This window comes from Netta rufina (assembly GCF_964035555.1).
Source record: "Netta rufina genome assembly, chromosome: 6".
NCBI classification, from domain to species: Eukaryota; Metazoa; Chordata; class Aves; order Anseriformes; family Anatidae; genus Netta; species Netta rufina.
Window position 1 is genome coordinate 5,246,481 of NC_140129.1, and position 72,089 is coordinate 5,318,569.

Consider the following 72,089-nt stretch of genomic DNA (forward strand, 5'->3'; position numbering starts at 1 on the left):
CTGGGGATTGACTTGCTGGGGAGCAGCTTTGAAGAAAATGACCTAGGGTTCTCTGGGTCAAATGACATAGAGCTCTTTCAGATGTTCATTTTGGGCCTTTCAGGTCAAGAACAAGACCAGAGTGTGTAAATGGGTGGGCCACCAAGAAATGAAGGAGCTGATGCACGTGTTGTAGGTTGAGTGATCTGGATCTGCTCATCTTGAGCAAAGAGGTTGTCCTGTGTTTGCCATCAGAACTGAGCATGGGATTTAGTCCGCTGAGGCTGGCACTGTGGTGTGTGGTGTTCACACAGACCAGCTCCGCTCTCAGTGTCACAGCAGATGGCAGATTACTGCCCAGCCCCACCATCAGGTAGTTAAGTATACACGTATAGAAGGGGTTACTTACAGTGCTCAGGTGTCAGAATGTATTTTCTCACCACCTGACACGAGATGAAAACACACAGCAGTGCGAGGCACCTGTACAACGTCGTAGCAAACAGCTCCCTTTGTGCTTTCAGAAATGGTTCTCCGGGAGCTGATGCAGCGCAATCTCACCCCATCACCTGGGCAGTCAGTTTCTGGCCAGGTGACGACCAGGAGGGCTGCTTGTGATGCACTTACAGATTTATCACAGGAATCCAAATGTCCTGTGAGTGTGGAAACTGCATCTTGCTGATACAAGTTTCTTCACAGCCAAAACACATCTTTTTTTTTTTTTTTTTTTTTTTTTTTTACTGGTGCATAGCAGTCTAAGATTGGACTTTGGAAAGACCCAAATGAAGCCCTCACAGATTCCAAAACAGTGTGCCAGAGTAGACAGTCAGAGAATATTACATTTTCATTTTAAAGTGTTACTATTTTAGACATTAGGCACAGTTCCTTACATCCTGATAAGATCTGCAGCAGCAGGTTGGCCAGAATTCCCTCTGTCAGAGTGTGATTGCTTCAAAAACAAAGCCAAAGCATTCAGCCTCACAGTTTTAACTCTGTTTTAATTTTAAAGACAATGCCTATATTGCAGGACTTGTGAAAATTCAGCAGTGCTGAGCCCTGGCCCTACTGTGCTTCCACGGACTGGAACCATGCTTGTGGCAGCACGGGCTTCAGCAGAAACCAGGCCCCCCGTTACGGACTTGAGCTTTTAACTATTTCCTCCAAGTGCCGAAATCTGCTACGGTGTTTTCTCAGGCATGCCCCGAACGCCTCCCCGTAACTATCTGTGTGCAGCCTCAGCCATTTGGAAGTAATTCCATTTCCCACTGTATGCTTGAGGCTTGCTTGTTGTCATCAGGGGCTATTTGTATGAGCACTGCTGCAGGCCAGGCTCTTCAGCTCCCTCTTCAACCTTTTCTCCTACCAAGGAATTTGAGCAGCCATTCTACTTCTGAACCAAAGTAACAACAGAGAAAAATAAAGACATTTTTATACACCTGTCCTTATTTACAGGATGACTCGAGTGAGTTAGTAAAACCAAATGCTTTTCTGCTACGTACAGACCCAAGGCTGTAAGGTTACCCACAGAAAAAGACCAACATGACCAATTTTTACAGTGCACTGCCCTGTCCATAGGATAAGACGGGGTCTTTAGAAAGGCTGCCTTGTTTATTAATTATCTCAGGAATGATGAAGTCAATATGCAGATACAACAGCATCAGATACTCTTAATGAATTGAGCAGTGTAAGAAACAGTGGATAACGCTGTGGGAGCATCAAGAGAAATCCTGTTTACCAGAAGGGCTCCCAGTATATTCTGCCTTCATACCCAGCACGTGTTGGACCTTGTAATTAAAATATTGTTCTTGATTGTCGTGTTTTGGAAATTAACTATTTCCATTAAAAAAAAAAAAAAAAAAAAAGAGCAAAACTATTGCTCTTACTGGTTGAGCCATAACTATATGAACCTGTGAGTGAGGGGAAATCTGGACCAACAAGCCAAATGTGGGGTAGTATTGCTCCCATCTGGTTAAGGAAATGTGAGGAATCAGTTATATTAGAATATCAAGTTAAAATTCACTCAGAGGAGTCTAGCAATATCCTAAGAATGGTTCTTGCTTTTCAGCTTTCCCCATTCATCCAAATCTCGAATCACAGTGCTGAGATGGAAAACAGAATTATTTATTTTGGCAAAATTTTCTGTAAGAGACGAAACCAATAGCCAGATCGCACTCAAAGAGGCCTTTACCTGGGAGTCTCTCTCTTCTCCCGACTCAACATATATTGGTTTATCATTGATTTTTGCTTCCAGACTGCTCTTCAGAGCTTGGAGTTTAGGTTTTCTTGGTTGACAAACCTTGGGGGGTGACACCCTCTCCGTGGTGCCAGCCAGAACAGCTGGCCAGCTGCACAGTGCATGTCTTCAGTAAGGCTCTGGTTAACTGCTGTAGCAATTTCAGCAGTTCATTAAGTCCCTGCTTGGGAGCTGACTTACATCTTGGTACTTGGCAGTATTTATTCGTACTTAATGTTATGGTAGTGGACTCTGCAAGAAAAACAGTTGAGTCTCTGTAATTTTCCATTCCTAAAATACACATTTAAAAATTACCTGTGTTATTTAGGAATACACCCTGGGTCTTTTATTATTATTCTCAAACATGGCACAAGGGCTTCAGCTCCGTCTCTAGATGATTGAGTAAACAATCACCTTGAAATCTCATGATGAACTGAGACCACTGGACTTCTTTAATCTGTAGGATGCTTCTCAAATGTTTATTTCATATGAATTTTGCAAGTTATCCGGTAAGGTGTTTAAGCAGGAACCAGATGTGCCTGGGGACACAGATGTCACAGTGCACCTCATGGGACCTCAGGGTCCTATAATGAATAAATCCTCTGTGCTAGACTCCTGAGGGGTCTGTATGTCTCATTCCTAACTTACTGGCTTGACTGTGTAGGGGAATTTAACTGCCTTTCAAGACACGGAGAGGACATTCATCTGTAACACTTAGTGGATTAACAGTGTGTGAAAGACCTTGGTACTGGTGAGCTTTTCTAAGAGATTGCTGTTATTTGCATGTAAGTGCATCCTTGTGCTGTTGCTATTACTTCTAGGTCATTGAGAAGCATGACACATCTTGAATGGAGACATCTGAACACAAATTTGATTTGATAATGCCAGTCAAACATAAAGAGAATACTGAATTATTTTATTATTATAATTGCTAAGGGATTCCAGGTTCCTCCTCATACATGTAGCTACAAATTACTTCCTCTGAAAGCTGTCCGTGCTAATCACTATTAAGAAGAATCCTTTCTATGGAACAAATGCAAAAGTTATCAAAAGATAAAATCTCTACAGGCAGTGTGATTTCTATAGGAGCAAATAGGAGTTCTTTTTTTCCCATTGATTTAATGAGAACTGGATCAAGCTCTGTGTTAATATTGTAGCAGGCTGGCAATCAAGCATTGTTAACACCAAGCTACTCTTGTCCATCTCTTGGCACTCTGTCCACATGCACAATGGTACATCTGCAAAATGGCTGTTTGCATGTACTGTCCTTCACTTTGATTTTCTTCTGCACCTCTGCTTTATGAGTCAGCAGGATTAGATTGTAATGCATAACTTGAAATTCAGCTTTTCATATGCTAGAGTTTTCTTGCAGGGTTATGTTTTGTTTGTTTTAACTTAAACACTAAGTATTTTACTGCAATCTTGTATTTCCATATACTTTCCACAGTCTAGAATCAGGCTACAAAGATGAGAAGCTACCTGCAGAAGCTCTTTTCTCTCCAGTCTTTCTCATTCTGTAATATTTCCTTTTCTGTTCTAGACTTTTTATGTTAAACAATGTAAAAAAGTAGTGGACTTTGTGTAGAATATGCATCAAGAAGTCCCTCTTGGCAGAAAGAAAGCATAACACTGGCAGCCGGAGCTTTAAGGACCAGCCGTCATCTCTTCTGGCTCTGTTAGGCTGTGTTCTCTGCCTCTGGAGGTCCACCAGCATTTACACTCCTTTAATTATGGCATTGCTTGAGCGAGTAAAAGTGAAATGAAATGGAGCTGCTTTGCTGTTGAATCCTTCTCTTTTCCCTATCTATAAAAACAACAAGACCCATTTTCTCCCACTTTACTCTCTGATTTCCATTTCTCTCCCCTGTGTCAGCCCTTGGAAGAGCAGCCTGCTGGCCAAGCTCTGCTCACCAGGCAACGTGTGCCATAAAAGCGAGCAAGTGGTGGATCTCCGGGTGCACTTGCACCATGGTGCACATCTGCTAGTGCAAGATTTCAGTGGTTTCGTATGCTCTCTCTTAAAACATTCATCGTGTCCTTGGCTCGTTGAGGAGGGGAATTAACATGGATATTTGCTTGCAAAGAAACCAAGCTCAGCAAAAATGCCCAAAGCAGGGTGTGGCTTGCACGCCTTTGCTGGACGCCTTTGGGCTTTGCTCGTGTGACCGATGGGCTTTGACAGCCATCTAGTGGCTGGGAGGTATTTATTTATTTATTTGTTTGTTTGTTTGTTTATTTATTTATTTATTTATTTATTTATTTATTTATTTATTTTCCTCAGTAATTTGTACAACTTCAGTGTTGTCAGAGCTGGGCCTGGGTATGTCAGTGCATGACGTGATTTCTACTTGCAAAGAGTTGATACTTGGTCTCTGAACATGATGATTTGATATATCAGCTGCGGCTGACTTTGGACTTCTGGTTGAACAGTTCTTTCATGCCAAAATGATATTCCAACAGATTAATGTATAACAGAAAAAAAATCACATTATAGTCATGGTGCATTTCATTGAAAACTTCTTTCTGAAAGGTCCTTTTGTACAAGCACACAAATGAATGTCTTTAAATATTTCCTAGGGTATTTTTTGTACCTTGCCTTTTGTGTTTGCAGGCTGCTCTGAGACTCATTTTCCCTGACTCAAACGGATTGGTGACCCTGTGAATTCTGTCCTCAGGTTCAATAGCGGTAATAGTTGTACTTGTTGGTGAGAAAGGAGTTGGTTAATTGACTACCAGATCATTTTGCTACATTAACAATTTCCAAAGCTGCTTCTGGAGTCATTCAGCATCTTGTGTTACAACTGCAGAGGTAGAAAGAACATGTGAAACAAATACTTAGTGACTCGGTCTCTATAATTAAAAAACTTGTTGATTTCCAAGGCAGGGAAGAAACAGAGTAGTACAATTTCCTTTGCTGCTTTTCTGCTGGTCTGGGTATGGATGAATAACGAGCCCACAGCTCAGGTCTGACGGTGAAACATTAAAAGGTGCTCGTGGGATGAGTTGGAGGTGTAGGAGCTGCTCTCTGCAGGTTACTCTTAGTGTAGCACAGTCACAGCCTAAAGGAAAACTAGAGACAGCAAATGTGGTAAAAAAGATTTGAAATAAAAAAAAAAATGTTTGCTTTTCTTTGAAAGTTATCAGTGTATCTGCAATCTGAGAGGAAGCCAGACTTCTTAAAATATTTCCAGAAGTGAGTATGTGCTGGTTTGCCCCCTCCCTTTGCCTGCCCGTCCCTTCCCCAGCCGCCGAGCAGGGCTCCGGCAGAAGCCAGTCACCACCTGGCGCAGCTCCGATTTGCCAAAGCAGTTGCTGTGTGGTTTATTTGAAGCCGTGACAGAAGGCTGACTTTGGGCTCGGTAACTCAGAAATTTCATTTATGCAAACTGCAGCTCTGGAACAGCACAGCGAGTTCTACTGGTGCTACGTTAAGGAAGACACAGACCATATGCCAGACATCTGGGGGAAAAAGGCTAAATATGTCAGACAGCACGTTATGTCATGCACACAAGGGAGAAGTGAGAAGAGTGCTTTTCAAAATGCGTTCTGCAGTTTGGAAAGTGATTCTCACAGTATCCTAAATGGGCTGTGCACCACACTTGGTCGATGTCTTTACTTCACACTGAAAACATTTCCTCCCAAGCTTCTGTGGCACCCCTTCGAGTCGTTTTGTCAGTGTACGTGATGAACCAGTTGAAGAGGAGATGACCTGGTATACATTTGGATTTCAGTTTCTGTTGGGAAGCTGCAGAAGCTGATGATGGCAGGCAACAGTTAATGACACATCTGCTCCGTTTCTCTGAGCTTTGACATTGATGGAGTAACGGGACTTGAGTTAAGGCACAAAGCTGAAATCCTAAATCTGTTCCTGTTTATTGCTTTGTGATTTTCTGTTTACATCTGGTTCAAGTTAGGGCAGAAATGCATAGAACAGTGAAGCTGACCTTGTGCTTGGTGCTGTTAATTGTTATGCTAATAACAGCTTTTCTTAAAAAATGCTGATTGTGATCTTTGACTACTGGGATGCACCCAGAATATGTATGTAGAGCTACCTCTGTTCCTAGTCTTACTTTGGTTCAAAATTAGAGCCGTTTGGGAAACTTCAGCCCGTGGTTTTAACCAGATTGTTCCAGTTCCAAAGACATTTTTGATAGAAGGGTTTCTGTGGTCAGCTGGAGTTGCCACCCAGGATAAGATGAATCCTTGCCACGGTATCCCAAGGTCAGGAGAGTTGTTTGGAGCACAGGAGGCTGGGTGTGAGAGCTCTGCTGCCTATGGCTCTGAGGAGGGAATCTTGGCACTGGGGTTTTTGGGTTGCAGGTTTGGGACTCATTGCCTGGGGACTGTCTGAGGACAGTTCGTTCCTACTGCGGGAGCTTGTGTTGTGTGGAGCTTTAGAGGATGAAGTATTCATTGGGCCAAAGTGAAAAAGTCTCTTTTCTGTTGATAGGGCATTTTTAAAAATGTTGGACAGCCAAAGAATTTTTTTTTAAGTGTATTTTATTTTAAAATTGTATTTTATTTTTAGGAGGAGGTTGTTACTTCATTATTAAAAAAACCAAACAAACAAAAAACAAAACAAAACAAAACACAAACAAAAAAACCAACGGCTCTCCCTTCAGCCCCCCAAAAACCAAAACCAACCCAAACAACAACTACAGATATTTGGACTGTTTGCTTACACAGTAGGAAGAAAACAAAGGCATGGACTTAACTATGGATAGAACAATAGCTAAAGGGACAGTCATGTTCCCCCTCAAACAGGGAAATTTTTAAAACGTTAAGTTCTCTCAGAACATTAACAAAAAAAAACCAAACAAACAATAAAAGAGAGAGAGAGAGAATTCAACCTAGGGAAGTCGTTCTGTCTTGGTGACAGTAGACTGGAAAACGACATTGAATGGATTTCTAAATGGAATTAATGGAATTCAAGAAAAATAAATAAAGGTGACAATACTAAGGCAAGAAAGAAAGACAATTTGCTATAAAGCACATGGATTAGGGTAAAAAAGATGCATAACTTTAGTAAAATAGGATGAGCTCCATACAAACGTGAGAAATACATACACAGATAGGACATTCATATAGTCAGTAGATGCTGCACTGATGTAAATGGCCACGTAGACAATCTATTGTATACAGATACTCCTAAGGCAATACGCTTTTGAGACCTTGTGGTGGGGTTGTGCTTCTTCACAATGACTCCATTTTACTTCTCCTTGTCTGAGGAATAAGGTGGTAAAATAAGAAAGACATTTAAGATGACTGGTATTTAAAAGCCATTAACTTCAGCTATGCTGGTAGACTGTTTTCTCCATGTATGTGGTGCTGCTTTTCATCTCCAGACCTGCTCTTTCCTCATCCTAATACTCCTTTGATTTCACAGTTGGAAAATGTTTTATATATCCTCAGCCTTTTTTCCAGGAGAAGACGGTGAAGAAATTGCCTGCACTCAGAATGGCCAGATGTACCTGAACCGGGATATTTGGAAGCCATCGCCTTGCCAGATTTGCGTCTGTGACAACGGAGCTATTCTTTGCGATGAAATCCAGTGTCAAGATGTGCTGGAGTGTGAGAACCCACAGGTGCCCCCAGGGGAGTGCTGTCCTGTGTGTCCCCATACGACACGAGATTTTGACAACGGCATTGGTAAGATTGCTTTCCAGTTCACTTTTTGTTGAAAGGAGAACCAGTCAGGCTGGCTTTGAGAATGAGATTTGCTCTGCTGTGGTTCCAAATGGGATAGGGAGACCCTGATTAAATCTAGATCTGTTCCCCGTTTCAAGTCTGAATACGCAGGAAGGTTGGTGGTGAGGTTAAAGTTCTCTAAAATCAGCCCAAAGGAGTAGGAACCTCACGATACTGAAGTTTCTAATAGCATTTCCATAGTGAAAGTTTAAGTCTGAAGAGAGTAAATACTTGGCAGCTGTTTTCTGTCTTGGTTTGCACCTGAGCTGGCTCTGGAAACAGTTTTCTTCTGACTATGAATGTGATTAAGCCCAAAGGCTTTACAGCTATGAGGTTGAGCTGAATTCCATCTTGATATTTCAAGGAGATTGCTTTCTGGGTTCTTTTTGTGGTTCATCTGGAACTGAAAGATGAATATGCTAAGACATAATAAAATAGGGCATTCTTTGATAGAAAGCTCAATTCCAGGCCTCTCCAATAGTTGAATCAATGTAAATCTTATACGTAAGTGGTGAAATGTAAGCACTATAAAGCGTTTCCCCAAGGTGAAACACGAACACACAGTTCTCTCGTGAGACATCAGAAAAAGAAAGTAGTATAAAGTATTCTTAACTTCCTGCTTGCACACTTTCTGTGATATACCTTCAAGATAATGTCTTTTCCAGTCCATTTTTAATTCTGGGAGAGACTTGGATGAAGTAAATCCCTCCAAATATTGTCCTAAGAGAAAATCTCTTAACGTGCAATTAATATTCATGAATACAGTGCATTGCATTATCTGAACTATTCTTTATACGACAATTAAAGCATTTATTTATTTTTTTAGGAGGTATAATGACTGTTGATTAACTTAGTATAGAACGAAATAGTAACGAAGAGTGCATGGTAGGGACTTGTGTAATTGAGCAATGGAGCAAGATGTGGCAAGCATTAATAAACAGACGGGGTGCCTCCTGCTGTGTTTTGGGAGGCATTAGGCCAAGGCCAACAGATACACCCATAAGATATAAGAGCAGTATGGAAACATTCCAGAATTCCTTACTGTTATTCAACGTATTAATAAAATATTCCTCTGAAGGATCTTTGTGGATAGGAGTGTGGCTATGTGGCTCTGAATTCAGGCATGTGTGATATTGTAAAATTTTAACCAAATAAAAAGTCAAAGACCCTCCAGTCAGCTCTGTCTTTTGAAAAACACTGTGTTGTATGTTGTGGATCCGTCAGCATTGCTTGTGTGCAGATCTGTAATAAAACTTTGTTTGACTTGACTGCCAACCATTCAGCCAGTGCTAAAAGCTTCTGAGAGTTCCTCACAGGACGTTCTGCATTCCTGAAGTGCTGCTTCTTACCTTTGCAACGCTGAAAATGGCTGAGGGTCAGGGACATCACTGAGACCTTTTTGGTTCCTCACACATGATGGAGGGAGGATGTATATCTCTGGGACCTTCTCCAGGTCTCTGTGCATCCAGGATCTGGATGGTTCTAGTTGTAACACCTTCACTCAACTGTTATCATGTCTGTCTCTTTGTCTCTTGGAGTAAAAACATTAATTGTTTCTCTTTTTTTTTTTTTTTTTTATCCCTTTTAATAGGTAGAGGAAGAAAGGTAAGACTTCCTTTATTTGTTTACTTATTTTTAAACAGATTACAACTGTTAAAAAATCTCTTGCGTCACCTTGGAGCACTTTACAGTAAATAAATATAAACTCTTGTAAAAGCAATTAATTCTTTTTCTCTTGTTCTTCCTCAAGATGGGAAGAAGCAAATCTTCATGGATGCAGGCAAAAAATCCTAGTCTTAATATAGAGAATCCCCTGACTGAAAATCCCTGCTGTCTGCATCAAAGGAATTCCAGTTTAAGTAGTTTGGTTGTTTCATATCAGGCAGTGCCACAAAATGATGGAAGGGAACCACCATTTTATTAGAAGTCAAAGTCCTAAAACTTTCATCTTGGCTTTGCTGAAACTTTTTGCTGCCTGGTGTGCACTAGGTAGCACAGCCACTCTTTAAATATTCCTGCTGTATTTGCTGACACTTTGTGCAGGAGGTATGTATTATATTCAGGTGCAAGGCATTACTGCATCTTGTCTAGACACCCTGGGGTTGGCTTTAAACTACACGTAATTCAGGCAACAGCCACAAGATAGCTGTTGCACTACTGTATATAGGGCAGAGCAGCCCCTGAGGTATCGTGCAAGGCTGGTACATCAGCTTTGCAGCCCATCTTGCTTATCGCTGCACCAAATGTAATTGCAGGAACCTATATTACAATTTCTACTGGTAGGCAAACATACCCCAGATCTGTTCTGCCTTACCGGTATCCCAGGGCACTGATGTGATGAGCTCCATCACAAAGTTATACCTCCAAGTTCAAGCTTTTCAAGATGTTTTACACCGCTCTTTGAGCTAAATCATGTTTTTAAGAATAACTTTGTTTTTCTTACATTTGCGGATGTATTTAATTTTATATACTTGGCCATGAATAAATTGGGCTTTGTCTAAATCACTAGATGATTGCCCAAATATCTTAAAAATACTCAGCCATATTTAAAGGTATGAAACCACTGTTAAAAATGGTAATTTTTTTTGACACCCTTTGTGCTTTCACTGTGGAATTAGTTCAGGGTGCCCCAGGCAGCTTGCATTGCATCACGACTATGTTTGAGGCACCGCTAAGTAAAACATTGGCAGCTGATACCTGAGGGCTCATGCAGGTCCCCTCCAACAGACAGCTCTGTAGGCGCTGGGTATGTTTGAGTGTAGGATGGAGACGCGTGGTCCTGGCACTGCCAAAGGACTGCAACGGTGTGTTTCTGCACAGAGCCACGCTTCCACGGGCATCACAGCTTACGGTGTGCAATTAAATGTGGAGAAGATCTATTCTTATAGGAGAAATTAAAATGCATTCTGATAAATGAGTTTCTGAGATGGTAAGCAGCCTCAAGAAGTAATTGAAATTAATTTTAGGTTATCAAGTATATACTCTCCTTAAAACTGAGCATCTCTCTATGGAGAGGTAGTTTGTGGAAATAAATGGACTGTGACCAGCTCACTACTTGCTAAATGAGGCAGGAAATTTTGTGTGTTTACAAAGCCCTCATTTTCTCTTAATAAAATGGTTACCACCAGTAGGTCTAAATCGAGTTGTTTTATTTAATGTGTAATCATTGTGAACACATTCAGCACAGAGAAAAGTCAATTGCTGAATGCAATCCCCTTCATTCTGAGGCCATGCAACTTTGCTTTGTATTCTGTTCCTACACTGCAGGTGGACATGCAGGTTTTGTATGTCCATGTTATGAATTCTCATTTAATGTCTTGAAGAAATGGCATCTGAATGCTGCTGTGGGTTTTGCATTTCAACTGAATCAAATCATCCCATAACAGAGCGGCAGCATGTTTTCTACTACTTAAAAAAAATGATGGTAATTTCTTACTGTGTATCTTTTTTTCATCCAGCATATTGTGCAGTTAGAGAAACTCAGTTAATTTATAGCCTTCATTTAATCAGTGTCTGTACTCATTAAAATAGTGTGGCTTAACTATTGCAGGGACTTTAATTTAGTCACAGTTGTATCCTTAGAAAAATCTCTGCATTTGTCTCAGTCACAGGAATTACATTGGTGAAACCTACTGTTAATTTCACTTGTTTTCTGCCATCTGATGATTTTGCATCCTTTTCCTACAGGGGCAAAAAGGAGAACCTGGAATAGTGCCACCTGTGAGTCCATTTTTTCTTCATTTATCTACACCCCCCAGAAGTGTACATTTCAGTGCTTAAGACAGAATTGCAGCTATTAAAGAAATGCAATACAAATGTACAAGCTGGTAGTGAAAGGTGTGGAATGAATTACCCTGAGTCACATACGGGACATTGGAAATGCCTGTCATTTGCATTTTGGGAAAAGAATCTTAGAGTTAAAAGTGTCATAATCTTTATAGTTAAATTCTGTGGAGGTATGGTGGTATATTAGTGTTTGGAAAGAGTAGAAACATTAAGGAAAACAATATAAATTCTCCCTTTCTACCTTTATTGTTGTACATTTCTGGAATTATGGAATCATTTATGTTGGAAAAGACCCATAATATTGTCAACTTCAACCATCATCTAACACTCAAAAACTTGCTAAAGTCCAATGCTAAACCAGGACCCTAAGTGCCATACCCACATATGTTTTAAACACCTCCAGGGATGGCAACTCCACCAACTCCCTGAGCAGCCTGTTACAATGCCTAACCATTCCTGCTTTAAAGTGTGGAAACAAAAGGCTAGGTAAATAATTGAGACTAAATCATTGTCATTCACTTATTTATCTCCTTTTTTTTTTTTTTTTTTCTTTTTCTTTTTTCTTTTTTTCTCCTTTGTATAGAATAACAATGATACTTTGTTATAGGCATAACATTGTGTGGTAACTTTAATTTCTATTGCCTTCTTTAGGTTTCAGGAATACGAGGCCGCCCAGGACCTGCAGTGAGTATTTTCTGAACTTCTGTTTCTCTGATAATATCATTCTCCACTTTCTGCCACTTCTGTTTTGTGTTGTGAGAATGATGTGAAGGAAGAATTTTCCATGCGTGTGATAGGGGGCATTGTCTGCCAGACTGCTGAATTTGAGGAGGTTTCACAATTCTGGGATTTTGTACTAGTGTCAGGTCAGCCAATGCCCTAAGCAAACGGATGTGTGCCTGTAGAACATGCATGTCTGAGGACCTTTGAGCAAGGTTGTCGCTGGGGAATACTTTTCTAAAAGGAGTAGGAGGAGATGCAGTATGCTCTCCAGCTGCGACTAAGCAGAGAGCAGTTCTGGACTAGCAGGAAGGGTGTCTCAGACCTGTGCAACTCACTATTTATAGACTTCAGCACTCAGAAAACCCGTGCTAAATTAAGCTGTAGAGCATGTGAGATATGAAACCATTTTGTAGATCTCTAAATCCTGGTTCTGTTCCATTCAGGCAACGTGCATTTGAGAAGAGATAACTGAATATTCAGTGGTCATAGCTGTTTCCTTTATGATCATGTGGAGAAAAAAAATACCAAAAATTAAGTTTCAAATAAGCATGTTGTTTCATATCTTCAAAGCTTTATAAGTCATTAGCTACTTTAAGAGGCGTTCAATATTTCCAAACTTTCTTTTAGGGACCTCCAGGTTCACAAGGACCACGAGGAGAACGAGGACCTAAGGGAAGACCTGTAAGTTATTAAATATTTTTAAAATTAAGCTCTGGAGTAACCTTAAGAGGTTAGATGGCTTTGAACTTTCTCCATGTCTTTGAGAGTTACCAGAGCTTTCCTCATATCTTCCAAGAATTAACTAACAAACAGAAAAAATGTTTATATCTCACCATCTCTGGATGTTCTGAAATAACTGATAGAAGCTTAGCAGTATTTCCACTAAAAGCCATAGTTTTTCAACAGTTACTTGAAGCAGCGTCTGGGAGTACATTTTTTTTTTCCAGTATTTAAAAGACAAAAGCAACAACAACAACAACAAAAACAAATCTAGAACATCATCTTCCTCTGTTTTAAGAACTTGCTGATTTTTTTTTGCTGGTTTCTGTTGTGTATCAGCAGCTGTGTGGACTTTGTGGATCAGAGTATTTCAGAAAAGACAAAGCTCAGGAAGTTAGCAGGAGTTAATATGTGACTACATATGTTGGTATGCTGGTGAATAATATAATCAAGATTGCTCAGTGGAAATACAGACTTCATAAGGGAATTTCAGCGTCTGCATGTGGAGAACCACAGAAAGGCCAAAAGGGAGTGCTGAAAATACCAAAGACGACACGTTCCTGTTGAAAAAGCTAGGGCAAAATGCAGAAGCTGTTTTTAGCAGGTTTTAAAGAATAGTATCATTGTAATTTCTATGTAGATATTTTCCTATCCCTCAGGAGAGAGCAAGCCAATACTTAGCATATTTTGCTTGAATAACAGAGCTGCTTTTTAGGCATAGGTCTAAAATCAACTCTTTTTTGCTGTTCCTCCAGTGGATGTCTGTTGTCCATAGATGGTAATGATAGTGCTTCTAAAGGCAAGGAATAAGTGTGTAGCCTCTGATTTGGATGCCAAGCCACTGCTCCTCTCTGGATCACCTTAAGACCTTTGATGAATAGCTATCAAGATACATAAAAGAATTCTTGGAGTAATTGTGAAACCTTGGCATTTGCAGAGGAACCTCGACTGTGTTTGCAGAGATATCTGAAGCATCTTCCCAGAGTGCAAGTTTATCAATGAGACACTAAATTTCTGGTCCTGTGCCATGAGTTCCTTGTATGTCTTTACAGAGTGGTGGCTAGAAACACTTAAAATATCAAAAGGCTGTGAATAGTTTTGAGTTGCTTTGACATGGATTATTAATAGTGCTTTAAAGGGATATCAAGGCATTAGGAACCAGTCAGCTTCTTTGAAAACATAATGTCAAAGGTTTTGGTGAGACCTTGTGTGTCTAAAAAAGCAAAGAGTAGTACTTTAGACAGGGAGTGCCTGCTAGTGCAGAATTCATGAATTCAGGACTATTAGCATGTAATATTCTTCAAATTCTTTGTTAGCATAACACTGAGAGAGAAACACCAAGGCTAGAGTGTGTTTGCATTTACAAAATACATCTGGGGAGGGGGAGTTTTAGAGTGTGATGCAATTACTTGCAATTACAACTAATCCTTTGAAGACAGAAAATAATCTTGAGCATGCGCAGAACCATCAGTGCATTTTGTTTCAGCATGCTTTTATACTAGATTGTAATTGAAGTAGCAGTAAAATAGATAGTAGTTTCAAAGTGCTCTACTGTGAATTGCATTTCCTTTTATTCCATTACAGGCAAAATCTGTACTAATGTCTCCTGACCAGCAGCAGCAATGGGCCAGAATTATTAAACTGTCATGATCCTGAATACATGTTTAAAGGATGCCACCTTGTGGCTTGTGCTAGGTTTTTAATATATTAAACCTCACTACTGTGAGCTGGTGGAAGAAAACGAAAGGTTTTTAATATGCATATAAATTCATATATATTATTAATTATAATAATTATTTTATTAAAATATAATACAATTTTCTTACATACCATCAGTTAGTTACCAGCTATAAATACAAACAAGCATTTCAGGGACTTTTGGGGTTTTGAGATAGGGGTGGTTGCAGTGTTGCTCTTGAAGCAGGATTGGTAACTAAAAAAGTAGTTCCTTTTCTAAGACAGAACTAAAAAGAATATCACTTTTCTAAATCAGATCTTGTTAATACATCTCAGTTTGGATACTGAAAAATCACTAGTTATTTTATGGAAGTCTGATGAATTCTTTTAGGCAAATCTGTTTTTTTCTGTAATGTGTAGCTGTGTTTTCCTTTTGTGCTGAGAATAAAGGAAAGAAAACTTAAAGTTTTCCTCCTTCAGACATTGTACACTTTTAAGTTTGGCAGTGTATACTTATTTTTGATAGAAATACTAGATAATACAGTTTTCTGAAAGAACCTACTGTTCCCATCCAACATGCAACAATCTGCATGTGAGTTTCAGAATAGCATCTATTTACAACTTATGTTCTGCAAGTATATGTGTATGTGTATTTGATACGAAAAAATTGTCCTCTGATTACCAGGCATATAGAAATTCAGGTCATAAAGACATATTGAGAAATAATAGGGAAAAATTAGCTTGTTTTCTGAGAGTTTCCAGGAACCCTATTGTCAGTGCTATGCCAATGTAGCTCTTTCCCAAAGAACGCTTTTTCTTTAAAGTGCACACTGTGCTAGTTCAAACCATACTAGTTCAGACCCTAAGTTCCACTGAAATTTGTTGCAGACTGCATGGAAATATATGCCTCATCTCATGGAAATACAAGCAATCTGTCTGATTGTGTTTGTAAAGATGAGTCATTGAGCCAGGCTTCCAAAGTTTTCTGTGTAAGGATTCTTAAGGTAGAAGAGCTTGTTATACAGTTTTTTTTTTTTTTCCTCACTCTTTTCCAGCATTTTTCTTCCAACTGAAGGAAGCAAGTGTGACAATTAATTTGAAATCCATACTTATGATTGAAGTATATACGTATTGGCCATACTGCTATTGATTTTGTTCCATTAATGTCTTATTAGCTGCTTCTGTATTTAATTTTTGTTCTGACAAAACTGCATTCATAGGATGAATGCAATTTAGGAATCAAAAGTGAACAATAAAAATGGGAGCAATGGGATAGCCTCCTAACCTATTCTGCAAACACTAATTAGAGATAACATCAACACCAAGGGAGTTACTCTGCATTTTTGGCAGTGTAAGTGTTGGGAATTTAGGAATAGTATGAGCTAAACCATTTGTGATGTCAAGAGGCTGCAGAAATCAGTCTTGCTGGAATTCTCTGTGTGTGTTTTATGTATGTGCACTAATTTGAGCTATCTGTATTTTATAAATAAATTTTTGTTGTTCTATATAACACACAGCAGTTTATCAGGAATAGTATACTCGAATATGAAGTTATAGGAAGCCTAAGTTTCTAGAATAGCCTTTGAGAGAAATTGCTCCAATTTACTCGTGTGCTGGATTCATAACTCATTTTAGTCAGTGCTTCTGATCTGAAAGTAAGAATATATGTTGATGGATGTTTTTTTTTTTGGAAGATCTTTCTTTGCAAATTTAGATTTATCACAGATGATACCATTTGCCATTTACAAGGCTACTCCTGAATACCTGTGCACACTCTGCATTTATCATTTTCTTTCTAGGGTCCTCGTGGTCCTCAAGGGATTGATGGGGAACCTGGTATCCCTGGCCAGCCTGGTGACCCTGGTCCTCCCGGACATCCTACCCACCCAGGACCAGACGGACTAAGCAGGGTAAGTTTTTCAATTGGTTTGATAGAAAGTGGAGTGAGTGTCTGGATAAGTTCACATGTAACAGAATAACTTCTCTATGCTTCAGCAAATACAGAAAACTATGTTCGTCATTCCTGCCTCTCAGTAATGAGGGGCAGTGGCTAGCAGCAATGCAAGTTTCACTGAAAATTGGAACACGCTGAAAAGCTCTGAAAGGACACACCTCTTACAATGTATTTTAACAATTAGAAAAGCCAAGGTGCCCAAATCTAAGTAGGGTTCTATTAAATTCAAGGGTTCATGGAAACTGATAAACTAAATCAGGAATACGGAAGAAGAAGAAAAAAAGATGGATTATATTTCAGGAAATAATCAGTGGAGCATTTAAAATGCGGTCAAGTCTATTTCTTACTGAAATTAATCACACCACCACTTGGATGATTAAGTCAGAAATTATCTGTGGAAAGCCATGTTAACCAGCCCTAGATTTGGAAAATGTATTCTCCAAGGCTAATTTATTTTTTTTCCCCAAAAAATTCTGTGGAAGACTAATGATTGATAATGAAATACATATCTGAATTTCTGAAGTATATTCAGTTAAATGTTTGTTTCTGTTTGGAAGGTAGCTGTTTTGATTTCTACCTCCATTGTTCCTGCAACATCACTGAAAATCTCTTTCCAAATCTCTTCAGCACAGAGAACTGCAGAAGAACCAGGATGGGTGATAGACCACCATCCTTCATGAATTTCAACAAAAAATATGGAAGACTAGGTCTGGCCAGAAATTTAAGGCACTTTTGGTTTATATTTCTGTTTCTGAAGTTAGGCAATCTCCAGTCTTTAAGAAGGTGTGTTTGGAGATGAATTGCAGAAGACCTGAATATCCATATGTGCTGTAGGTTGTTCTCAGACATTTTAAGCTCTGACCTGCCATGAGCGAGGAACTGTCTCTGAACCAAACAAAATAAAACTGTTGATTTCAACTACATCTGCAAGCACGAAAATGGAAGGATGTCTGAGAGTTCTCTTTGCTCTAACTCATTTGTCGCTGCAAATTATCATGAATGAACAGCAGTGGCCTTCAACTTTGCTGGTTAAGGGCAGCACAGTCAAAATACTGATATGCAATCATAAAATTGGCTACATTTTCATTTAACTTCAGATGTTTCTAAACTTGAAGCACAGTAAGTGAAAACAAATCAGTCTTAGAAGAAATGAAATAATATTGCAGGTGAAGCTAAGGTGTGATTCATATTGGAGGGCAGTGAAAGAAATCTAATTATTTTCTTGGGAAGCTTTCCTCTATCTAGGTCATCTTCATGTTCATTTATTATTAAAGTGGGTGTAGAGTCAGAATAGTAAGCAGACAACATGATGCATTTGACTGTTTTTTGATTCTTTAGACCACGTCAAATGTATAGGAAAGAAGACTTTTATTTTACTGATTGAAACAAGAATTTACTTGTTAGTGCTGCAAAGCTAATGTAAGTAATGAAGAGTTGCATAGAATTTTGCCTTGTGAATCATCAATGTGACCGACGCCTAAAATCACCCATCATATTTTTTTCAGCCGTTTGCAGCTCAGATGGCAGGACTGGATGAAAAATCTGGACTTGGTAGTCAGATGGGACTGATGCCTGGTGCAGTGGTAAGACCAGATTAGCCCTGTACTGTAGAAAAATCTGAAGTGAAGCGCATATACAAAAACCAAAAGAATTCTCCTCAACTTCCTAATAGTCCTGAACTGTCTAACTATCTAGAACCTGAATATACAGAATTTTCTTGTGTAGTTTTGCATAGTATCTGAAAACAATGAAAAAAGGTTCTTTGGTTATAGTGAAAGCTTTTTGTCCCTCCTTTTTGTCTCTCCTCCTGAAATACAGCAGCTATTACCAATTAGGTATGGAAAAACAAACAAACAAAACACAACAAAGCAAACAAAAAACCTTTAGATTTTCTCATTTCTTGAGTCACTGCAGAGGAACTGCAGAGCACCAGGTATAATGCAAAGCAGAACAAACAAATATGTAACTTTGAAGGCTCTTTTTCATGTTGTGACATCAAAGATAGTTATTTTTGGTAGCAATTTAAAAGAGTATTTCTGAAACCATCTGTGAGCTTATTATTTTAAGACGGACATTCTCTTTATCCAATGAGTCCAGTTTTATGATTGAAATCTCTCACTGTTTAGATATGCCCTTCACTTTTAGTGTAGTAAGAACAGTGGTAACATGGAACATATATATATTTTTACCATCTGTGAAAAACATTTTGCCACACTAAGCTGTCTCTGTCCGAACCCTTTTGGTTAATTTTTAAGTTTTTACTTTTTACTATGTGTACTACGTGTATTTACCATGTTGTGAAGATACTGTTAGATTTTTTTTTAACCTTTCCCCCCTATATTTTTTAGCATTCTTTCTCGAGGAAATTGTCCTTCAATAATTGCATTGTCCATGAGTTTTCCTACCTGTGTCTTATCCATCCAAGTCCCCACCAGTAAACTTTGAACGGTTTTAACACTCTTTGAAAGGTTCTCAGTAAAATTCAGTAACTGACTGTCATTCAGCTGATCCCCTGCGTTTTGGTTTTATTCTTAATTAGAACTTTTAAATGGCCTATGAGTAATTCTTTAGCATTTGGTTTGCAAAAAGGATTTAAAATGCAATGTAAATTTAAAATGCAATGTAAATACAATGTAAATGTAATTTGTAAAAATGAATGAACTGTGTGTTAAAGATGACCTCTGTCAAAATGCAAGTTATTGCCCGCTATATATTTTTTTTGTGTTGCTAGAAGGAAAAACATTACTTTCAGGATTATTTTTACTTCATAGTACAAGTTACAATGAAGCATGAGATTTTTCTAAAAATACCATGAAAATGTAAAGGAGAATTTTCTGTAACAAACATCAACCACTTGGAAGCTGTTCTGGTATTTTGTGTGGTTCATGAAAATGCATCCTTCCATTGCTGCTTGTTCCTGCTCATGGCCAAGAACAGCCGTATGAGTTTATTTTGACATTAATTCCATTATTAGATTAATCTAAGTAATGACGTTCAATTCAAGGGGAGACTCTTCTCTCCAACTGTACCTGTAGTCTTACGTTTTTTTCAATACAGTTATGCATTATAAGGAAATTTTTGCTGTCAGTGCAGAATGAACATTACTTAGGGAAGCGTGATTTTCAGTGTGTAACTATTTATGGTTTTGATAGGGTCCCGTGGGTCCAAGAGGTCCTCAAGGTCTCCAAGGAAAACAAGTAAGTGTTTCATATTGTGGGATTTAAGATAATTGGCCAAAAAAGACAAATCACATAGTGACTTGTATATGTAGAACTCAGCTCTGAGCCGTGTCTTTCTTCAAGAATGGCTGAATGCATCTTCATCTAGATGTGAACCTAAATATACTGCTCTCGAACTCTGTTCCAGATGTACTCTATAGACAGAACTTAACTTGGAAAGAACAATTAATTAGACACTTAAAAAAGTTTAAATCCAACACACATCTTTTAATGAGTAAACAGTAATGAAAATGGTGTCTGTTCAGGTGTTTTAAGTATTAGGATGGTGTTAGTTTACAGTGGGTTTTAAGTATGGCTGATGACTTATCCCTCAAGCTTTGGATCTTAGCATCTACCTTCCACTTGGCTTGCAGAGTGAATTGCTTCAGAATTAGAATCCAGATTGTTCCATGATCTGTTGTTTTCCTGATCGTGGATTTTAATTTACATCCTTTCATGTTTGCTTTTTGGAATTTTTAATTGTACTTATGTCACTAATTTTAGGGCGGTGCTGGCCCCACAGGCCCACCTGGTGAACCTGGAGATCCAGGACCTATGGTAAGGCAAAATAAACACAAACACTTCTACAATAAAATAGTAAACTGTTTATTATACCTCCTTATTTTAGAAGTTTATTTTTTTTTTCTTCATGTTGTCTCAAGCAAAGCTATCAATTAACTACTACTTAGTCAAGAGTTGAGGGGTTCAAAGCATATTGCCATGTATCAGTGAATTTGAATTGTTTTGTATCTGAATGATAATTATGATTATTATAAGCAATCATTATTACTTTGCCACCACAGGCCTGAGGATGATTAAGCACTAACACTATAGCTACTAGGTGTTTCTATCACACAAAGGAAGATTAAAATATTCTCTTTATTTTGGGAATTGATATAATGACCAAAGGTAAAAGTGAGAGACAATATGGGAATAAAAACAACTGTTTTTTATTTATTTATTTTTTCTCCTGAAGAATCCATCCTCCATTCTTATATAACTTAATGCTGGTTTCTTAGGGACAGGGTGGTTAGAAAGAGCACCACAGTATTTAACAAGCATGTTTTGGCATAAAGTCATCCTTTCTCTACACTTATTTTTGTAAAGCAAGACTTTCAGACGGAGCGATTTTAGTGATGTCTAAACTGACTTCTCAACAAATATATTTATTCCTTAGGGTCCAGTTGGTTCTCGCGGTCCAGAAGGACCTCCAGGCAAACCTGGTGAAGATGTAAGTTTGTTATTCTTCTTTTCTTGTTCTATTTTTAATAAAACAAATATTGGCTTCTTTGAGACAATGACTAACCAGCAGATGTGCCTGTCACAGCTACTCTTTTCTACTTCCTTTTCTTTGTAATCATACTTCTCATTATTGCAGTATTATAACAATAACCGTAGGAATGGATATTTTCCAGAATATCCTTTCTTCTCGTTACATGTTACCATGATACCTGTGGTTTAAACACTGTGTTTTTATTGTTTCTTGCCTCAGCCAGTTCTTCAGTTAAGATATCTATCTTGAAATCAACCTTGATACACGCTTGACTGTATGCAGCAGTTACTAGGGAGCAATTTGCAGCACCTCCTCTCTTTGGGATCACGTGATGAGCTAGAACAACTGTAATGATAACATTTACCCAGATCAGGACCATAAAATTTTACTATATAAAAACTTAATAGTTTATTATATCCATAACTGATTTTATGACTATGTATACATGTATATTTATATTACATGTATAATACACAGATATACATAAATATATATGTAATGCACAACAGTAACCTAAGATTTTTCCATTAGACATATATTCTTTGTTTGCAAAGCATGTTAAATCTATCTGAGTTGTAAATTGTTACTGAGATGTGAGATGAAACCTGAAGGAGCCAGATGGTTTAATGTAGAAATCACCATAGTTTCTGTAATCTTTGCTTTCCTGTAAACTGTACAAGAAGTCATAAGAATCTTTGGAAACAGTTTATTCTCAATTCTCAATGCACTGAAACTAAATCTCAATACTACTTGAAGAACTTGCTCCATTTCCATTTATGTTTGTATGGGGCACTTTAATTGCATCTGTGATGTGATTTACTGTGTCTCTGTCCAGAAACTGTTTTTCTGAAGCCTTTCATATTCCTGCAGTCCAGTGTTCTGGAAGAATTTGAATTAACTGATTCACATAAAGGAATATTTGGTTGTGGCTGTGGAGGACTTTGAATAGTTCTTAAAATATGCTTGTTTAGTTCTACCACATTTTATTTCCTATTGCATCATGGAGAAAATAGTTACTGACTTAGAATTGAATTATACCCATTTTAAAACAGATTTTGAGTAGAAGTAATGAGCTATAATGCAAACGGTTTTAGATTGCTGCTTGTAATTAAATTTAAATTAATTTGTCAGCAAAGTGATGGCAAAAGTTTGCCCGGTTAATTCCCAGGAAAACCACATTGCAGCGCCACCTTGTGATGCTGAGAGGCATTTTGGACTCAATCTTCAGTTTCCACAATTCTTTGTTCAATACATTTTTTAAATTAACATGCCTAATGCACATTGTTAGTCAAGTGTGCATTTGATTTATGTCATTGACATTGTTACAGTAAAGAGAAAATTTATAATACTGATGTGCTGACATAGGACATTTGAATATCATTATTTGTTTGAATAGAAAATGGTAAGATAATTTTATTTACTATATTTGCTATTTTCATATGTTCTTTTTTTTTTTTTTTTTTTTCCTTAGGGTGAACCCGGTAGACCAGGACAATCTGGTGAGCCTGGATTCCCAGGATCTCCAGTAAGAACATAATTATTTACATTTTAGTAAATAATAATAATTGTGTCACCGGTATCTGTTTTAACAGTAAGTGCAAAGCTTGCCCTTTCAGTTTCTGAAGTACTTGTGTCAGCTAACTCTAATGATCCTGATCAGTGTAATACCTAAAAAACAAATAAGCGATTCAATGGCCCTTGTGTTAATGTTGAGAGTTGTTTTATAGGTGCATGTTTCAACTATTTCATAGATGAAATATGCATAAAACAGATGACAGTGCATGCAAGTTGTACAGTTCCCAGTATTTCACATAGTCATTCACAGTCTCTCAGCAAACAGTGCTGAGAGAATATAAAGTGATGTCAGGTTACGGTGGCAGTGTCTATCTTTCAAACAGTCAGTCTGAGGGACAGGGAAAGAAGGAATGGTATTGTAACTATAAATAAAATTTATTTTCAGTATGAAAATGCGATTAAAGGATTTCCAAATAGTAGGTACATGTATTTATAGTGCAGAGGGTACTCATAACGGTTAACTTTAGAAATAAGAGAAAGCAGTTATGTCTAAAATGTCATTATCATCACATAGAATTTTGGTTCATATTATGAATTCTGCTTTTGTTTGTCCCATTTCTGCACCTTGAAGGGAGCTGTAGTGTGGCCAAAAAGGGGACAGATACATCTCAGAACGGAAGCCACTTGATACACATCATCTCTTAAGCTGCCTCCTTTTCTTTCAAGCATACAGCTTTTGCCTGGTAATTTTGTTAGCAACGGGAGATATGAGCTCTTAGAGAGAGAAAGAAATGATCTTTTAATGAGGCAGCATTTTTTCCTAAGCTTCCCTCCAAAGCTTTTATAAAACACAAAGACAGTGTTTTGTAAGCTGCTTGAGGCTAATGTAGTCTGCAGAGTGTTCTGTTCAGATCAAGCTGTTTTATTTTTGCTCAATAAAATCATCTTCACTTCATATGTTTTTAGAATAGTGCATGCTATTGAACATCATCTGCATTTAAAGCCTCTAATAAAATCTTGGGAAAAGTTGATTTGAGAGAACATAATAACATGTGCACTCAACCGAGGATACTGTGGAGAGTAGGGTATAGTAAAAGCATCCTGAAGGACTGAAGCACTGGGAATTTTTAGCTAGTAACTTCAGACAGTATTTCTCCCTTTGCTCATGATAAATCTAGTTTAACAGATTTGCAGGTTCTTTCTACAATGACAAGCTACTAGAGAATAGGATTTGTGTTCTCTTTAAAATCAAAAGACTTTTGAATGAAGGAAAGAGGTATTTTTACTGCACACCCACAAAAATCAACTAAGAGTTTGCTGCAATTGCACAATATCAGATAGAACAGCATTGATTACACAGATGGTATGTCAGAGAAGTGTGTAATGCCTTGATCAATGACAAGCCTCATAGACTTCTACAGGTATGTCTGATGAGTATTTCCTCTTGGGCAGGATTTGCCTGCTTATGGGACTTGTCCCATATGTGTGCTTCATTTGATTGCCCTAGTTGTATAAGATGATATACATATACCCCTGCTTGAGCACAGCTCGAATAAATTGTTTTTATGGGCTCTATTCTGTCTAAAGAAGCATAATTTGTACAATTTCAAATTTACATGCTAGGCTTTGTACAATGACAGAGATTGTCCTTCACTGAAACTCACTGAGTATAAGTAACTTCAAGCAATCCAGCCTACTCGTTTCAGAAAATTCATACCTTTATGAAGTAATTTGTCCTTTAGGAATCTGTAGATTCTGGAGTAATTTCCAACTGAACCTTGTGATCAGATATTATCCACATAATTGACTATGGGAAAGACCTTTGTAACAAAGCCCTTTCTTATATTTCTTAATGCTAACAAGGAAACAGCTTGAGCATATATAAAGTGCTTTTCTCTCATGCTGAGGTCTTAGATGTTCTTTTTCAAAGTTACTTCATGGTGCTTCATTTTCTATTATATATCTTTATGAGTTTTCGGTATTCCAAAATGCATGAAATATGCTATTTTTGAAAATTTTGGTTGAGAGGCACTCAGTTTTTATTATTTTCACTAAGCAAGATACCGATGCGCTTTCTTGAATAGAAAATCATGACTGAAGTGCCCTTGGTTGCAATGAGACCACACAGGGAGTGAAGTCCTCTCAAAGCAGAGAAAGTTAATCTCTGGTGTTGGTTTCCTAGATAGGTTTGAGAGGCTCCTTCTGGTACATGTTTTTTGCTTATTAAAAGAATGAATATAAGAAATTCTTTCAAAAACCTGTAAATGGACAAGGAATGAGTTGTAGGTCCATACAGCTGTGGAGAGCTGGGGGAGGTGGAAATGCCCAGCTGCCATTGAAGTGAAAAAGTCCCTTTCGTTACTTAACCTTTCCTGAAAGAGAAATCCTGAAATTTGGTAGAAATTAAAGATCAAGGCAACTTTGGTTTAAATGCTAGGTATGTTTTAATTGCTGTTTGTCATGCTATCTGTCTGATATATTCTGATATAACATGTACAGTTAGCAGTTTGGCTTCAGTTTCTGTTTTATGTTAAACGATAAAAGATTTTTGACTTCTGTTTAATTAAGGATTCTCCATATAAAGCTTCAAAACTTGATCTAGCATTGTGTTTTTTTTTTTTCATTACTTTTGTTGAAATTTAATGTTCGAGCATACACCAATGTAAGCTATAAAACTTTTGGTATCAGTGAAAAAGCATATAACATGAGGATTGTCTAGCTTCATAGGATGTTATGTTGTATTATCTGTGATCCTCTCAAATTCTCTATTTGGCTGTATTATTCACCAAGCTGAAGGAGTATTAAGAATATCATTATTAATGTTACTACTGTGTTCCCTGTTAGCAACATTATTACTGGGATTATCTGCAGAAATCGGTGTTTTACTTTTGTTGTTCTTGTTTTTCCTCCTTTTTTCTACTTAGGGGCCTCGAGGCTTTCCTGGTGCTCCAGGTCTTCCAGGTCTTAAGGGTCACAGGGTAAGAAACAAGGTTTCCCTCTCCTTATTCATAACGTTTCAAGACAATTTCAGTGCAAAGACATTCAGCTTGGTTTGTATTTGTGGTGAATTTGACTACACTGTTAGTCCTGCCAATCACAGCAGAAACACTGCCATTAGAGAGAAAGAGGGCCTTGCAGAAAATCAGCGCTATTCCCAGCTAAGCTGACCTCCGTGTTATATTCTTGTGTCTTCACTTTATTTTCAAATGTTCTGGGAATCTGGAAGAAGCCTGCGTGAGTCCTGCCAAGCTTCAGGAGGCACAAACCTGACAGTTCTCTCACTTTGTTGGCAAGTCTTGTGGTAGGGTGGGGAACTCGAGAGGTGGATATGTTTGCAAGATGGACTGATTACAAATTACTGAGTTTTCTGGCCAGAACTTTACTTCAGGGAGGAATAAATAGGTTTCCTATGGCTCAGAGCCTCATCCCTGTTGTTTTAGGATTTTTTTTTTTAAACTCTTGTTTTAAAAAGGAAACTAAATCCAAGGAAATGTACCTTGTACAAATGGTTTCCATTTAGAAAAAGTTTAGAAACTTTTCCCCCTTTTCCATCTGTTTTTTTATTTTTCCCCCTTCTTTCTTGCTCTTGCCACCTCAGGTCCATTCTTAAGGCTTTAACATCGAATTATTTTAACAATAGTAGAAGTTTTGTGTGTGTGTGTATACCAATATAATCTTTCCATTTACAGGGATTGAAAGGACTTGACGGTCCAAAAGGTGAAATTGGAGCAGCTGGAGCAAAGGTATTTCCATCACTCAAGGAACTAAACACTTAAGCATGGCTTCTGAAATGCCAAAATAGTGAAAGGTAATAGATCTTTAGAACAAAGCTTTGTAACCTCTCCTATGAGTGGTACTTGCACGGAGTTACATTTTTCTTGGAGAGGCTATATGGAATTGCCTGTTTTTGTTGTGTGTTCAATCCACATCAAATATTATAAACTGGCATGTCTGGGCTCTGTACAGGAAGAGAGAGTTTGAGTGAACTGCTGGTCACAGTTTCACTTGGGGCTCAGTGTTAGTCCTGTAGAGTATCATGAGGTGAATTAACTAAGGTCTCTCTGTGACACCTACGCAGTGTTGAAGACAGTAAATTCTGTTAGCAAAGAGCCCATACATATTGCTGCTTGGCTAGTATATGGTTCTTGTTGGTTTTGTGGGAACTGGTTGAGAGACTGCTCCGTTGCTTTCTGAATTCCCTTGGAAATCCTCAGATTGTAGTGACTTGGGTCAGACAAAGTTAAAACAGAGCGAGGACAGTTTTCTAATATTTTCTGTAGTTAATAAAATAAAGCAATTAAATCCTAACTTTCTTCTTTTAGGTTACCATAGTAGGTTTAAACTAGATTGGCTTAAAAGAAGCAGATGTTGCAGAGGAGGGCAGAGTTTATCAAACCAAATGTTTCTCACATAACAATTTTATTCTCTTAGTATTTTTGACCCTCACTGATGATCACCTTTACTACTTTGGCTCGAAGCAGTGACAACACGGGATAGCCAGCTGCATTCAATATTTTCAAGATGGATTAAAAGTTATTTTAATAAAGCATAGAAATTTTTTTTCATGATTTTCCATGCTAATCAGTACCAATACTGAAACATTTTGGTTTGCTGAAGGTGATAATCATAGATGGGCTAAACCTATTCCTTCAGATTAAAAATGTAGTAAATGAAGGGAATCGTCCACAAATGTCAATTTAAATGTGAAATCAGGAGTTGAAAGCTTGTCTAAGATGAGATTTCTTTGCTAAGACTGTCTACCACTTTCTGTGGATGCAACAAGAGCTGAAACATCGGACTTGACAATACTCCATTAATTGATGAATGAAATGAAAATGAAAGAGAGAGATGGGAACACCAGGGGAGAAGAAGATGACAGTGTTTCCTGTATACCAAGGTTATATGAAATGATGCCCTCGGAGTAGGTGTGATGTGCACAAACAACTATGCAAATCTGCCTCTTAGGTCTAACATAAGTGCAGAGGAAGGGAATGAGACATGTAGCTCTCTTATCTTATAACCTGTTCCCTCTAACTGTGTCGTTTCATTTCACTTTCTAGGGAGAATCTGGACCAACAGGTGCCATGGGTGCAACGGGTCCTCTAGTGAGTGTCACATGTAGTGGATATTACTTATAGAACCATTTTTAAGATTGTTCATGTTGTTGCCAGTAGTGCATGCAGGAATTTTATGGTTTTGAGATCTGTACTTGATGTCTTGAGGCTGAGTTTTCTCCTTATTATGGCTTTGTTTTCTATTGTACTAAGAGTAGTTTTAGTCCATTATAAGTTGTTTTTCCTGGCAATTCACAGGCACACAAATAATTATGATAAATTGGAAGATTTTAACAGAAATTTGAATGTAGGTTTGGTAGTTGTTTGCCAATGCACAGAAATTTAGGGGTAACTACATTCTTCTGCTTTTTTTTTTTTTTTTTTTTTCCCCCCTCCAGTGTGTTGATGCTTCATATGGATTAGACTATCACATTCTGTGATAGAAATGGAATAATTTAGATCAGAGATGCACTAAGTAAGAAAATCACAGAGAGGATTTGGGAGGTTATGAGATTATGGTGAGGATAAGCATCTGTGGCATAAAAATAGATAAACTTTTTCTCAGAGTAGATTTCATTCAGATGTCATTTTGGAAAACTGTAAGCAGTATAACATTTCAAAAATCCACTTTCAGCAGTGCTTACAGATGTAAAGCACCCGTCTGATATCAGTTAATGGCATCTCTGTGAAGCACTATCTTGTGTCAGGCAGAATGCAATGTCCCTGAAGTGGAACCTAGTTTGTGAATGAGCCATAGTAAATGAGATTGCATTGTTGACCCTAGTGGGTGTATATAGAATTTATTCTAATGTGTTTAAAATGAGAAATACTGTTGGAGCAGGAAAAGAGAAATTGCAGTCTATTAAATTTCCACTGGGCAAGCCTGTGAGGCTGCAAGGATTTATGTAAGCTGCTACTACTTTCCTGCCATAGAACAAGATAAGGAACAATTGCAGGAGGCAAAAAACACAGCCCTTGGTTTTTGCAACCATCGTTCACATCGCCTGTTCTTATTGTGCTTGTAGTCTCAGTGAAACTAATCATGTTCTTGTTACAAACACATAAAGAAGACGGAACAGAAAAGTGCTGAAGAGTAATACAGTGCAGAACTTCTTTGAAGGAAAAGTAAAGTCAAGGCTTTTGAAGAAAAAGTAAAAAGAACTGAAAAAGATGGATTAAAAAGAGGGGGGTGGGATGGGGAGGGGAGCGGGAGCATCCCCTCTGCTATGGAGGAAAAATCAAGTGAGCTGTATTTTCTACTTTTTGTTATTCTACAATGATGGCTCTTGAATGCTGATTTTATTTATTTATTTTAATTCTCTCTTCAAGGGACCTAGAGGAATGCCAGGAGAGAGAGGTCGAATTGGACCACAGGGTGCCCCTGTAAGTAGGTCTTGATTCTGTTTCCTTGTAATTCGTCTGTTTTAAAGCCATTAGCCTTTATGTGCTTTTTCTTTTTTTTTTTTTTTTTTTTTTTTTTTTTTTTTTTCTGTCTCATGTGTGTGTGACTGCTAGTCACTTCCATTGTGACTTCTGTTTAAGAAAGTATAGACTGGACAGAGTTTTTGGGGTGAAATGATTAATGCATATTTCAAAAGTCAAAAACAACTTTAAAAAGACAATGTTAGCTGCATGGTAATTTCTCATGATAGAATTGCCCAAGTATCCAAATATCCTCCCACCACTTATTTCCCACTTATTTCTGAGATTCATAAATTTCTTCTTCATTTCTGTACAATATGGCTTTTCTCTTGAAAAAGAGAGAAAAAAAAGTTTGGAAGCAAGATTAAAATGAAAATCTAGGCTTTCAATTTATATTAACTATTACCATTTAACTCCAGGCAAGAAAGCAATCTTGTTAAAAATTATTCTGCTTTTCAGCAAAAAGGGGGATTAGCCTTGACATGAGACCATATTTGAGTAGAAATTTCTCTCTGTTGCTTTACATCTAGTGTAAAAAAAGCTTGTGCTTTTTTTTCTTACATTTCTCCCCATGACATTTCTCTGCTCAATTTGCTATTGTTCCATACAATGACAGTGTCAAAATATCGTACTCTCTGAATTTAGTAGATAAATCTGTTTACTTAAAGTAAGCATAATTTCTTCCAGAAGTAATCCAGCATTTGTTTGAATGCTTTAGTCTGTATGGCTGTTACCACAACTTAAAAAAAAAAAAAAAAAAAAAGTTCTTACAAACGTTTCTCTGTTTTCATATTTAGGGTGGACGTGGCCAGCACGGTATGCCTGGGAAGCCAGGGCCAATGGTAAGTTTCTTTCTTAATCACATTTTTATGTCACTTCATATTTAGCACTTGCCTTTTGACATCACCAGAAGAAACAAATGCCTGTTGGTAGTCGCTGGTAAAAGAAAGTGTCGCTATAATATCTGTAATTGGTTCCTGGTTCTGGCACTGACTGTAGCTTTAGTGCTGAGAAACAATGCTCTGTATTTTACTTCATCTAAAGGTTTTAATTTGCAGAGGGGTAGGATACAGCACCTTCCCTGGAGAGATGATGCTTTGCTGCTTTTATGAAGTAGGATCCATGTTTTAGGGCTATAATTGTCTTAATGATATGTACAACAGTTTATAATTGCAGGTTATCTTCCTTCACATACAAAGTTGACAAATGAGGTTATACCCATTCTCAGCAAGATAAAATGCACTCACCAATAGCAAAACTTGACACTTGCAATTAATCCATTACAAAACATGTAAAAGACAGACTTTTAATTATAGACAGTCACACATTGAACTGAAGAACCAGCAGCATGTTTGTGAACATTTTCCAAATTGATAAAAAGTGTCTTACTGAGAAAGCCTGTTGTGCATGACTGTTTAAGTTCTGACATAATTGCAACTGAGCTGCATATGACTGTGGCAGTTTAAAGTGTGGGTGTTAGCATACCAAATGGTAATAGTTTTGTTCCTATGATGCAATTTGACAGTGCATTTGAAAGATGCATTTGAGTCAATTCACATGAGCAAATGTATGAGGAAGCCAGTGTGATTATTAACAGTTATTCAGTAGTTATGTGTTGCTTTTGCAAATGGAAGTTTAAGACAATTTCATACTCTTTGTGCTAGGCCAACTCACACCTTAAAAATGTGGGGTTTTGTTTGTGTGTACGTTTGTTTTGCAAGCATCTCTTCTGGGATGCAGTTGACAGTTTCCGCCTGTTGATGCAGCCATCATGAACCAATCCCCAAACACACCTGACCACAATTAAAATTTCATTCTGTAGAGACTTTGTTTCATAGTGATATAAGCCCTGAGAAACATTTATTTTATATATGTCATCTTAATGAACAGTTTTCTGACAAACTTCATTTATTAAAAAAAAAAAAAAAGTAACTGGAATAGAAGCAGATAAGTATTTATCTAAAGGCTTAAAAACTCAGTTATTGTCACAAAAAAGGGCAACTTACTAGAAGAAGCTTTGAAACAGTGAAAAGATTTTTCAGTACTGAAAGCAAAATAGAGTTAAAAGGCAAGCCGTTCTACATGAAGCTTGAAATTTTTATTTGGCATAAAATATGAGTTCAGCTTCACTGGATATGATAATTGGTTGACTAACATTTTTGGTAAATTCCCATTCAGAGTCACAAGGGAGATACTGATTCTTAACGCATATGTTTCTTATTGGAGGAAGAGTTAATGAAATGCATTGTTATCTGAGTCAGTACAGTGGTCTCCCCTAATTCTGGAATTCTCCTTGAAATGACAGAGAGATTTGGCAGATGTGTATTTGTGAGCCAATAAACTGGGACATAGGTTTTCAGAATTATACTTATTGAGCTCTTACATCAGTTCTGTAGAAATCCAGTGCGAGGTCATGGCAGAAATGTTGTCTGTAATTAACACTCACTGGTACAAATTGTTCTTATTAAGTTTGTCGGCAGAGCTTCACTAAATGGAACATTTTTTTCACAGTATGCATCATATTTTACAAAAAGAGCGAAAATCAGGAAAAGAGAGGAATCATCTGGGAAGCCAGAATTGTAATGAATACTTATAACCACTGTGTGCCGCCACACAGAGTTTACAGCAGAAATGTTTGTCTGTTGAATATATTGTTCAGCACAAGAGGCATTATGGAAAGGGAAATGATTTATAAATTTATTCAAAGGTCCTCAATAGGAAGCCTTTCTGTTTAACGGGGTTAGCATCATACCATGCAGGTATGTTACAGTATATACATCTGCAGTTTGCTGTCTAGTGACTTTGGCCAGTCTTCCATGTAATGCAAGTCCAGCTGGTTGCATCCATGCCCAACCATAAGGTGCACATGTGCTCTGCAGTACAAGGCACCATGAATTTGACTCTAGAACTAGAAATAGTGTAGTGACATCAATAGTGTGGTCTGCTCAAGCTGTCAGACTCCTCTGTATTGCTTTTGGGAACTGAAGATGACCTCTGCATGGAATAGTGTTTCATGGTATGCCATAAATGAGCCTTTTCTTCTCTTCCAGAAATATCTGCCTATATCTGGATAAAAAATCCAAGCAATAAACACTTCCTGCGGTACATCTTTGTCTATATAGCCTTGAAAACATGATACAAAACCTGAATTTTAAAGTTTGCAAATGAATTTGGTTGTGAGTTTGGGAATCTCAATGGAAGAGAAGAGTAGGAAGCATGAACATGCTGTTGCCTTTAATTATATTATTAGTGGTCATATTGTTCACCTCAAAAATCTTGTCTAGCAACACAATGGTTTCAATGGAGAAGTGACTAGTATTTCTCTTTTTTATAGGTTAGTGTTTTATGTTTAAAAGAATTGAAACTCTCCTTGGCTACCTTCTACAGGACAAATTGTGATCACTGAACAAATATCTTTTCCTTGCCATACCACATAAACCTAGAAAGAGAAAATAAGACTTTACTAAAACTAAAATTGAAAAGCAATTGCTATAATAACTATGATTTGTGTATGTTGCAATTTGCACATTAATAGCTGAATCAAGCTGCAAATTTGCTTACAATTCAGTAAATATATTATTAAAACATCACAATTCCATAGAATTGTGTATATCTCTCAGAAAAAAAAATATATTTTTTGTTATGAAAAATATTTTACGATGAAAATATATGTAATCCAAGAACCATATTTGCCCACTGATTAGACACTTATCTGTATGATCTAAACAGTGGAATTGTTTGTGTCTATCTTTTACAGGGTCCACTTGGCATAACTGGTTCTCCAGGTTTTCCAGGTGCTCCTGGTGTAAAGGTAAGTAATTAAATAAATGAAATAAAACTACCTTTTAGTATGTTTAACAACACAGAATCACCCTGGACTATGTAGTGTTTCCATAATGACCTGTACTCAGATCAATAAGAATTGCTGTGAAATCAGTCTTGATATTCTTGAGAAAGATGATGAAAATCAGGAGTCAAATGAAATAATTGGAACTCACCACAATTAATGTTTTTTTTTTTGTTTTCACTTTAACTTGCACTGCAGGATGATAATAAGATAACTTTTATGCTGTGCTCCCAAAATCTTGTGCAGTTTATTTAAAGAATAACAAGATGAGTTCTGCAAGTTGAGTTGTGATGACTAATCCAAGACTTAATATGGAAGCAGCACCTTCCGGTGACCAGTTTTGGCCAACAAGTTTTTGAGATGACCTAAAGTGGTACAAAAAATGCCTGAAACCCCAACAGAGATGTACCACAATTATTGCAATAATTCAAATGATGATTTCAAACTTTTGTGGTTCTGAGTGATTGGACTAACATGGAAAACTTTCACTAGTTCTGGTGCTGTGTTTGTGGGAATTTCCTCTCTTGTTTTTCTAGAAACTACTCAATTATTTTTTCCTAGTCTTGAGAATAAGTCTGCAAAGATAGAAAAGATGACTCATACAGTTTCCTTATACTTCTTTCAGTTGCCCTTCACCCAACTGCTCTTGGTTGCTTCTTTCCAATTCTTAAACATGACAGGATAAAATTATACAAAAAAAAATTATTTTTCAATTAGCCAGGTAGCCAAGTTCAGCAGATGTTTTGTGTTGTCATAAAGCTGGCAACATTCATGAAACATTTTTTTTTTTTTTTTTGGAAACGAGTCTTAATAATAGTATTAACATAACATATACAATAAAATAATAAGCCTTTTCAGTGCATGTCATGAAATGGTTTGGTATGGCTAAACAGTACTAAATATCTAAATAAATATTTGGAGAAACTGTCATGTGAAGAATCAACGAAAGCTTTTGAAAAGGAGGAGCTACCTTCAAGTTTGACCATCAGATGGTGTAAATTGGAATAGCTGCTTTGAACTTACACAAGCTAAGCAGACTACATGTTGAAAACGTATACTTGAGTTCTGAAGATGCAATATTAATAGCATCAATTCCAAAATTCAGATTTCCTTAATAAAAATAAAATTCAAAGGAGATCTCAGAAGAAATTGTCTTGTTGGAGGAGGATCCAGTCCACCCTGGCAAGGCTTTGCTGGGAATGATAATTTTTTTGGTCTATCATACTCTGATCAGCATAAGCTGTGACAATCAGAGTATTACAGAGTATTGCATGTATGCATATATATTTGTTTGTTTAATATATAATATCGTGCTGCAACAGCAAGTTAATTTGTACTGTGCAAAAAAACCCCAAATGTTACTCCCACATGTCAATGCTTGTAACAAAGCTAAAATAAAGCTTCTGAATTGCAAATCTGTCCTGGGATTTTAGATAGGGATGTCTGTCTAAAATATCTGATCTGATTTAGGCCACCGTATAGAGTGCTGCTTCTCTGTAGAAAGTTTCCTTTTATACATTGAGAAAAAAATCCATTTGTAGTTTTGAAGTTTTATGTTCACATTGATGCAGAATTAAGTCAAAATATATTTTAAGGATAATGAAGTATTTAAAGATCTGAGTTGTTTTTGTCTTATGAACCTAGTATTCCTCCTTAGTTACTTTGAAGTGCTACTATTTAGATCAAAATAATCTCCAGTTGTTTTATTCTGTGATGTCTTAGGGAGAAGCAGGTCCAACAGGTCCTCGTGGTCCTGAAGGCCCTCAAGGACAAAGAGGTGAAACAGGTCCACAAGGCCCAGCTGGATCACAAGGTCTTCCAGTAAGTATATTAAATCGAGTTCCTCAGTAGTTAAGTGTGTGCATGTTGACTGTTTATAGGGAATTTTAATACCCCATTTGATAGACAGTTAGTTTTGCCCAAATTACTTTTTCTCCAGAAAAGAAAACGTATCATTTATTTGTTTTCTGTTTTTGTTCAAAACAACTTTTTATAATTCAATTAAAAAAGCTTGGAAAGCTTCAAGTTGCGCAGTGTGGTATAGTCTCAATCCTACAATTACTTTAAAACTGAAGATACGAAGATGAAAAGTCACATTAACTTGCCCACTTTGTTACTATTTACATTTGCACAAGTAACAGATCCTATGCTAATATATTTATTTAATAGTCTTTATCTTCTGCTCTTGTAAAGTGCAGAAAATTGCTGTCTTCTGCTTTTGTTATCAATCTCTCCCTAACTAAAATTAATTTTAATGATTTGTGTGTTATTTTTAGGGTACTGAAGGGACAGATGGTTCCCCAGGTGCTAAAGGCCCAACTGTAAGTAGTCACATGGCTTGCTGAAGAAATTATATAAGTGGCTTTATTTTATTTCCTTATATATATTATTATTTTTCTTTACCATGCTGTTATTTCTGTTTGTAGGGATCTCCTGGCACCGGAGGCCCCCCTGGCTTATCAGGTCCACCTGGCTCCCCAGGACCCCAAGGCAGTACTGGCCCACCTGGTATTCGAGGGCAGCCGGTAATGATGGCTTAGTTACCATGGAAATTACAATATCTAGCAAATGTGTCACTCCATGAAACTAAAACGGTGATTAGCAGTAAGGATCCTTTACATAAATTAATGAGTGTGCTGAGAGTCAGATCTTGTGAGTCTTCTACAAGTCCAAAATACTGTTATGGCTTTCTTAGAAGTCTAAGTGTGTCTATATAACTTTTGAAAAACAGTAACTGTTATTTCCCCAAATTAAAATTTTTCACTAAAGTTTTTGTGCAAATGTCACAATAAACACACTAAAGGGAAAGAGAGACCATTGAAAATACCCTGTTGTATTACCTACAACTAGTTACTAAACTAGAGAATGTTTTTCTATTTCATCACATAATCCAAAATGATCGAATTATTTATGCAGAGTTTTATCTCTATAGGTGTTAATCGTTGGATTTTTTTTTTTTTTTTTTTTTTTTCAGGGAGACCCTGGTGTTCCAGGTTTCAAGGGAGAAGCAGGACCCAAAGGTGAACCAGTAAGTATAAGCTTTGTAAAACGAAAAGGAATCACAGAGGCTTGTAGGAGTATTTGGAATAGACTGGTACAGTTTTCAAGACGTTTCTGATGTTATTTCTCATGATTACTTCTGTTTGTCAAATACTTACTGTGGAAGACAAACCAAAGTGAACCTGGTTAGACAGTAGAAAAAGAATGGTAAAGCAGGTCCTTCGATGTTATAAATATCCCACCCCTTATAGGCCTCAAAGAACTCAAAGACAGAGAAACCAGCAGCTACTGAGGTTTCTGTACCAGTCAGAATTACTTCATTCTAATTTCTTCATCACACAAGAAATGGATCCCACTTGTTTCTTTTAAAACATTTAAAAGCACACACATCTGTTTGCTAATCATAATAAAAAAGTATTTGTTTAAACATACACTTAATACACTTTATACTTATGCAGCTGAATATATACAAATTATTAAAATAATATAAATATCTCTATACTTGTATGGTATGAATAGCTGTTTATCCCACAACTAATATTTATGAATTATTCTTTGGGAACATGGCTAATTTCATGCAGTAACCGTATGAATTATGGAGGAAAAGTAATTCCGCAAAGTTGGGTTCAGTTTGGTTTGTCAATCTATCTTTAGTTTTTCTTTCTCACCAGTTTAAGTGAGCATGCAACAACCAAAAAACCTGTGCAGATAAAATAATGTTTTCCTTACCACTGACTGGATTCTTGTTTCTTTGAGAATTTCTTCAAGAATGTCATTGATTTTGAGTCTTTTGCTACCTGTTCAATTGATCATAATAAATAAAATTAAAAATTATAATTTCTGAGAAAACAGATTGTTATAATAAGCAATGTAATAATAATAATAGAGTAGTAATAATAGTGTATAGACAAACTGTACAGTTAAAGTACAATTAATTCATAGTGAATTAATTCTTACTGAATAATTACCTTCTTACTGAATAATTTGCTTATAAATAATGAAAAAAGAGAAAAACGGATCCTGAAATGCTATGTTTTTTAACTGAATCAAAACCTTAACTATATTTTCTTTCCTCCTTTATTTGGAAGCAATGTTTATAATGTTTAGAAGATAATCTGTTTCAATGTGAGCGGTGGTGAGCTTAACAATGAATTTTCAAACATATTTTACTTTTAATAGGGTCCACAAGGTCCACAGGGTCCCATTGGTCCTATAGGTGAAGAAGGGAAAAGAGGCCCTCGAGGTGATCCTGGGTCAGTAGGTCCACCAGGTCCTGTTGGAGAGAGGGTAAGCAATCCAGAAGAATGTCTTGTGAGAGACGCACTGACAATCTGAAAAGCTTTTGATCTTGACCTAACCATTAATTTTCATAGACTTTGGTTGTAGGTGTGGCCAAACTTTATTTTCCTAACAGTAGTTAAATAATGTCTACGACTTGGTTCTGTAGCAGATTACTGACTTTAGGATGTTGTCTTCTGTAACATACTATAATCTCTTTGAAAACGATACTCTGAAGCTCAGGATATAAAAATATGGGAAGATGTTTTTTGCATCCTGAATCGATTTTACTTCTTAGTACTATTTTTGGGGAAAGAAATCCATGTTAGTATGTATTACTTCTACAGCGGATATTCTAATTTGTGAATTCAGAGTACAGTACAGCATGGTAATGGCTTGGAGACATGACAAGCTAATCTGCAGATGATGTGCTTAACCCCTATACAAATGATCATCCCATTTTCAAAGAGGCTGGTCAGCATGTTTTTTTTTTTTTTTTTTTTTTTTTACCACTCCAAATGGACCAAAAGAACAAGATTAAAGTACTGAAGTACCAAATACTTTATTTACAATAAGTTATGTAAAAATTAAGGCAGTAATCTATCTATGGCTTTTCCTAGGGTGCTCCTGGAAACCGTGGTTTTCCAGGTTCTGATGGCTTGCCTGGACCAAAGGTAAATGAAATAAAAGTGTCTGTCTATTATTTGGTCTTTTTTTTTTTTTTTTTTTTTAAATTTTCATACATGCAGATATGAAAGAAAGTGTTCCATTAAAAACATATGCTTCTGGATAAGTGGGCAGAACCTCAAAATCACTGGAAGTAGATTCACAAGAAATTGGCAAATGCCAAGAAGGGGTCTGAATGTTTTGAGACTAAAAATTTATTGGGAAAATCACTTTGAATTGCTCTTATGTTCAGCTTTCACTGTATGCCCCTGAGTTAATGCTCCCTCAAGCTCAGATGTGAATAGATAAAAGACATTGACCTCTTTGTACTGCTATACTGCTATACTCATTGCTCTATAATAAGTGATTATTTGAAGAATTGCCTTTCTTTGTGTGTAGTATAGTTGTTCTAGCTTGTCCCTTGACCAGATCAACTTATCTGTGTTTTTCCTAACTGCTGGAACATTTGCAGGGAAATGACTTACCTATGTGTTTGTCTAGTGTTTCTGCTAATTCTTAACTTTTTGGTAAAAATACAGGGATTCTGAAGTCCTTGTATAAGCTTGCTTTATGGAAGAGTAGAAATTTGGAAAAAAAAAAAAAAAAAAAAGTAATAATGATAGAATATTGATGTTTTGGAGCTCTGTTCTCAAAAAAATAAATCCTTAATTAAAGATATCTATTATATTTGACTTTCTCTTACTGTAGCTGTTACACCTGTTAACAAATAGCCTATTGGTATCTTTGTAGGGTGCCCAAGGAGAGCGTGGGCCAGCAGGTTCTTCTGGTCCTAAAGGGGGTCAGGGAGATCCTGGGCGCCCTGGTGAACCTGGCCTCCCAGGTGCAAGGGTAAGTAGTTAATAAAAGTACACTATAAACCATGACTTTTTTCATTTTCAAAAGTTTGCAGGCATCACTTTATAAAATTAAGAAGCTGCTGTACAAGGACAGATTTATTTCAGATTTATTTAATTTATTTTTTACTTAAAGGGTAAAGGCCAAAATACCTGTCATCTTTTTTCTGCTGATGTTGGAAAGCACAGGTTCTGTTTGTCTCTGAAAGAAACAGCCCTGATTTAGACTGGCTAATATAACTTAAGGATGTGTGCTTGTAAAGCACATAGTTACTACAGCTAGTATGAATTAAAACTTAAACCTTCATTGTATTGGTGATAGATGACTTATATAGTTGAGTGGTGCATGTCATCAAGAGACTTTTTTTCAGGAAAAAGATGTAGGGAGAATATGGAATGTCACAAAATGAGAGAGGAAACATCAAGAACAAGGTGTGATATAGTTCACTGGGTAATACTGGCAGAAGTAAAGATGAATCTGTGGGAAGTTCAAGAGGTGTAAAAGTGAGAAAAAGGTGAATAGCAAAAAGGAACATCAAAGACAGTGGATGATAGTGCTGTAAAGTAATTTGAAGATAAAGATGAGGAATTTGGATTCAGAAAGGAAAATTGTGTGAAGAATATCTGAGTGCTTTAACAATGGTAGTAACTGAACATATCTTTTGGGTTAATTTACAATTTTCTGTTTTCCTAGACTTACATGTGCAACCTAACACCAATATTATTTCCACTTTTAGGGTTTGACGGGAAATCCAGGTGTTCAAGGCCCTGAAGGAAAACTTGGTCCTTTGGTAAGCAACAGAACAGTTGGTCTTTTCAGCTAATTCCACAGTAATTCAGAGATCTCAACTCATTAAAATTATGTTATTAACCTGATTTTTATTGATTTCTGAAGGTTCGTCTTCTCTTTTAAGTGTTCAGTTTGGATTCTCAACTCCAAAAATAGTGCAATTAATGTTTCTATAATTTTGTCTGTATAACAGTGTCTGCTTAGCAGTTGCTGCAATATTTTTCAATCATTGTGAACTAAATATTTTTTCTAAGTGTCTGTTTTGGGGAACAATAAAATAATTGTATGTAATGGCTCAATTATAACAATTACATATTTTCTTAGCTCCAACAGTGTGGCTAGAGCTCTGTCTGCTTTAAAGACGCTTTGACTGATAACTGTAGCACCAAACTACATTAATATTATTCTATATATGTAAACAATATAAGATAAAGTGTTTTAACTACCATTTGATATATTCACTTTAAAACAGAACATTCTAGCATTAAATGCTGTTTTTTTGTTATGATTGTTTGGTTTATGTTGGAAAGACATTTGTCTTCATCGCTGACCTTTTCCATCTGTGATTCCTGAGAAACAGCATGGGTTCAATTACTGAGCTGTGACAAAATGTATCCAATATTTTAATTCCATTTAAGGAAATTATTTTGCTGAAGTAATTCAAGTGATTATCTGGTCACTTCATGGTTGTTCTTAAGTTCAGTCAGAGCTGGTTGGGCTCTAGTTACACTGGGAGTCATTTTCGAGAGTTTAATAGGCTTATGTGAATAAATAATATTTTTGATCTCATGTGGAAAATGCTTTTTCTCTGTAGGGTGCCCCTGGAGAAGATGGACGTCCTGGTCCTGCAGGTTCAATAGGAATAAGAGGTCAGCCAGGCAGCATGGGCCTTCCTGGGCCAAAGGGTAGTAGTGTGAGTATTGCACCTAGTACCCAAGGTCTGCGTAACTTTAACCATTTGGAGACATGTTAATAGCTGAAAACAAAAACCTAAAAATGGTAATTTTTATTCCTGCAAATTAGGGTGATCCAGGAAAACCTGGAGAAGCAGGCAATGCGGGTGTCCCAGGACAGAGAGTGAGTGTGACTGTGATCATTTTCAGTGCTTACAGAAAGCATGCATTTCTGTTATGTATGTTCACTATACAAGGCTTTTTACTATGTAATCTTAATTTAGGGAGCTCCTGGTAAAGATGGTGAAGTTGGTCCTTCCGGTCCTGTTGGCCCACCAGTAAGTCAACTTTTTCAACACTGCTTGGCTATCTGACCTACCACCCATTCGTTGATCTTTCTGCCTCTGTTTTTATTTATCTTCATGCCACTTGTTGATTCCAAACAAAAACTTGAATAACATGAAAAGAAAATCTTACAAAAAATGTGGGCTTTGTATTAAGATGTGTTTATATTGGTATTCCAGTTCTTTTATGGCAATTATAAAAAAAAAATAGCACAAGAGCAAAATTTTTTTCATAGTTTATTTTCCTAGCTTCCTTAGTTTCAGTGGAACTGAGTGTTTTTCTATCAGCACAGAATTTTGGGGGAGGGTCTTAAAGAAATAAGGAGATAAGTTGTATCTTTTATATGTTTTAGATAGGGTACACCTTGGCCAGGGATAAGTAAAAATGTTTAATAAACAAATACATAATTGTAAATATACATATTCAGAGAGAAGGAAAATGTGGAACCTGACTATTCCTCTAACACTTTTTGTTTCCTTTTGTGTAGGGTCTGGCAGGCGAAAGAGGAGAACAAGGCCCTCCAGGTCCTACAGGGTTTCAGGTATATGCATTTATTTTTGTAAGATAAAATAAGCCATGTCTTTATTAACTTAACTTAGAGAAGTTCAGTCAAGTGATGCTTAACATACAGCTTCAGAATTGATGGCAGTAGTGCTTAGAATGATTACTGATACGTAGCTTTCACATCAACTATACACTAAACTGAACTGGCAAAGCCTTAAATGGCAGCTCTGTATCTCTTGAGATAAAATTTGTTGTTTTTTTTTCCAGTTTTTATTTGGAGATTTTCCGAAGATGTTCCAAATACAGAGCAAATATATATATTTATTTATAATAAAGTATTAATTAAGTGTATTAATTAAGTCAATCTGTTTATAGAGAACTTAATTTTTAGGAATAGTATATATATGTCTGACAAAAGTTAAAGGGTTGCTATTTCACTTAGAGTGGGGAAACACTGGTGTAATATTCTTGTAACTATTTCACTTGGGGATCTCTGCTGGCATAATCCTGTACTGTGTACATTCATGTTCTTGGTGTCTTAAATCTTGATTTACATAATTTTTCAGCATTTTTTAAACATAGTTTTTATTTTTTACATTTTTTTAATTTACATTTTAACAGGGCTTGCCTGGGCCACCAGGTCCTCCAGGTGAGGGAGGAAAACCAGGTGATCAGGTAATTTCTGTACAATTTGACAATAATTCACTTCATAATGTAGTTTTACCTTTTCTTTTATTCTCTTTGTAATTTAATTGCTCACACTGTTTCATAATATTTACTGATGTAGTTGACAAGCTGTCTATCAAGACTACTCTTGGATAAAATAATTACTAGAATATAGTAATCTTCTCTTGTCATGGACAGATAGTATCCAGAACTAGTCATTTACATTACAGTATCTTGGAAATGAAAATGTTTTGCTCTAATTTCCACAGCTATAAGGCTATGAATAATATTTTAATTCTAATGGTGAGCTCTCTTTTGCATAGGGTGTTCCTGGAGATCCTGGAGTTGTTGGTCCATTGGGCCCTAGGGTATGTATTTTCAAGTATTTTCTTTCAGAAATATTTATAACAGTTCTCTGAGGTTGAATGCAGATTCATTATATGAACTTTAACAGCTATCATGAACATTTTGTCTTTTTTATTTCATGTTTACCCCCAATAAAATGATTATATACATGGATACATTTTGAGGTGGTATGTTTTTCTATGAAACTGACCACCTTTAATGGCTCCATAGCTCAAGAAGCAGTGTTAGTTAATAGCTGCTAAGGTATTTGAACTCTTTTTTTAGTCTGTAAAACTGTTTGGTTTACAGTTTGTGAAATGGCTTTATTTTGCTGAACAATGCATGGTATTACCTGCCTTTAAAATAAAAACATAACACTTTTTTTCATTCGATTGGTTTGCCTAGAATGTGTTTGCAGGCTCTTTTATTAAATAGCAGTTCTGTGCTTATAGATAGTGTATTTAAGGTTTTTCCTACCAGACCTGTGCCCTAGCTACTAAATCATTAATATTTATCCTTTATTTTTTTATTTTATTTTATTTTTTTTTAGGGAGAGCGAGGCAATCCAGGGGAAAGGGGAGAGCCAGGTGCATCAGGACTTGCGGGTGAAAAGGGTATGGCTGGAGGTCATGGTCCTGATGGTCCAAAGGTAAGTTATAGGGAAATTTGTATTGCTGCAGTGAAGTCTTTTATAATTATTTTCATTTGCAAGAACATAAGAGAGATCTTTTCTTTTTTGTTTGTGTTTTTCAGTAGAACAGGGCACAGCCATTTCTAAACTGCAAAAAGACCTTTAGTAATAGCTCTGTTTTAATAACCATGTCAGTTTACTTGAAGAAGATTGGCAGGGTTGTGTGTTGAAAAACAAATGCTGAAAATTGCATGCCTTTCTTTCACCTGCAATTGATTTAATGGGGCCTAGGAAGTTCACACCAATAAGGGAGTGCCTCAGTGTGGGAGCTGTAATAGATGTGAGCTGTGAGAAGCAAAGCATAATTAAAAACCTCTGGCAACTTCTAGCTGTTGCTACTTTGTGTAATAGACCTATGTGGCATCAAGGGCAAGTTAGAGAGAAGCTCAAGCTTCTATTTTGGTCTGTTCTCACCACCAGTAAGTACTGAGTGCATGCTAATGTATTTGGAAGGACTAGGGTATTACAATTTCCTGAGTAACACAATGGGAAATGAAAAGTATTTGGACATGAATAAGGTCCAAATTTAAGAGAAAATTATTACTTAAAACTACCCCAGAGACTTCAACACAAGGCACAGCATGTTCTGCAGCCTAGAGACAAAGATACTTCTCAGATGAATAGACAACAACTTGCTCTTTATTTGTTTCAGGGAAGCCCAGGCCCAAGTGGGACGCCTGGTGATCCAGGCCCACCGGGTCTTCAAGGTATGCCTGGAGAAAGAGGGATTGCTGGAACACCAGGCCCAAAGGGCGATAGAGTAAGTCTCTCTATTTCTGTTGGGCTGAGTAGAATCACCCATCTCTTAATACTGCGCTTGTCCCAAGTAAGAACCATTCAGTGTCATAACTTAGACTTTCTGGGTATTTTCCACAGGGTGGCATAGGTGAGAAAGGTGCTGAAGGTACAGCTGGCAATGATGGGGCACGAGTAAGTAAATCTCTCATTGTTTAGACCTGCTCTTCACACAGAAGATTATTTATTGTGTTAGGGCTACTCAGGTCATAGAATTAAACAGTACTCAACTTGGAGATATGATGGGCTGAAGTTCTCATTCTGCCTGTGATCCAGATTTGATTTTCAAGTTTTTCCAAGATAGATGTGCACTGTATTCTGGTATGCCTGTGTTCCAAGCCCATATTTTATATAATAGATAATGGGATGTTAATGGAAAAGTCTCCCAGAAGTAGCATGTTAATTTGGGAATTCTAAATATTCAATAAATTGATATGGCTAGTGCTGTATGATCATCAAATGTAGTTGATTGGTTCAGATAGAGATTGGAACCTATTTGCCTAACTCCCTCATGAAAAGAAAAAGGAAACTTTTAAGGTGTGTGCAAGATATATATGAAACTTCAAAAGTAACAATAGAAACTTTAAGAGTGAAATACTAGCATAAAAGATAGTCTGCTTCTTGTAAGTCAGTGAAAAATGACTTCATTTCCTCTTGAGAGTGACAAATGAAGCCAGAGCTGTTTTTTATCATTGGCCTTATCCATAAATGTTGCAAAGGAGAAGATTAATTTAGTGAAGAAAGAGAGAATGAAGGAAAGCAAGGTTATTGAGATATGCGATTTTGGTTACTGGGAAGGGAAATGCTAGTGAATTTTAGATAAAGAAGACCTGATAATTATTAAGAAATAAAGGAGAATTTTTAAGAAATGAAGAAGCATATGGAAATAGTAACATATGAAAAGTTTTAAAATAACCATTTTGAATAACCATCATTTTTCTAACTTCTTTTCATCTTCATTTGTTCAAAAGGGTCTCCCTGGTCCAATAGGCCCAATGGGTCCAGCAGGTCCCACTGGTGAAAAGGTAAACAGAGTTTTATGGCATTTCCCTACTGAAGTTTCTAATCACCATGCTTTGTTGAAACTTTTGTTACTCATCAGATAAGTTACTTGGAAACTAACCTTAAATTTTATTTTAAGGGTGAACCAGGTCCTCGAGGTCTAGTTGGTCCTCCTGGCTCTCGTGGAAACCCTGTGAGTAAACATTTGTTTTTTTCCTGGCATAAGTTAAAAAATATTACCAAGGTATGGCTAATACCTAACTCTGATCCACACTTGTGGCATTTGTATCATTTACTGATATATTTTCTTTTTTCTTCTCCTTCCTTTGTAGCCAAAATTTGTAGTTCCTGTCTTGATGCTGTGCACTTGTATTGCCAGATCCTGTTGCTCTGTCTTACGCTTGTTTTAGGGCAATCTTTACATAAAATTACCTTCATGTACCTCCGACCTGAAAGTATGACACCACTTTTAATTGTTTAAATCTTTTTAAAAGCATGCCCATGCCAGATACTACTGTATCCATAAGAATATTTAGATGGAAAAACTCAGAGATGCATCTTATTATTGGATATATCCAGTTATGTTAATTCTTGTCATTTCCATTTCTGATTTTAGAGATTTTGAGGGTTGGCTTGAATGATTAAAGATTTAGAAGCTTTGCCCTTCTAGGTCCTTCATACTGCTTGGAATTGATTATGTCTCTGTCATAAATCAGAACAATCTTAACTCCAGCATAAATTGGAAGAGCTTCCACTCCTCTGGGGAATGCTGGAGCTTGGCAGACTTCATCTCCCCCGTTTCCAAACAAATGGTTTGTGGAAAGCTCAGTTGAAGCAGTTCACAGCCCATTCTGACCTTGTAGAAGAATACGCATTAGAATTATTATTATTATTTTTTATTTTTTTCCCCGATGAGAATGGTAGGTTCCATAGAGTGTATGTTCTTCAGCTAATCCCACAGCCACTGGAAGTGGTTTGCAGGATTAAGAGAAGAATTCCTCTTAATGCTGTCCTACTGCTTACATGTGTCTTCCATCTCTAAATTCCAAAAGTTTACATACAGTCTTGAACACATGGAAGATCTTGATGTCATCCTTTATATTGTGATTAAATGCTCATTTGATTCTGATTAATAGAGCAAGAATATAATCACACTTATGACAAGAAATGGTTAGCTTCATTTCTTCTGTATTTACATGCAAATTTTACCATATATAGAAAGACAAATATGTTAAATACAATTATTCTTAATTTTTCAACCAGGGTTCCCGAGGAGAAAATGGCCCAACGGGTGCTGTTGGTTTTGCTGGTCCTCCGGTATGTGTTTTGTAATACTAATGAGTTTCCTTTAGTCATGCTTTGACTTTAGTTTCTTTCATTATGAATAATACTACAGTGTTCTGGAGTGAGTCACATTTTTGTTTCAAAAAGAGCTGTTTTTTTTTTTCCCCATCATTATATAAAGTAGAGAAGAGGGCCAATGAATACCCTAGACAGTTGAGAAGTAATTTTGTTGATAATATTATGTAATTGTTCACCAGATTTCATATCTTCATGAATATGCTATGTTGCTCCTTTGAGATTAAAATGAGGCAAGTTGTGAAGTGTCATCTACTGAAAGTAGAAAAGATTTCCTCCATGACTAGTGGAGGATGGACCGAATTGATGGAGCAAACAGAAAAATTGTGAGCTTTTCAGTGAATACCTCCAAACTTTCCCACAGTCTAAATATTGTGATTCAATCTTTCACAAAGACTTAGGCAACTGCTTTCCCTGATGGGAAAAGAAAAATGTTTGTTCAGTCTCTTTTACTTTTAGATATGCAATAGGTGTCAAGGAAAATAGAAAATCTAAAGAAATGAAAAATATTAACTAGCTTGGAAACTATTGTTAATGGAAATACTGATTTCACAGAGTTTTCAGAAAACATATCTGTGTTCTGCAGATCGTGGTGAACTGTTACAGTTCTATTGAGTCGACCCAATTACCGAATGCACTGTTCTTTGAGCTGATTTGTTCTCCTGTTATTTTTTGACTTCTAGATATTTCTCACAAAATGTCTTTGTTAAGTTAGAAAAATGTGGTGTTCTCTGACTTGACGCCTCTTTTAAATATGATCTCTTATAGGGCCCTGATGGTCAGCCAGGTGTGAAAGGTGAACCTGGGGAACCTGGACAGAAAGGAGATGCTGGATCTCCAGGACCACAGGGTCTTGCAGGGTCTCCTGGTCCACCAGTAAGTATAAATAGCGTAATTGGAGAAACATTGGCATAGGTCGATCTTGCTTAATTAAAATGTCCAGAGTGTTCACTATCACCTCACTCTTTCTCATTTCATCTTAGGGTCCTTCAGGTGTTCCTGGTCTAAAAGGTGGTCGAGGAACTCAGGGTCCCCCTGTAAGTAGATCTAATTTTTTGTGAGGTGACTGAAGATAATCTAATACTGCAAATTTATGGAATGTGTGTATCATTCCTCATCTCGGCTCATGTTTCACAGTTTGTAACTATAGCATTTGCTCACTAATTCAGTTAGGCAAAACTTTAGGCAATCCATGCTATATTTCTTTCAGTAAGGTTGATATTAAAATATTTTTTAGGGTGCTACTGGATTCCCAGGATCTGCTGGAAGAGTTGGACCTCCAGGACCAACTGTAAGTCAATTGACATATTTCTCATAGGTGTAATTTATAATCTGGTCATTGAGAAATTGAAGACTAAATGAAGTGGGAAGGATGAAGCAATGTTTATGGCCTGATGCTTTGGAAGAGAGCACTGACTTTTGTGACTGCGTGTTTACATCCGACTTTATTAAATACAATTCATTAGTCTTGGGGTTGATCCAATGTGTCCAAATTAATGCAGGATTTTCACTGGGCTAAGTAGGCTTTAGTTAGGCTTCAAGCTATTCAAGCTGCTCTGGTGAGTTAAAACAACAACCTTATCTTCCTTTCAACCATCCCCTTCAGTGATGACTGAAGTTAGGAGAGTTTTTGTGAAAGGAAGATGCTTCTTCCAGTTTATCTCATTATGGAGTTACTCATAAGATCTATTAAAACAAAGTAAGAACACACACATAAAAAAATCTCTCATGTCTAAACATTTTTAGAAACACTGTAGTTTAAAAAAATGCCTGTGAATCTACAAGTGAAAATTCATCTCCACAAAGATGATTTTGTCCAAAATAACTTGCAGTCATTGTTAGTTTATCCGAAGGTAAAGTTTATGGAAAACATATTATAAATGTGAAATTCTTTAAAAGTCTTCGAGAAATTAACAAAAGTGTGTGAAAACACTTACTTGATATTCAAAAGAACGGGCAAGGAGTTATCTGGCAGCAGTTATACACCAGAGGCTAAAAAAGTAAAATAAAATGTATTTTAAAGGAGGGAGTTTGGAAAGGCAGTGGAATGAGAGAGAGGGGTAGAGCTTGGACATAATTTGAAAACCCTGGGAGTCCAGCACAGCTGTAAATTGAGATTATACTAGCTCTCAGCTCTGTCACACTGTGGTCATCCCTTAGAGTGTGCATGTTTATAGTTAATCAAAACACATACCTTAGAGTTTAATAGTCCTGATTAGGAAAAGGTCCAATGTAACAATGTCTTTTAATCTTATTAGGGAGCTCCAGGACCTGCTGGGCCTATCGGTGAGCCAGGAAAGGAAGGTCCCCCAGGTCTTCGTGGTGATCCTGGTTCTCATGGCCGTGTGGGTGATCGAGGGCCAGCCGGGCCTCCTGGTGGTCCTGGAGACAAGGGTGATGCAGGGGAAGATGGGCAGCCGGTATGTCCTGGTTGTTGTTATTAATTCCCTCTGGGCTTGGTCTTGTTGTATTATTGCTACAGAAACGATGGTAACATCATTTTATCCATTGTGGATTTCAGGGACCAGATGGCCCTCCGGGTCCAGCAGGAACTACTGGTCAGAGAGGTATTGTTGGCATGCCAGGACAGCGAGGTGAAAGAGGCATGCCAGGATTGCCAGGTCCTGCAGTAAGTAATGACCAAGTTGATATACCTGCCTTAAACATTGTCATGTTTGTGGGTTTGATAGTATAGTGCGCCATAATGTGAGGAGAAGGTTGGAAATCTCCAATTCCTGGAGTGAATATAGAGAGAATAGTGAATAACTAAATCTCATGAAAATGCATGAGGTTGGACATTTTGTTTCTGCCATTATTGGATGATCTGATCCTAAATTAAGCATAAGTGGGTAATATGTTAAGACTTCTGGCTAAAATATTCCTATCTGACTTGAAAGTAGATCTTTGGAAAAAAAAAAAAAAAACACTCCAGACTGTTCAATTAGGTGCCCAAAGGTCACTTGAATGTGAGTAAATACCCTGTAACTGCTATTTCATAAATTTTGAACTACAATATTCTAAATTGCCATTTGTGCTCTCTTTACTTGCTTCTGGGGTTTATAGATACTTATTGGAAAGCATAATGATCCAGAAGATCAAGTCATTAAGTAGAGTATTAATAAAATGATGATATGGAGGACCTGTCACTACCACTTGATCCATAAAGTCAATTTACAGCCAGAAATTATTGCAGGCTAACAAAATATGTTGTTGGTGAGACAGACAAAGGAAAAAAAAAAAAAAAAGAAAAAGTTGCCTATTTCAAACTGCATTACATTTTTGCAGAGTTGGGAAGACCTTGTCTTTGATAAGGCCATCAGATATATTGACATGTCAAGGGGAGTGTGCACTTAGAGAGTTGCTGCTAGATAAACTTCTTGTGAAGCTTCTTGACAATACAAGCCTATTCAAAAGTGACTAACACAATTCAATTGCTTAAAAATACACGTTATATTAAATAAATATTCCAATAAATAAGAAGAACACATTACTTAATTCTCAGTTTTAGGAAACTGTGAATGTTGATGGTACTTCAGATTCATGAATAGTGTTTTATAGTCAGCCTTTTTTTCTGGTGCTTCCTTCATTTAGTGATTAAAATTTTGATGTCACATTTCTCATCTATTTAGGGTACACCAGGAAAACAAGGTCCCACTGGGCCACCAGGTGATAAAGGTCCCCCAGGACCTATAGGCCAGTCAGGTGCCACTGGTCCCGTCGGTGAAGCTGGCCCAGAAGTAAGTGTTTGAGTCTAGTAATATACAAAAATAAGTAGTCTAGTTATTCTCCTATACTTGAAGCTAAGGATGGAGAACAGCTTTCTAGTTCTTGTGGAAATGTAAGATTATAAAGCTAATTGATAGTCCTGTATCTGTTTTGCAACTCTAGGGACCTGCTGGTAATGATGGTACTCCTGGACGAGATGGAGCTGTTGGAGAACGTGTAAGAATAAATTGTTTTATTAAGTCAATTATGTAAATCTCCATTTTTATTGTCGATTTATAGTGGATTTGTTTTCTTCATTCAGTTAACTGCCATGGAGAAGTTGTTTTAAAAGTATATTATAGCTTTGAATAATAAATATCTCTCAAAGTTGAGGAAACCTTTATAAGAACACCTGCCTCCAGAAAGTCAGACTTGAGTTCTTACAGAATGATTACCTTTGTAGATTGCAACTGTGAGAAAATAGATTAGGAATGCTAAAGACTTATTGCTTTGATCTAGTCAAGTCCTCTTCAGATAATTAATATTGAAATTATGTTTTGCAGGGTGATCGTGGTGAACCTGGCCCTGCAGGCTTACCAGGTTCTCCAGGGGGCCCAGGAACTCCAGGTCCTGTTGGCCCTCCAGGAGATGCAGGTCAAAGAGGTGAAACTGTAAGTGATGCCTTTTGTTTGTTTGGCTGGTTTTGTTTTGTTAGCTTTGTTTTTAATATTTTGTCTACTTTTGTGCATTGCCTCACGTGTCATCTCTATGCAATCTTTGTAGGGTTCTCGAGGTCCGATGGGTCCACCTGGTCGTGCAGGAAAAAGAGGTTTGCCTGTAAGTTCTCCATGATCACTGTGATTTTATCTGAGCTACTTTTTACAGGAATGTGTGTGAGAAACAGAACCCAAATGACAATGCTGAACAAGGTTTCAACTTTTAATGTTCTGACTGCAGATGAATACAGGTAGTCTTCTGAACTGTAAGGGTGCACAGATCTGTTTAAGTGCACCAGTGTTTTTACTCTTTCTTTAAAATACTTTGCAGAGAAATAACAAGTGCTGTGGAAGTCTCTATTTGGAGTGTGATACTGCCCAGAGGATGGGAGACCTGAGTTAGTAAATTACTAAATTCTAATTCAAATGAAGGGTAAAGCAATGAATGCTGAACAAAAAGACAGATTTTAGGATCAAAATGGCAGAAATATTAAAGATTAAAAAAAAAAAAAAAAATCACCTGTTCCTATGAAACTGCCTTATTCAGCTTATGAGATTCTGATATCAATCCAAATAGAAAGACAAACAAAAAAAAAATCTATTTGTGTTACATAACTTTTTTACTGTCCAAGCTTGGAACAAAAAATGAATTGCAAACTTGGGAAATTCAAAAGAAAGCTGTCCAGTCCCTAAGCAGAAGTCATATGAGAGAAAGGAAAGTTTATTGAGTAGTTAATGACACTGATGCCACTGATAAACTATTTGGAATTTGGCTTTGAAAATTTAGAATGAAATTAAGGATAACAAGTATAGAATTGAAAGTAGAAGCCATTTTTTTCCAATGATTCTTGAATTAGTTTGAAAAACTTCAACCTATCTAAAATACCAAGAATGAAATTAAGACAGCAGTAGAACCAAGCTATTTGTATTGGGGAGCCTGAACACTGTTATCTGCAGTTAGAGAATGTAACTTCAGTTGTACTTTACTCATAATGAAGGCAAAAAGAGCTGTGAGAAGCATAGTATACAACATGGAGGTTTTCATACTCAAAACAGGTTTTATTGTTACAAGACTGTGAAAGATCCTTAATAGTTTGATCTTGTCCATGAAAATCATTTACCATATCCAGTAAGGCAAAGATACTTCACAATTTCATTACGTAGTTTGTTTAGCATCATTATTACAGTTTTTTGTTTTGTTTTGCTTTCTTTTTTACTCTATAATGAAACTAAACAGACTAAGTTTACCACACTTGAAATTAAGTATAACAGTTTTATGTAATTATTTCTGTATTCTTTCATAAAAATTAAGATTCCTAGAGCTGCCTCAGCATCACCTTCCTCTTAGCTTTAGAAGTGAAATAGGACTGAATACAGTGTCTAAAGGAAAATGATTTTTTTGATTTATTTATTTTTTTTCCAGTTAAGAATTTTACATTTCATTACTGATTCTTACAGGGTCCCCAAGGGCCTCGTGGTGACAAAGGTGACAACGGAGATCGGGGTGACAGGGGCCAGAAAGGACACAGGGGTTTCACTGGGCTTCAAGGCCTTCCTGGTCCTCCTGTAAGTTGTTTTGCTTATACTCTAATTTTATTTCCTTGGTAGTTAAACCATGTATTAGACACATATTAAATCCAACAAACAAACAAACAAAAACCATCAAAACAAATGAAAAAGCAAGTACACAAGAGCTCCTTTTTTTTTTTTTTTTTTGTTTTGTTTTGTTTTCCCCCAGTAGGTGTTTGTGAGTGGCCTGTCTGTCTACATTACATTTTTAATGCAATATTACAATTCTGCTTCATGGTGAAGTAAACCTATGCTTTGCAAGATCTGCATTCTCCTCTTCTTGTTCCATTTGCATCATCCCTGAAAGTGGCCAATCACTGACAGCACAAGATGTCAGCACAAGATGTTAAAAAAAAAAAAAAAAAAAAAAAAGTTGATAGTTTCAGATCATCACATTAGAGTGTGGAATAGTTTTTGTCAGTGTATTTGAACGCTCTACAGTCAAGAAATCAAATGCAAAGTCTCCTGAGGACTGTGACTGTCTCTTTAATATTTATAAGAACTTCATGTTTTCAGTGGCAATTGGTTGGAAATACTATCAAAAACTTATTTTTTTTGACAGTTCTTCACTGATCATGTTCAAGAGCTGAAAGTTTCAATATGTAGGCAAAGAGTTAAACAAAACAAAACCCAAAGCATCTTTCCACTTCATAATAGCAGTCAGTTACTCTTTTGTAAGCCAATCTGATTCTATGTATTGTGAAGCACCTGTCTTCTGGGGAAACAACTTTATATATACTTAAGCATCATTCTATATATCTCAGTCATGACTGCTGTAGTTACCGTGTCTTTGTGACAAAAGAGAAAAAAAAAGATGAAAACTGATCAGAAGAGGAAAGGTATTACCCCTTGTTCCTGTATATTATAACCTTATTTGTACATAATGTTGTATATCACTCCCTATTTCTTTCAGACTAAAGGAATATACTGTAAATATCACAACAGTAATGATAGTTTCTTCTGTTTAGGGCCCTATTGGTGAACAGGGCAGTCCTGGCATTCCAGGCCCATTTGGTCCTCGGGTGAGTATAAGATTTCAGCCTGGAATTTTTCTTGCTTGTTTTTCCTAAGAACAGATTTCTGTTTGGGTTTCATTTTTAGTTTACTGGCTTTTATTGATTTCAATATCATGTTGATTACCATATCTTTTGCTGAAAGGCATTGTCTTGCTTAATATAACAAGGCATTAAGTTTATAGCTAGATAAATGTTCAGAATAACTATAGGGCTACAGTCTGCTCATACAGACACTTGTGCTACACCTGATTCAAAGCCACATATGTGGCAGTTCTGCTTATTGGTATTCTGCCTTTCTCACACCCTCTGGGTATCACTGACCCAAAATTAAAGGTGAAATATGAATCCTTGTATGTTCCCAAGTGACAAAATGTCTCTGGGTCTGTATGCATGTGGGCATACAGAAGCTACTCCAAAGTGTAGCACTTGGAATTTAACTCACTTAAATGTTTTAGGAAAAGAAATACTATGGATCCAGTGGATATATTGTCTGAGGTGATTAACGTTAGAAGAACAGCATTGAAACTGATTTCTTCATTTTAGAGGAGAAGAAAAAGTGCAATTTTTAAAGTTTGTTAATAGACATAAATGACTGTATTGCTTCCTGAAGAGGTATTGCTTGTAAAAATGTTGTTAAATGCTAAAACAGATTCCTTCCTTCTCTTATTTTATCTAGGGTCCTCCAGGTCCAGTCGGTCCTTCAGGCAAAGATGGAAGTCCTGGGCCACTTGGGCCAGTTGGGCCTCCTGGTGTTAGAGGAAGTGTAGGAGAAGCTGGACCTGAGGTAAGCTGATAGGAATATGGAGGGAAGAGGTTACCTTCACATAATGAGATTTTTTTTGCAATCCATTGCAGCACATTCTCAAATGTCCATGAGCTCAAGATAAATCATGATACTAGATACAGTTTCTCCAACAACTATTTGGGGTAACTATGTATAGGAATCATAAATCATAAAACTATGTAATATCATTCCGAGGAGGGTAGTTAGAAAATTAGAGTGGTCTGAGGACAGGGTGATGTGGATGAGCATGTGAAGAGTTAAAGAATGACGTTGCTTATTTTGGGAGCATAGATAAAAAGATGCCTAAAACAAAGAGCAAGACAGAGGAGGCACTTTCAGCTGTTTTCCTGTCTTGTAAGACAAATATTTATGGTGTTTCCTGTCTTTATTGTGCAAGTGTTTACACTATTTCATTTGAATTTCTGCCAGTTACCAGAATTTCCATTTCTGCTGAGGAATCAATATTGAATGAATAGTCTGTGGTAAAGTTTATACATGTATCCAAATATTTCTTTTTGTGTAATGAGGCAATACAAGAAATAGTACATACCAATATTTTCAGTTTTGCTTTTCATGGTTACTTGCATGCCACTATTAATTGGAAACAATAAGAAATAAATGTTAAGCATTCCATTTGCCAGACGTAGAGTGTATTAGTTTGGGTGTATGCACTACTTTCGGAGCACTAATTAATCTCAAGGGAAATGCTACATTTTGATATACCCTCTGACGCACCAGAGATGCACCATCAAACTTACAGTGAAGGTATATTGCAGACTTTCCACTGCCAGAGAGCTCACAGAGCCTGCAGGTGGACATATAATGCTTATTGACAGATGTTTTCTGTCTCAAGGCTCAGTTACCTCCCCACATAGCACAGTCCACGTTAACAGAAGGACCTCAAAACCTGCCTCAGGGATATCTTATTCAGGAAAATACCTGCTGTGCCAAGTCGGGATGATGTGAATTCTGTTTCATATCTTTGGTGACCTGGGGCCAGAAAGCCCAGCACTATGAAAGAAAAACGTATAGATGGTGCCAAATTTTCCCTCCAGGTTTACCAATTGCAAGTGTGCCTGAGGTGATTCAGGGGAGGCAAGAATTTTAGATTGCTCTCAAAATTACTTGCAGCTGTTTGGGATTCTATGAAATAAAGCAATTAGGCTGGAGTTTGAGAACCAGGAGGGACAGATGGCTTAAAAAAATGGAATCAAGAAGCTGTTCCTTGATGACTTTTTCCAGCTGTTGTCTGCAAGCTAGAGTAAGAAAAAATTGAGCAAGGTATTAAAACAGTCAGTGAGGATATGAAGCAGAGTGCAGTTCTAATCTCTTCTCGGAGTGTGATACCTCATGTGCAGTTCTAATCTCTTACCTCTGATCCTGGAAATGTAGACTGCTTACCTATATCTGAATTTTCCCTGCACATCAAGGTGATTGGCCTTAAAGTTTTGCTTGTTTAGTCACTAGTTTCTATATCATTTTGCCTAGTATTCACTCTGCTGTGCCTCTATTGCCTTTTTTTGTTTGTTTTATCTTAGGGTCCACCAGGTGATCCTGGCCCTCCTGGTCCTCCAGGCCCTCCAGGCCACCTCACTGCTGCCATTGGTGACATTATGGGACACTATGATGATGCTATGGCAGATCCACTCCCAGAGTTTACTGAAGATGAAGCAGCTCCAGATGACCACAATAAAACAGACCCAGGAGTCCATGCCACACTGAAGTCACTGAGCAGCCAGATTGAGACTATGCGCAGCCCGGATGGTTCAAAGAAACACCCAGCACGGACTTGTGATGACCTGAAGCTGTGCCACCCATCCAAGAAGAGTGGTGCGTATAAACACACCACCTTCTGTATGAGCCATATGATTCTGTCTTATTTCCCATATATACTCGGTCACTGCAAAAAAGCGTAGTACAGGTTTTGATGGTCTAAATCAACATTAACACTAAGTACTCAAAAACTTCTCATAAAAATTATTTCTTCTTCCCTATGAAGTATGTATTATGTTTTGCTGCATATTCATTTATTCAATATATATATTCAGATGTATCTTTTACATCTGAAATATTTGATATTTACACTTACTACTAATTCTGAAAGCGTTAGCACAATGGAGTACCACTTATGTGATGATAGATGCAAGTTGGTACACCAGTTGTGAATATTGGCTTAATTGTTATTAGCTCAAAATGTTACCTGTGACTTGATGTCCTATGAATGCTTTCCATCCAGAATTCTCTGCTGCTGTTCCATATTAACAATTCATAGGTGGCAATATTCTTACATGCAAATTAGGAATCTCCCTAATTAACATGGGTTACTAGTGATAAATCAAAACACACATTGGATTGTCACATGAAAGATATTCATGCTTTTTTTTGTTTGTTTTTTTTTTTTTTTTGTACTGTCAAGACATACTTTTTCTTATAACTCCCCTGTTATTTCAAGAATCTTAGTAATATAACAGAATTTTATATTTCATTTATTATTCTTTGTAGGTGAATATTGGATTGATCCTAACCAGGGATGTGTTGAAGATGCTATAAAAGTATACTGCAACATGGAAACTGGAGAGACCTGCATTTCTGCAAATCCTTCCACTATCCCACGTAAAACATGGTGGACCAGCAGATCATCTGACTTGAAGCCCGTTTGGTACGGCCTTGATATGAACAGGGGATCACAGGTAAATAAATATATTTTATTTCAAGAATTAACTACTGTGAACATTGATTCCTTCTGGTTTAGAATTTTATCTGCTCTACTGATCAGATTCTGAAACAGAGCATTTTAACTCTTGATTAGACTGGGTTATATACAGTTGTAATCATACAGAAATTATAGGAAAGGGAGCTGGGAGATGCAATGAAAGAACTTCTGAGGCAGGATTGGCTATAAATAAACCACTTCTGGTAGATGTTTATTTCTCTTGACCTTAAAAATTCCAGCTTTTTTAACAACCTATTTTAGTAACTCAGTATCTTTGTATTTAGGGTGTATATTTACCCTAATATACGATTGAAATCACTGCTGTAATTGTTTAATTGAATTCTATATTTTCTTTCAGAAAGCTCCATGCTGCTAAAGTTACAAGTTTTACTTTATTAATTCTGTCACCTATTCTGTTTTTAAAGAAAATAAAGTTGTCGTGTGCCATAGTGTTTCAGAAATGTTTATAAAATTTACAAGATCTTAATCAATTTTCATGTAATAAATGGTGATCTATTTCATATCTTCACAGTTTGTGTATGGGGATACAGCTGTCACTCAAATGACATTCCTGCGCCTCCTATCAAAGGAAGCATCCCAGAATATCACTTACCTTTGTAAGAACAGTGTTGGGTACATGGATGAACAGACAAAGAACCTGAAAAAGGCAGTAATTCTGAAAGGGGCCAATGACCTGGAGATCAAAGCAGAGGGAAACAGCCGATTCAGATACACTGTGCTTCATGACAGCTGTTCAGTAAGTTCTGTCTTTTTGTCACTTGGTATGGGGTAAAAGGACTTTTGGCTTCTAACATTGGCAGTAATGGCAGTTCTTCCTTAATTTGGAATAAAAGTAAATCCATAGAATAGGGTAATTACAATGCTGCAGAATTTCACCATGAATTATAGAACTAAGTGATTGCATAGATATTTTAATAATTCCTATTTTATATAATAGAAGTCTTCATTATTTAGAGGATATTTATAACTTAGTAATTATTAGTGAGCATATGGAAATAGATATCTTCAGAGTTTGCATTTCCCAATATTTGTTTACTTCTGTGTTAAATCACACAAAGAAGTCAGTTAATCTCAAGCATCTGTCTACCAATTGGGTAGGATTATTGCAGCAATAGCCTGGAGGAAATCCATTGTGGCTGACTGAATAGGAAAGGAAAATATTCCCGAAAATTTTAGTGGCCTTAAAAAACAGAAAGTAGAAGTTGTGTAAATTTTGTCAAGTTCAATAGCATTCTCAGCCTAGTCCAAGATATGCAGCAAAATACGCCTAAAATTTGTTTTGCCCTTTATATATATCAGACTACTCTCTGTACTTTAAAGGAATGTACTTCAAGAATGTGGGTGCAGGTCACAAAAAGAAAAATTTAATATCAAAAAGATCAATCAATCCAGCTTGAGGGAGGAATCCTGCTGTCAGTTGGAAGGATCTGTTCATCACCATAAAAGAAAGACATACGCATTTTAAAATAACCAAGGTGCAGTGTTGTAGGGGATGCATTACTCAGCAGAGATGCAGTGAGATAATTCTGAAATATCTCAGACAATTGACTCACCAGTTGGAATTCAGGCTGTTTCTCAGATGAGATGTGGACTGATTTCTTCTCTCTCTCCTCCCTTCCCCCCTTTTTTTCAGAAACGTAATGGGAACGTGGGCAAGACTGTCTTTGAGTACAGAACACAAAATGTGGCACGCTTACCTATCATAGATATTGCACCAGTGGATGTTGGCAGCACTGACCAGGAATTCGGAATTGAAATTGGGCCAGTTTGTTTTGTGTAAGAGGAAGGGGGGAGATTAACACACTACCCAGCCACAGCAGCAATTAAACACATGAACTTAGACTGATTGAAGTTAATCCTGAGACTCTTGAAGTAATGGCTGATATTGGATCAGCATTGTATATACAGTTCTTTTTAAATGCCCGGCCTCCTTTTGAATATTTATTTTACTTATAAACGTTCTGTTTTAAATGATTGAAACCGACTTTTTAGTACAACAGTACAATTTTAAGAGAACCGATGACCACCTTTTAAAAATGACATGAATATTTGTCCTTGCTTTTGTTTCAGGTAATTTCAGAATTTACAGGTATTCAAAATAGATAGTTTTAATGGGGGACTATGTAAAGCTCTAATAATTTCTTTTGCTTGGATGCATACTGAATAACAGAAAAGTAGAGCACTTTTGTGAACTGTTGGCAATATTTCAATCGTATCTACTCTCTCTACCCCAGTTTATCTTCCTGTGGTTGCCAGTGTGTTAGCCATTCACAGATATCTGTCTCTTGTAGAAGAAAATCTCTCAGACAAAATCATCTGAATCTGGCATTGTCTTTCCTGCACTTTCCTATATAATAGTCTGCTCATAAAAGTATTCCACATCCATGATTAATTTATGAAGCAAAAATACTACTGGGGTAAATACAAGATTTCAGTAGAGGTGTCCCATATCTTAAATTGTAAGGCCTGACTTTACTTCTCATGATGTATCTGTGTAATTCCATTAAATTATTATTAAGCTTCAAAATACATTTTAAACCCAATACTTGTCGATTTTCCAATACTTGCCCATCTAATAAGCCATTACATATCAAATTATACCAGTGTCTTATATATGGTGCCAATTTATGTATGTTGCAAATCATTCACATGTATATCAGACCAATTGCTAATAAAGAGAAAGAAAATTTAGAAATTCATTGATTTTAGCTGACATCCAGACATGCATCACCAGTAATTTGGTCTTACTGGTCTTGAGCTGTCAAGGCAAGAAAATTCCATCATTTCTTAGCATGAGCTACCTCATCTCTGGAAGTTGGGATGCATTTAATATTCCTATTTTTATTTTAGATATTAAAAGGTGCTATGCTTCTGTTATTATTTCGAGAAAGGAGATAGGCAGGGCAAAAACAAACAAACAAAAAGTGATGGTGCTAAATGACTCTGTAGAAGGCCGATGAAATAAAGATGCTGACTGTCAATGTCATTTTCAGAGTTTAGCTGTTAGGCTTACGGTGTTTGAGAGAACAATGTTGCAGTGCATTTATTTGTTGGTCATGCAGTATATAAAATGATTTGTACCACCAGCATGCTTTATTTTGTAAAGTATGTGGGTACAAACTTACGTAGTTTTTTTTTTTTTTTTTTTTTAATTATTATTATTTCTTTACTGCATCTGTGCTCTCCAAGTTTTTTGTTTGTTTCTTTAAAAAAATAAAAATAAACAGCTGGGGCCATCCCTAAAGAAAGTCATGCACATAGCTTTATTCATGTATCTTTGCAAAGCATTTAATTAAATACATGCTTCTCGCTATGGAAGTGGTTTTCTTTTTGTAGAATTCCTTCCAGTGTGTCCGTATCAGTTTGTTTCCAAAGTAAAAACAGAAGTATTTAACTTTTGTTGTGTTGCTGTTTGACGAACTCCTTTGCAATGTGTTCACCTGAAGTATTTTACACCTAAGATTATGAAAGTATCCTGAATAATACTTTGTGACAGTTTTCACAAGGTAGGCATTGATTTGTATGAAGTAGTCACGAGAAATACTATTAAGGCTGACAAACTTGTGTTGTCTGAGACTCCAGAGATTAGTATTTTTTGAGACTGAGCAAAATGTGATTTATCCGATTCCAAGTGTCAGTGTAAGTTATCTCTGACAGAATACAGTTTCTGGACAAGCCATAAAGTTGCACTTTATTAAGGCAGGCAAGAATTTATGTTTGTTTCCTCCTGAAAGGGCAGGAGCTTTGGAAGTTCCCATATTGTCCGTAGGCACATCCACAGGAGCTGGGAGTCATCAGACTCATGCTGTCATTAGCTGTTGTTTTATTACGCACGCTGGAACACGAGCACTTCTTTTTTATTATGAAATGATTTCTGTTAATATGTGGCTCAGGAGTTGGCATATCATATTGTAGGCTTAAGAAATGTTTAGATAATATTAACTACAGGGAATGATCTGAGGTATGGTGGCTCACTGCAACATGCTTGCGGAAAGGTAGGTATCTGATGGCGGTGATCGTGTCTCCAAGGGACATTTATCCAGAAGCACAAAGTAAAGAACATGTGGAGATAAAAGCACGTTTGAAAGTTTTGTTGTTGTTGTTTCTTAATTTGTGATTTTCATCATCAGAATATCATAATCCATGATCAGTATAAATGTTTGGTGAGGTTGTTGAAGGAGAAGAGTAGCTAATTGTAAAGGATATATGTTTTCTTTCTTTTCAAGTCTCTCTCTTTGCATCTCTATCTCCATACAAAGTGCGCGATATTTCCTCAGGAGGGTGCCTCAAGCACTGAAAGAGAGCTTTGACTAGGAAGCACCCTAAAATAATATTTTGTAAAAAACATCATTGGAGAATTGCTGAGGCAAAGCCTTGAAGTGTGAACTCTCAGGAAACCAAAATAGTTAACTGAAGAGCTTTTGTAATGCAAATAGTTGGACATGTGTTTTTTCTGCTCTGGAATAACAATGTCTATTCTGTACATGCATATTACCTCTCTATTATTGTTTAAACTTTCCCCAAGTACTGTAGAACCTTTTTAAGCGAGGAAAAGAAAAAAAAAAAAAAAAAAGGTAAGGGAGTGGATGGGAGGCATTGGGGCAGGATTTCTCTGCTTGACGTTACTTCTCATCCGGCCACGTGGCATAGCCTTGTATAAATACAGCTTTAATTCCATGAATGTAGAATGAAAGAGCTAATAATTTGCAAAAGGCTGATTTGCTTCCAAAGTAGCATTAATCAAATATTAGCTATTTAGGGCATTTAGTGCAATTCTCCTGTCTTTTTTGCTAATGGCCTTAGGGATGATAGAGAAGGTACTTTAAAACAGTTATGGCAGTAAAATGTCAGAGGCTTCATTTAAATCGATGTTATAATTAAAAGAATTGGTTATTGTTCTGCTTTTCATAACTGCCAGTCCCGCAGAGTGCTGTCCTCCGTGAGAAAGGAACCCCAGTGCTTCCAGTAGCTGACACCTCCCAATAGCAGCTGTGCAGCAGTAGTGTGGTAAATAGTCACTAAAATCTCATCTAGAAGGTAAAATTTTGTTACCCACTACTCACAAATTGGCACTTTACTGTATGCTGAGAATGGTGGAGTTGGTGATACGATAGTTCAGCTTGAATGTTTAGAGAAAACCTGTTTGGATTTATTTATTTTTTTTTTTAATTTGATTTAACCAACTCGTCTGGATTGTTCTTAAGCTCATATCATCACTGCTAAGCTTTTATCCCTGTGTCACTGAACTATAGCTATAAAATGTGCAACTTGACTCTGCAATTCTGCAGCTTCTTATAGGCTTGAGACTAAGAAGAGCTCCTCGGTTGTGAGGGGCCTTATCAGTGCAATGGGATCTCATTCTTTTTAATATCTCACTGAGAAGAAAAAAGCAGACGAGTTAAGAAAAGGAGCAGCTTTGGTCTGTGGAGCTACGAGTTCCTTAACTTTTCACCTTTGGGGCTTTGATTTTATATGATAGAATCCATTTTGGATGGATTTTCTTGAGCAGTGGCTCCTAACACTGATGACTTTTATAGAGTATTTAACTTAGATTTCTTACAAGTTAAATCTTTAAGAGAATATTTTCATTCTGAGGTATGAAAAAATGTGAAAGATCTCTCAGATATGTTCAGTGGGCCTTGAAGGGTCTGGCAAATATTCCCAGAGATGACAAGGTGTATTTCTCTGCAAGCACAATGTACAAGGAATTGAGATTCAGGTATCGCTGAGCCTATTCTTTTTTTTGCTATTGACTAGTTTTAGTAAGCTTTCATCTTATATTTTGATAGTTTAATTATGCTTTCTCCAAGATGTTTTCTTTTATTGCTTCTTGACATCTCTTCCTAATTTATTGGGAGTGGTAAGGTACCGTATAATGAATAATATTGTATCTTTTTAAAAAACATCGCTTTTATTCCTTCTGTATTTCCTGATGAGCCCAGCTCTGAATGCATGAGTCAAACGCGATCAGAGCCTTCTCACAAAGAGCAATTTGTATTGAGCAGTTCTGGATGCTTAATATGTGGGGCAGAAAAGGAATTGATGGTTTAATCCTGCCTGAATAAGAGCGGTTTTTTGGCTTGCATTGTTGGATGTATGCACCTCAGTTATAGAGTGACTATGAAAAGGAGTTTACTTTTTGCATGAACCGTTTGCTCTTTTAAAAGGCACCTTACGATCTCTCTCCTCCACTGTCCTTCCTTAAAGATCTTTTCAATTCTCCCTGCTCTGGCAGTTCCCTCTAGCTTGGTGGTTACTCTTGTCTCTGGGTGTATGATACCAGAAGTTCAAACCTCATGTCCTCTCCCTCTCATGCTCCTTCCTTAACTATTTTTTATCTTCTCAGTAACTACGATAAACATTCAGCTTTAAGTTTTTAATGCTAAAATCATTCTGTAGAGTACCAGGGTATTACACAGCAGTAGAAAAATGCACCAAGCAACGTGGAAATTTAAAAAAGGAAATTTGATATCATTGTATCTAGAGGCAACACAATCGAAGTCTGCAGAGCATAGCAATCAAAGAGAGGAGAATGAGGAAAAGCTTTTCTCTGTGAAGGCAAGTAAAGAGTCTAAAACTGGATTAAAAGCAAAATGTATTATTTATCTTATTACTCCTGGGTAAGGGCCCTGGAGTTTATTTTATCTTCTGTAGTTGGCTGAGATGGAGCAAAGCAGTTACTACACTGGTAAACGTGGGAGGGGTATTGCACGCTGAGAGGTGACGTGGTTGAAGAATATAGGTATAAGAAGGTGTGTGTGAGAAATTAGAAAAACAAAGAAGAGTTTAAAGCTTTAATCACAGAATTGAGGTTGGAAGGGAGCACCTGAGAACACCTAGTCCAACCCCCTGCTCAAGAAATCACCTATACTAGGTGTCCAGTCAGGGTTTGAGTGTCTCTGTGTGTGGACACTGGGAAACCTGTACCAGTGTTTGAACACCATCGCAGTAAAAAATAAACAAAACAGTAGTAGTCTGGCTCCTTCATCTGCATTCCCTCCCATCAGCTATTTATACACATGAATGTATAAATTCCCCAGAGCCCCAGGCGAGCCTTCTGCAGGCCAAACAGTCCCAGCTCTCTCTGCTTCTCCTGGGAAAGATGCTCCAGTCCCTTCATCGTCACTGTGGTCCTGTGCTGGACTCATTGCAGTAAGTCTGTATTTCTCTTGTACAGGGGAGCCCAGAACTGAACACAACGCTCTAGGTGTGAGCTCAGCAGTGCTGAACAGGCAGGCAGGACCACTTCCTGTGACCTGCTCCATTTGATTTAGTTTAGTCAAATCTCCCTTGGAAGACTCTCAGAATTTCAGATGAGATTCCAGAGGGAATTCCCAGTTCTAAAACTGGGTAAAAAATTATTTGAATCCTACATGAAATTTAAGAAAGTGATTAGGATTTTCCAGACAGCAGAACCCTCTATACAAAGGTGGCCTTCAGCAGCCTTTTGCTCAGAAATGTGCAAGGTTTTAAAATAACAGATAAGGTAATTTATCTACACAGTGACTAAATCTCTCAATCTACAGATTATTTTATTTATTTATTTATTTATTTATTTATTTATTTATTTATTTATTTTCAGGAAAGGGAAGATAAACTAAAGGCTTGATACTTGCTAGACAGTTGGACTCAATGAGAGAGGCTGTACTTATAATAACAACAACAACAAAAAGCATTCAGGAAGATATCAAAACAGATTCAAAACTAATAGCAGAACTAAACGTGAATGTAGAAATGGCAATGCAAAGAAAAAGATTCCCCATCGAGCAGGCAAATATCACACAGAAAACAAGGTATAAATTATAATAGAAAATGATGGTATTACCACACACCCCCCACAACAAAAGGTAAAACCAAACCATCAGTTCAATACATTAAATAGAAATGCTAAAGAAACTGTGGAGCCATAGACCTGGTTAGTGTGTTTATGATAGAAAAAAAATATGATTTTGATTCTAGATTACTCTGTCCACTAGATCATTATCTTATTGCTATGAGTTTAAAGATTTTGTTAAAGCCTGTGACTTCATGCAGTCATAGATATGGGTGCCATAATGTTAGATTCAGTTTCTTAAGAAGTATAATATCTTTAGCCTACATGTTTTTCTTGTCTTGTAGTTCAGTAAGTTAGCTACTGTTAAAACTGGAGGTAAGGCTCATTAATGTATCAAATAGCATGAGAAACATTATGAAGAATAATACGAGTAATGATTCAGAGCCCTTGACTGCCCCAAAAGCATATGTATGGTTGCAAAGGGAAAACTAAGTACAAAAGACCAGCTTTCTTGTGAAGTTGTTACTCGCTCCTAGGAGCTGATTATAGGAAAAATAAAATATCTTTAGGAATAGAAAAAGAAACAATCTTTTGTTTGTTTGTTTGTTTGCTTTTCCATAAGCAGAATAAGAAAGGACACCATGTCAAACATGAGGAACAGGAACTGTGGTAAAGCCAGTGAGTTTTGGGGGAGGACCTGAGCAGAATGATGCAAAGATTAAAACTGAGATGCTTTATATGTGTACCCAATGTAGGAGAAAATTCAGAGACTAATTGCTAGTGTACCTCTTGTGCTATCGTGTATGCTTTATCATTTGTTGGGAGAAGATCTGGGAAAGTACTAAGGTATCATGCAACATTCTAACTGAATCTAAACTATAGAGGAGTTTCTTTCTATTCTGCCCCCTGCACCTTAATTTCTTGCACATTTTTGTTTCCTTGTGGTTAGAATAAGAAATCATCTTTTTATAAGTTCTTGCTCAAGGTTTTTCTAAATAATAATATTTCATAATCATTACAATCTATTGTGTTCTCAGTTTTGAAGATGGAGCACTATCAAATGTTTCTATTGTAGACTTTATTCCTTAATTGAGATATGGTTATGCATCCTCCAGAGAAAACTGCAGCCTTATTTAGGAATGTAAGTGCAGAAAAAACATGCAAATTTGTGTCTGACAAAGAATCAAAGAACCGCCCTTTGACCTCAGTCAGCTGAGTCAAAAATCCCGCTGGTTGTAATAAAAGAACACTTTTGTAGTTCTGGAACCTCCAGTCAAATATTTTCCCTGTACGGTAGGGAGCAGTCTTCCCAGAGACACAGAAACACAACATTCACAGAACATTGTGAAAATTATAGGATCCATCATGGTAATCTAGGAACCTCTGTCCTTTAAGGAACATACATTATTCTAGATAAAAAATGAGTAAACCCAAAGCGTTTACTGCTGCCATATCAACACGGCCACTTCCTGACAGCAATCCTCTTCTCTGCCTTGCAGATGCAACCAAACGAACAAGGAAGCACCAATAGGCTTTTTTGGGTACCTTGGAGGTACTGTAACAAAGACAATAAAGCTGACATGTGAGTCATGACAGAAACCTTCACAAAACCCCTCAGGAATTGGGACTTGTAAATTGTGTTCTTAATGGATATGAACATAGACCTGAAATTCAGCAACAAGTTTTGATCCTTAATCCAGAGGTGTCCATGGCTAAATGAAAACTGAAAGGAGACCATGCAGTTTATCTTGTGAATCTCCTCTGGCAGTAATAGAGCAATTTTGAATGAGCATAGCTTTGTCATGGGCAACCTGGAGGAAAAGAAAAGAGGATGACCGCAGACCTGCTAGGCAGGAGGTGGCACAAGCAAAGTGGCTGCTGTGATGGGAAAGCAGCAGGGCAGGTTAGTGTCAATGCTTCCAGGAGACGCTCTTTAAGCTGTAGTTATTGCAGGACAAGGTACGGGTAAGAAGACAAGAGCACCAGGAGTTTTTTCTACGAGACTTGATTCATCCTGGAGTGGCAATCCCTCAGCACAGAGTGGATGACATCTGACCTCCTCATGGTAAACAGGTGGGCAGAAACAGCTGAGAAGGTGTTATGCTGAGAAGGTTCCCTATCTGAAATAAATATGAAATATGAAATATCTGATATATGAAAAATATCCTTCAAAATATCTTTCTCAGTACTTTAGGTTTGTAGATTGTCTTTAAGATCATAAGATATAATTACAACCACATGCTGAATTAAAATGCTAAATATGAGGAAAAAGATTTCCTACACTTCTGTAGCTTAGGATTTGTGCAACAAACGCCTCCTTACTCACAGTTCTGGAAGAGAAGTGCTCAATTTAAAAATCATAACTTGTCAGACCTGATTTTTTTCCTGTGCTTTCTAAGGTCACAAGACATTTACATGATTTTTCAAAGAGCCACTAACGTCTGGTTGAAATGGGCACGTTATCCATTGCAAGCAAAACATTCTTATTTGGTGACCCTAGTACAAATTGAAATTTATATACCAAATGAAGACATGCTTGAATATGTGCTAAAATCAATTTAGAGCTTGAAAGCAAGTGTTGGTGTTTCCGTGCATCTTTGAAAGTTCTCTAATTGTTGTAACCTCTGCAAAATGGGGTTATTTCCAGAACTGCTGTGATCTTGATGCGCTGTCTATAGCGGTGAGTAATGGTGCTGCTAGCCTTAAAGTGGCAGGTAAGATTTATTATTGTTGTTGTTGTTGTCATTGTTATTGCTGTTATTATATTTACCATGTAAAATAAAAATTGGAGCCATTTGCAGACTGATACAATAGGAGTAAGAAATGGGACTAGAAACGTAAGTCTTCCAAAGGCTATCCTTATTTTCTAGGATAACTCTTTTTTTTAACAACGTGGTCTATTTCATATTTCCCTTGTCTCAAAGGCCTTCCTATAAAAGGGCAGAAGTATCAGAATCAATATTGGCCTAAGTAGTGACCTTCTGAAAAAAATGAAGGTTATTTGAATTAAGTAAATTACTTAGGTTGAGTAATTATTAGCCATCATACAATCAGCCATGGTAGTAATGGAGATTAGAGGCTATTTTTCTCTGCCATGTGGGCTGAGAACAGGCTTTTCCAATGCATTTTTTCCATCAGCTAGCATTCCTAAGAACTGCTTTTGTAAAAGTTCAGTTCCAATTATTAGACTTCCCACCATGTAATGTATGTCAGACTAATATTACATGTACTTCCCATCTTCCACAAACGGTAGCTATTTTCATCATAAAATGGGGAGTTTTCCTGTGAGAGCCAATATTTTTTAACGAATTGCTGGCACTATTTTTTTGTGTTGTAAGTACAGTCATGTCTGCATTGATACGGTATTTGTGCTGGCAAAGTCTTCCCAGACCTTCAGTGCTCTGGTTCTGTGTGGGCCTGTCCAAATTCTGTGAAGCTAGAGCAGGCCGGTATCTTGGCTCAGCCCCACGCCTACTGAGGTTTCTTAAAAAACCTTCAGCATTTCTCCACTTATTTTTCCTGCTTGGTCCAATCTAGAAAGTATTTTTAGAGAGTGCCTGATTTGCAGTCAGTCGTCAGCAAGAGCATTTAGGACTTTATAATTTTTTTCCCTTAAGTAAGTTTTGTTGTCTGACCTTGTTGTAAGAGGGGCCTTCATCACCCTGGACTCTGAGGTGATGCATGGTGGTACAGTAATTCTGGCTGTTTTCTCTGGCTCCTCTTGCATGGTAAAGACTGAGTCAAGTCTATCAATCAGCCTCTACCTGTGGGAGAGGTTTCACAGCCAGGATTCTGGTGTGTGGCTAATTTCTTTCTTCTGGCCTGAAGCTCAGACACCACCAAAGTACTGAGGTAATTGCAACAACTTGAGCTTTTGTTAAGGTCAAGAGATGACTAAGCTGTGCATCTCTATCAGCTATAAACGATATGGAGATGCTTAGGTTGTCAGCTGTATCAAAATAACCAATGCCAGTAGCCTGCACTGTAGAAGACCCTTGGGCCATTTTATATAAGCAGCCTACAATGGCATGTTTAGATTGAGGCACGGTTTTGAGTGGAGAAGTAATTAAACTCTTGTGTTTCCTCCAAACTGAACTGTCTAGGTGCATGGGTACTGTTCTGGTTCTTTCTGTCAGAACTGAATCCAGGCTGATAGTCAGAGATGTTCACCGTGCTTGAAAACATGAGCCTGGAAGAAGAGCGGAAAAAGTAAGAAAATTTCACTGTATGATGCCATAAATTGCATTCCTTAGGATTACAAGGTTTGCCTTCAAGCAAAATTATCTGAGAAAAACAGTTAACATAGTACAAGTTACCTTATTGATTTGTTGTAATTTGTCTTACCTTATTAGTTTGTTCGAGGGAAAAAGTACAGTAAAAACAGTAAAATTAAAAAAGTCAGTTTTATGAAACAAGGAGTTTTATTAAGATATTTTATTATGTGTCTCTGTAAGGAATAGACCAACAACCATATAAAAGCTTACAAAGATGGTTAACCTTCAACACTATAAATGTGTTAATGTGAAAAAAGAAGTTCACAATTTTGCTTCTTTATTGACTTTTACAGTGAAGGGAAAAAATTCTGAGCAATGACATTCCAATGACAATCTTTGACAGGAGACATTTACAATTGCTTTTAATCCTTATATTTTGTTTTAAAAAGCAAGTCAATAACCCTGACTTGCAGAGTTAGGAGTGAAAAATACATTAGCACCATCATATTAGTCTTTTACACTTCCCTAATTTTAGTGGTCTTGACCAGCAATGACAGGAAAGTAGAGAAGCACCTTTGATAACAGAATACAATCCAACAATAAAATTACGGTGACAACTGCCATTAAGGTATTAAGCTCTTAAAATACACTGTACTTTTGCACAGCTAATCAGTACAGCAATAACAGATTTTTGTACCAAATTATTCCACTGACTTAACCAATGGGTTTAATGTGTTTTGACTGATTTTTGATGGATTTTTTTTTTTCTGGTTTGACTCATCAGACATCCCAGTTTCTGTCCATGTTGAGGTAGTTGAAACAGGGAAGTCTTTCTAGCTTTATGGACTGCATCTTAGAAAGAAGGGTAAACTTTTGTACTGGGAGCAATCAGTGCTTTGTAAATTGGCTAACATTCAACTAATAGAACACAGTGTTGTTTTATTAAGTGTTGAAGTTTTATTATAGCACCACGGAGACATGTTCTGAAGATGGAATTTGGTAAAAAAAAAAAAAAAAAAAAGAGCAAAAAGCATTTTTACTGTACTTTGTGTAATAGCAAAAAAAAAATAACCCTTGATATCAAATTAATTTTCCCCCAGAAATTTTGTTAATAAATAACTGGGATACAGATGGTCATCTGTACTAGCTGACAAGGTTAAAACAAAGGAGCACAGTTGGAGTGTGAATCTGTTTGCTGGGGTTTCAGAAAGAGCAGGATCTTCGAATTATAAGAAGCAGACTGGGCCAATGTCCACGCCAAATTCTTGATCAGGACCACCAATATCTATAGGTGCAATATCAACCACAGGCAACCTCATTGTCTTGCGTGTTCTGTATTCAAAGACTGTTTTACCCCATTCACCAGTGTGTTTCTGTGAAATGAAATAGGTAGAAAAATGTTAGAAATCAATGTTGGGCTATGTAAGCGTTATCCTATAGTTTACTGTATTTTCTACTTCATCTTTCCATATTATTTTATTCCTTTCAGCATCATAAAAACAGCACACAATCTCCTTAGAAATTAATATGTTGATAGACATTCTTAATTTCTGGTCAGACGCTTGTGTGGTGTTTTAGACGTTTCTGCTAAGAATGGATGGGATCCCTGATGACAGCTGGGTACTCTGGAGCAGTGCCCTGACTTAATACTGAAATACGCTTGGTGTGCTGAGGGGTTGTACAAATGGCTACGCAGCTGGGAAAGATTTTTTGGCTACAGGTCAGAGTGCTAGCAGTAATGAAGTAGCTCTTCATGTTCATATTTTAAAAATGGCCACAAAATGGCTGCGAAGTAGATGCATGCAGGTGTCCTTGTATGTTGCTAATCTACAGGTTGTTAGTGTTTTGGGATCCTAGCAGGAGGCAGAAATAATATCTAGTGTTTAGTATTTATTACTGAAAAGGCAGCAGACAATGAAAGATTAGCATGCTCATTTATGTTACTGTTTTTCTCCAGTACTTTCTGCTGCAGTAAGGGAGGCACAGTTGAATATGCAAAATACTTGGGTTTGTGCATTCCCATAATCATAGCCTATGCGACTGGCTTGACTTTGCTAGCCTTGAATTTCTTGATTGACTGAGATGATTCACTTACTGCTGCTGTTAGTTTTAGCGTTGACATGAGATTGGGATCAAAGCTTGGTCCCCATAACTTCACTGTGGGCCTCTAAATGTCTTTGGCTCTAGAGCAAGATGTCTGTAAAGTACAGATTTAATTGGGAGTGTGTGCAACATTCTACAGTTGCAACTGTGTCCTTTCCCAGGACCAAGATCTTTCAAGGCTCTCTCCCCCTTTATTCTGGGCCTAGTACTCTAGCAGGAGTTATTTATTAGACTACCACAGTAAAGTCTTGTTTACTTACAGTACAGCCGTCTTCCAGAACCGCATACATATATTTGCTGTTTCCTTCAGCCTTGATCTCACTTTCCACAGAGCTCATCAGCTTCAGAGCTTTTTTAACGTTTCCGCTGGCTTGATCCATGTAGGCAATGCTGTTCTTGCAGTGGTAGGTAATGTTCTGGGAGGCACGGCTGGAGAGGATGCGGAGGAACGCCAGCTGAACTTCTGAGACATCCTCTGGAAGGTCAGGATCGCCGTAGCTGAACTGCAGAGCACAAAACATAAGCAAAAGGTTTTCAATTAGTCATGCCTAGAGCTGGTTTATATAATTATTATTTACCCATTAAATAGTTAGTTCAGTTTAATTTCAGGATTATTTCTTAGTAAAATGTGATGTATATGAGTATTATATGTACTACCTTTTTGGCTACTAACAGTGTTAATTTCTCACCTGGAAGCCTCCATTCATAGACTCTCCAAACCAAACATGTTTCTTTCCACTGTTTTCACTGGTCCACCAGTTTTTCCTTGGCACAGTGCTGGGGTTAGCAGAGAGGCATGTCTCACCAGTTTCCATATTACAATATACTTTAATAGCATCCATCTTGCAGCCTTGATTAGGATCAATCCAGTACTCTCCTACAGGTGGTAAAAAGAGTGAGTGTTCAGGGACTTAATATACATGTATTTGGAGAAGAATTCGACTGTATGACATTAGGCTTATTTCTATTTCATAAAATAAGACTATATAAAAATACACTGCTTTTATGTGAATAGGGTTAAAAGACACTTAAATATACAACTTTTTTTTTAAAAAGGGATTTAAGCAAATTTTCACTTATAAGTATGTAAGGAGTGAATTGAAATCAGTGTATAGGCTGTGTAAATGCAGGGTATTTAAATGATTATTGTGTTTACCAACTTTATCATGACATTTGTAGAACAAATTAGATACTTTTTAT

At 37.0% G+C, this 72,089-nt stretch overlaps 1 protein-coding gene across 1 annotated transcript; it reads left to right on the forward strand.

The window, feature by feature from the left end:
- Nucleotides 1-18,277: 18,277 nt before the first annotated feature.
- COL5A2 (collagen type V alpha 2 chain) lies at nt 18,278-59,581 on the forward strand (the record flags this gene model as incomplete). The annotated part of the gene is made up of 47 exons (XM_084289397.1): nt 18,278-18,340; nt 19,910-19,954; nt 20,480-20,533; nt 21,153-21,206; nt 22,720-22,773; nt 25,688-25,741; nt 26,453-26,506; nt 27,824-27,868; nt 29,147-29,200; nt 30,037-30,081; nt 32,997-33,050; nt 34,809-34,907; nt 35,363-35,407; nt 35,513-35,611; nt 36,061-36,114; nt 37,266-37,373; nt 37,985-38,038; nt 38,781-38,879; nt 39,622-39,675; nt 40,489-40,587; nt 40,698-40,751; nt 40,852-40,905; nt 41,400-41,453; nt 42,038-42,091; nt 42,406-42,450; nt 42,978-43,076; nt 43,771-43,878; nt 43,995-44,048; nt 44,885-44,938; nt 45,055-45,108; nt 46,179-46,232; nt 47,043-47,150; nt 47,258-47,311; nt 47,512-47,565; nt 48,533-48,694; nt 48,796-48,903; nt 49,904-50,011; nt 50,163-50,216; nt 50,543-50,650; nt 50,763-50,816; nt 52,154-52,261; nt 53,233-53,286; nt 53,957-54,064; nt 55,603-55,894; nt 56,567-56,754; nt 57,310-57,534; nt 58,432-59,581. 47 exons carry the CDS (start codon nt 18,278-18,280, stop codon nt 58,576-58,578), a joined length of 3,903 nt encoding a protein of 1,300 aa, XP_084145523.1. The 3' UTR covers nt 58,579-59,581.
- Between the last annotated feature and the right edge of the window lie 12,508 nt (nt 59,582-72,089).